The sequence below is a fragment of the Delphinus delphis genome, chromosome 6 (assembly GCF_949987515.2).
Source record: "Delphinus delphis chromosome 6, mDelDel1.2, whole genome shotgun sequence".
Classification (NCBI taxonomy): domain Eukaryota; kingdom Metazoa; phylum Chordata; class Mammalia; order Artiodactyla; family Delphinidae; genus Delphinus; species Delphinus delphis.
The window spans coordinates 88,734,680-88,806,768 of NC_082688.1; positions in this window are offsets into that span (position 1 = coordinate 88,734,680).

A 72,089-nucleotide genomic window follows, 5' to 3' on the forward strand; every position below is an offset into this window, starting at 1 on the left:
CTGTCTCTTTGTTCTCTCCCCTCCCAGCATGCCTGTGCAGCTGGGCCAGTGTTCAGGATCTGGAGTAGACCAGCTTGGGGGCCTCAGGACATCAGAAGCCTCAGCTTCTGGGGTACTGAGTGACCATGGGCGAGACCCTGCCCCTAGGGACCCATGTTCCCGCCATAGCGTGTGGGACAGACGGGTTCTGTGGGTGTACAGGTTCTCTGTGAGGAGCAGCCAGTCTTGGCCCCTTGGTCCTCTCGGGCTTCGGAGCCCTGGGCCTGCTCTGGGGGCTGGTGGAGTGCATGGGTGGAGGCTGGCTGAGCAGATGGCCAGGGAGAAAGGAGAGGAGGTTGGAAAACGGCTCTGAGCAGAAGTTTTCCAAACGGTTGGTCAGTTAGTCAACAAACACTTCTTAGTGTCTCCTCGAGGCACCAGGATGTGAAGGTGGTAAAGACGCTGTCCCCACCCTGGAGGGGCACAGGGTCTATCTGGCAAATACTCCACCAACACACAAACCATGAGCCTGGCAGAAGTGCCTCAGGGCAGCGGCCCTGGGAAGAGGCTTCTGACATCCCCATGACTCCCAGGTGGGGTACCGGATGGATGGATCCCCACCACTCAGAGCATGAAGGTTGTGCCTCGGAGGGCCTGTCTGTGTCTCCAAAATCATGCCATTGGCTCTCAACGTCCCATTAGGTGCCCTGGTTAGCTAGCACCTCAACTAACCAGAACACGGAATATCCTCGGAATCACCATGACATTTGATAACATTGAGCACCAAAGCCAAGCTTTTTTTTCTTTTTTGCAGAGGAAACTCTCAGGCTAACAGCTCTTCTTGACACCCAGTTCTCAGATGTGCAGTTATCTTGATGCAAAACACTGAGAGAAAGAAGGCAGGGAGAGCTCCTCATAAAACAGAGAAATTGGGAAACTCTAGGAAGCGTTTGTAAAAACTCACCAATCACAGACCTATGTGGCCACGTAGGTTAGGGTCAAACTGTGCTTCAGTCCTCCCTAAGGACACAGTCACACAGGCTGGGGGTGGGGGCCGGGAAGGGATCCTGGCTTGCTGTGTCTCTATGGCCACAGTCTCTCATCTGTAAAATGGGTGCAAATGGCAAAGAAAAGCCAACCAAGGTGATACTGAGGAAGATAAATCGTGGGTGCTCAAGTCCCACCCTGATGAAGCAGGGGATCCTGGGGGCTGCTTCAGTCCACAGGCATGGCTGGCCCATGGGGTCTGGCCCAACATTCAGTTCTGAGAGTGGCCGGTCCAGGTTGGCCCTACATGCCGGCAGGCTGGCATCTCTGAAGAGAAGAGTAGGCACAGACGGGGCGAGGGAAGAAGGTGGGGCACCTGGATGCCAAGGAAGCGCAGCTGTTTGCCCCAGGCCTGAGAGCTGGGCCTGCAGTGAGAGAGGGGCTGGGAATGCACTTGACCACTCTCCCCCACCCTTCTGCCTCCTGCTGCTGCATCCCAGGATGGAGACTAAGGCCACAATGCATTTGGTGGGTCCAGAGCAGGGAGAGGAGGGAAAGAGAGGAAGGGGGCAACGTGGGGACACCTGCCCAGTGCTCCCCAGGGGTGGACACGTACCCAGCCAAGGGGGCAGGGGCTGCTGCCAGACCTCTGCCGAGTGACTGAGTGACGGGACTTGACCCTCACGTTGCTGCTCAGCGTCTTAAGTGAGAACATGTTGAAAACACTTCAACGTGGGGAAGCATTCTCAGGCCTCAGAACCCCCCAACTGGCGGCCGCCCTGCCGCTCGGGGCCAGCAGGAGGAAGCCATCACCTGCAGCAGCGGCTCCTGGGGGTGGGGGTGGGGGCCCTGCCCAGGAGGGTGGGGTGGGAACAGGCCCCAGGAATGTGATGGCAGCCTCCTCCTAGGCAGATTGCCCCCCACGCACACACCCTGGGCCGCCAGCGGTTCCGTATTTACACTACATTAATAATGGTTTAAACGTTCTCATAAATAGATGCTGATTAATTGGCAATCCATTTGCTGAAGCCTGGGCTGCCAGACGGTTTCCTGGAGGCCCGTTCCACATCCCGATAAACACCATCAGGGAGCAAGGCAGGCGCTAATGTAGTGGGCGCCCCTCCCGCGCCGCAGCCCGAGAGCAATTCCTCAAGCCTGAAAGGGCCCGACCTGGAACTCCAGCCTCGCACAGCAGGGCGCCAGCCGGGTCGGGCCCAGTCTACCCCTAACAGGCTGTGCCTGGCAGCCCCGCCCCCTGAGCTGGTCCTGGTGGAGTAGTCCCCCTGCTGCAGTGGCCAGGTCCTGGCGTCTAGGAAGAGATGGGCCATCCAAGGATCTGAGCTGGGAGGGCAGGAACCGTGTCCTGTTCCTTGTTTGTTCACCTGTTCCTTCATTCATTCAGGCCATGCGTCATTTCTTCATTCAGTGGAGTCCGCCCCTGGACAAGCCCTGGAGGTCATCAGGGAAGGGTCTTAGGCCTGTTAGCACCTTCACAAGCCCTTGGACGCCTGAGAGACCATTTTTGGAGGATGCCTGGTGGATGGAGTCCCTCAGTGCAGGTATGAACCAAGGGCAGGAACTCTGTGCCCCCGGCTAGTGGGGACTTAGCTGAGCTCCACTGCCAACGGACAGCCCCTTTGAGGCATGTGTGCTCCTGCCCTTCCTCAGGTCTCCCAGCTCTGCCTCTCCAGCCTGCATGGCCCCCCTTCCTGTCCACCTGGAAGCTGTCCCTGTACTTTCCGGGCTGAGCTCCAACCCCTTCCGCACAGGATGGGGGCTCAGCTGCACCTCACACCCAGGAGCCCCTTTCCCAAACTGATGTCCCCGCCCAGTCCCTAGTGCTGCAGCCCACAGCCTGGTCGTGCCCTGGTACCCCCAACACTCACCGGCCTTTACTGAATACTGTTCTCATAGTGTCCTGTGCGCCCCTTCCACAGAACACTGACGTCCGATAGTCACCTGCCCAAGGTCACCGAGCTGGTGAGTGCCCCAGTCAGCTGGTAAGGCCCACTCCAGAGGGTCCTAACTACTGGGCCATGCTGCCTAATGCTGGGTTGTTGAAAGAATGAAAGCAGGAGGGATGAATGAATGAATTCTACCAGCCCAGGTCCAGGGAGCAAAGGCGTTGGGGGAGGGGCCTCCCCTGGTGATTGGGTTTTAAAGCTCATGCAGACCCTGAGCCTGAGTGTGGAGGTCAAAGGTGGCTGTTGATGGTTGTCACTCAAGCAAAATAGGCCCATTTTCATTTTTCACTTGGGCCCAGACCCCTCCAAACAGACAGTGATTAGGCCCTGATTGAGCCTTTCCTCTGCCTGATGACTCCCACATGTGACCCGCTCCCAAATTACATGCAAATGTTCCGCCGATGAGCTGCTGAAAGCCCACGGCCTCCCAGCCAGCTCCTGCTGCTGCGCAGGCGCCCTCTGTGCAGGTGTGTGCAGGGCCAGGTCACCACCAGACGCACCTGCAGGCCACTGTGCTCCGCAGAGTCCCTGGGGGTGATGCACCTGAGCCTCAGTCTGCTCATCTGTGGAGAAGGCATAGTGACAGAGCGAGAGCTGCCTCACTGGCCACAGTGAGCATGATATTACACTTAAGAAGCCAAAGTGCCTGGGCTCAGAAGAGACACGGACTAGTTATTCTATGTTGGTCTCTGATTCTATGAGTCCCTGCCTCCCAGAGGTGCTGGGGACAGAATAAACAGACATATCTAGCTGCTTAGAACAATTCTGGGCACGAGTATTCACACTTGTCACTGTCACCGTGACTTTTGGGGACACTGTGCAAAAGGAAGGCTCTGTGTGGCAATGCCGCCCTCCCACCCAACCCCAGAGAAGTCTGGAGCCCATCCGCAGACATTTCACTGCTCCTTAAACAGGCCAGCAACTATGGTCATTGGAGACATCTCTGTACCAGCCAGCCCTGTGTAGACCCCCACCCCACCCATCCCATGAGGGTGGTGACACCCTGAGTCTCATTTTCAGTGGATGGCACTGTGGTCAAGAGAGGCCCGTGGTCACAGAGCTGGTCAACGGTGGAGATATCCTGAGGGCCCAGCCCATACCTGCAACTTCAGAGCTGAGGCCCTGGCCTGCAGATGGCAGGATTCCCCTCTGCAACATTCCTCCCTGACCGTTCGCCTCCTGTGAAGGGGAACTCAGTCCCATGCCTGGTAGAGTGTTACAGCCCTTTCCCTGAGCTGGGAGGGAAAGGTTCCTACTAAACAAAATCCCCTCCCTGATGACCTTGGATCTATGCTTTAAGGGCCCTCAGTTGGATCTTCACTCATTCATTCATTCACTTATTCAGCAAGACCTTCTCTGACCACCCACCTTAGTTGTCTCCCCTCCCTTGAGCATGTTTCATTCTATTCTCAGTGCTGATATCCCTTTGACATGAGCTGGTTCATATGTTGGTTGGTTCTTGCCTGGATCCCTGTTAGAACATCAGCTTCACCAGGGCAGGAACCACGCTCATCTCCCTCACCTGCGTCAGAGTCATTATGAAATGCATACTCTAGAGAGAGAGAGAGAGACAGGGTGGGATGAAAGGAAGAGAAAGGAAGGAAGAGCAAGAGGAAGAGAGAGGGAGAGAGACAGAGACAGAGAGAAGGAGGGAGGGAGAGACAGAGACAGAGAGAGATGGAGGGAGAGGTGGGAATGAGGGATTTGCACTTTGGATGGGGGAAGAGGGGAGTGAGGGGCCCAGGTAGGGACAGAGGCCAGGCCTTGGAAACAGAGTGGGCAGGTGGGCAGGGCCTTTGGGTTTCACCATGTGAAGTGACCAGATCCGCTTCTAGGGTCAGGCTGAGTGGGAGGAGTGGGGAGTTGGGAGGTGGAGACGTGAGCACATGACCATGGCGGACAGCTGGGCAGGCTGGGCACTACACACAGGGGCACTGTGGAGTTCGGCCAGTCCCACTGGACACACCGAGCTCTCTGAAGGGAGGCTGCACCCACCAGCCGGCAGGGACGTCTTTCCCTGAATCCCATAAAGATGCCGTAAGACCAGTGCGGGCCTTGGGTTGGGTGGTTCTGGGGGAAGCCCCTGGACTGCTGGGGCTGCCTGCTTGTGGGTTTGTCTGTGAGTTATAGGATGGGAAGCTCGGGACTCTGTTGATGGGGGAGCAAGACTGGAGGGAGGGATCAGGCACAGGGGCCTTGTGTGGAGGCGCACTCCCCGCTGACTGTGCTGGGGCCCTTCCCTGGCTGCCTGCATCCTCCTCCTCTCAGCCCCACAATCGTCCTCCACGAAGCTGTTATCCTCAGCCCTCGAGAGACTGTGAGGAACCAATGTTCTGCAGGCAAGTGACTTGCCCAGTTGCCCAGGTTGCCCAGTGGTGTGTGCCCCCACCCCACCCCCGTCCCGTCCGCTTGGCCTGGGTTGCCCCCCACGCCCATCCCCTTCGTTCCCGGGCAGGAAGCAGCTCAGCTCAGCCCTTCCCTCAGTGGCAGGTGGGTGGCCCCTCATCAGCCTGATGTGGAAAGTGAAATAACTTCTCCCAATTACCCTTGAATCTGGAAACTTTTTGTGCCTCCGACATTTCCTCCTACCCGGGAGTTAATCAGCCCCTTGGCCATCCCCCCACTGGGCCGGGGCGTGGGGGCACCAGGGGCAGTTGTGCCCCAGAAAATTATTTCTCATCGCCAATTACTGCCCATTAGAGCTAATGGTCGCGCTTAATCACCACACACTTATCTGGGGTTTTTTAAGCCACTGGAATGGGTCTGGACCCTCCCCCTCCTCCCCCTCCCTGTTCTCTCTTGAGCAAAGCTCAAGCCATTGCCAGAAATATATTTTTTTTTAACCAAATCACACATCTGATACCGTTTTGTTTGAAAAATGAGCTACCCTCCCCTTTCTTGTGTCTGCTGGGTACACAGCCAGTAAAGTTTGGGGGACAGAGACAGGACCTCCATGGGGCTCATTCTCAGGACTCTGGGGGGGGCGGTTGGGACCCCTGTGCAAGGGGAAGGACACTTAGCCCCAGCTACAGAAAAGGAAACTGAGGCTGGGGGCCGGGTTGTGTTAAAGGTCACATAGAGCAGTGGCAGAGCGAGGGCCAGGGCTCAGGCTGGTGGGAGTCAGACCTGATGGGTGCAGGAAAGGGGTGGGGCGGGGGTAGAGGACAGCCCCAGGGGATATTTAACCCTTGGGATTGGAACAAGTTGAGCCAGATGGTGGGGGCTCTCCCACAGCAGCCCTGTGGGGCCGAGACCTTGAATGAGGATTAAAACAGTGTTCAGGTGTCCACCTGTGAAGTGAAAAGGCTCAGATGGTGCCAAAGGTACAGCGGCCCCACTGCATGCGGGGCACCTGGTTGTTCACGAAGCCAAAGCACTTGGGCAGAATCTGCTCCACAACCTCTTTCCACAGAAGTGCCAGAGCCTCTCTGAACCTTGGTTTCCTGATCTGAAAAACGAGGCTCTGGTTCCCCAAAGGGCAGGGCTGCTGTGAGGACTCAGGTGCTGGGCCCCGCCTGCGGTGTGGTGTGTGGCCCAGGAAACTCCATCCCCAGGTAGGCCGACCCTCTGGGGTGAAGGTGGCTGGGGGGCAAGTGCACCTAGCTGCTGCCAAGCAAGCTCGTCTTCCGCTGCCAGGGGCTGAGACCACCCAGCCCAGCCAGACGGCTTGCTCCTTGGAGCCTCGCTCCAAACCCAGCAACCTCAGGCACATCTTCTCAGCATCCACAGAGGTGCACCCGCTCATCAGAGTCCTTAAAGGCCTCTTCCGCTCTGGGCCCACTGTGAAGGACAAGACAGGCCAATCCCTGCTTCTGTGGGAGTAGGGGATGGCTCAAGGGGACAGGTAAACAAGCAGACAGATTAGGAAGCCAGATCATTTGAGAGCATCCTACGAAAACCATGACGGAGAATATGAGGGAGAACAGTGTGGTGCCTGTCGTATATGTCAGGTTTTGAATATGTTGCCCATCATACGTTTCTGGCGCTGTCTGATGAGAGAGATTTGAAGCTGGCCACTGGGAGCTGGGAGCACCTCCAGCGCTCAGACCTTGGTCTCTAATGTCACAGCCCAGGAAAAGGAATTCAGCTCCTCAGAATATAGCTGATTCCAAAGTCGGGGCAGGGTTGATACAATATAAGCCTGGACCGTTCATCACGTGTCAAAAAAGTACTCAAGAAAAGAAGAAATCATGATGGCGTGTCAAAGGTTACAGGAGCCAGCTTGTGGGGGCTCCCACTGGCCGAATCTGAGACAAATTGAGCGCCAAAATAGCTAAGGAAAGTGATGATTATGAGCCACTGAAAAATAGGGATTCATGATCCATCCTTATAATAACGGATAAATAAACAGGGGAGGAGGGAGAAAGCTAAGGGTTCTGTTAGCTGGCAAATGACACGGGAGGCTTAGGTTGAAAATCAGCATCTCGCCGCCTTTGTCAGGCGGGAGTCATCTACAGATACTAAATCCAGTGGAAACTTGTTCAAGGAGCAGGGCGTTCACATGCTCTCACGGAGTCCTCTAACAGACTGTGGGTTGGATGCAAGGAGGCAAAACGTTACAGGGGCAGCCCTTTGGTGGGTGACCAAGTTTACCCACACCGCAGAGGGCAGGTGGGCCCGGGCCTCCATGTGGTGCCCTGAGAAGGCCACGTCCTTCACGTCACTCACACCCAGCTGGAGAGATACAACCCGAACCCACACAGGAGGAAACTCAGACAGAGCCACGTGAGGGTGTTCCACAAAAAAAACTCTATTCTTCAAAAATGCCACTACAATAAAAGAAAGAAAGACGTGGGCCCTGCTTCAGACTAAAGGTGACCAAAAACAACACCTGGCCCTGGATCGGATCGAGGGTTGGAGGGGAAAGAAACGCTATGAAGGACATGGTATATGAATGGCAGATGAGAGAAAAGCGTGATATCAGTGTTAAATGTACTGAAGTGGGAACTGAATCATGGCCACGTAAGAAAGTGCCCTACTCCTGGGAAATTCCCCGAATCCTGCAACTTACCCTCAAACTGTGTGCGTCTGAGAGACAGAAGGAGAGTCAATAATACATAACGATAAAAAGTTAACAGTAAGTGAGGTCTATGCCGGTGTTCTTTGTCCCATTCTCATTTCTGCAACTTTTCTATAAATTTTAAATGGTTTCCAAATAAAAAGTTAGAAAAGAATGATGTGGGTTAGAGGCAACTTGAAATGGGATCGAGGTGCGTGCTCTGAGGGGACATCTGGGCAGAGGCCTGAAATGTGAGCTGAAACCACTGAAAAGGAGTGTTCCAGAGGGAGGGGCAGCCCGTGCTTAGGCCCTGGGACCGCCAGATGGGTGTGCAGGGGTCAGGGTGGCACCCTAGGTGAGGCAGGGAGACTGTGAAGTTGAAGAAGTTGGCAGGGACCCGGCAGGTCCAGGTGGGGAGTGTGGGATTTAGTCTTACTGCCATATGTGCAGTAGGGGCTGGTCCCAGCCCTGGGGATGACGTTGAGTGAAGACAATGTCATTATTATTCAACAAACATTTTACCCCCATCTATGATCCAGACAGTTTGGGAAAGGTTATAGGATCCAGGAAGAGGGCTTCCCGTGCTTCTGTAACAACCACGGCATCAGGGAAGATTCTGCTAGAAGGAAGGCACAGGTATTTCCCTAAAGGTAGTCTCAGGGGTCTGTGAATCAGGACGGTCTGGGCTCTGTTCAGTAACAGACAAGCCCACATCTAAAGGCTAAGCGCAGCAGTCATACCATGTGCTGATGACCAGCCTGTCACTGTCCCTGGGGACCCCAGCCACTGGGATGAGGCAGGGGGCGGGTGGGCACACTGTTTCCGCTCATATTCCACTAGCCAAGTAACATGTCACACCCAGCTGAGAGGTGTGTGGGGAACTCCGGGAAGGAGAGGGACAGCCCCCGTTAAGAGCAGCCCTAAGGACAACCATGGGGACAAGGGATGCCCAATCTGTGCAGCTGTCCACCCATGCTGGCTGAGAATGTGTGATAAAGGACTGGGTGTTTGAGGCCCCCTCTCTGAGGGGCCTCTTAAAGTCAGGCCATGGCACTGCCAGTGGGGCTGCTGCATGGCTGGCAGTGAGTACATGGCCAACTGCCTGTCCCCGGCAGAGTTCCAGGTAAGTTTTTCTCTCTCCAGCCCTCAACCCTGATGGAAGTGTCACAGAACGCAAGGAGGAGGAACTAGCTGATAGCCCATAGTCAGAACCACAGGTTGCAAGGCATGGCTGTGTTTGGGTTATTCAGGGCTGTCCTGGAGGAATCAGAAGACATGGCTATTCTAGATCCAGACCCCTGAGTGGCCTGGCTGGTTTGTGTGTTGGTTGCCACAGTCCCCACTACTTCCTTTTGTCCCCCAGTGGAGGACCCATGGTGGCCATTTCCCACCAGTCTGTGGCTGGTGTCCATCTGTGAACACCAGAGAACTCAGAAGAGGTGCACGGCTTTAGCAGTAGGGGAGTGAGCAGGTTGTTGGGGAATTCTGGGAACCCCAGAGGGTCTAATGTGTGGCTGAGCTGGAGGTTCCCTCTGTGGACCCGGAGGCCTTTGGCTTCACAACCTGCTCTCAGGGTTCAGGACTGCTGTCTAGAAGGACGGTACTGCCTCTGACCAGGCCCAGCTTCTTCCTGCTAAAGCCCGCAGTGTCCCCCAGGCCTGCTGGATGTGGTACTTCTGCAAGGGAGGGACCCATCCATCAATGAGTCATCAACGGTCAGGCACAACTCACACACCACCCGGAAGGGGCCAACGCGGAGTCAACTTGGGCCACTGCAGAGAGCCGCTGGGCCATGGCCTCCAGGCATGATGGATGGGCGTCACCCGGCCACTTGAAGTCGTGTTTATGGCACACCTAAACAGCCGGTCAATCCCCCGAGACCATCACTCACCCCAGCTACCAGGCATCCCTGACAGGACCCCAGGTTGTTTTGCTGCTTTCACTCCAACAGCACTTAGAGTCTTAGCCTGTCAGACCTGAGGGTCCCATCCAGCCAGAGCATGACAGATGGGCACAGAGCCCCATGGGGCACACGGCTGCCACGATCACCAACTATGAGCCCAGCCAGGGCTCCTGGGCTCAGCCATCCCACACAACCACTGGGCTGTCTGCTTGTGCCTGCAGACTTGGTCACCAGGTCCTGTGCATGTGGACAGAGGGCTTTTCCCAGATAAACCTGTTGTGTGGTTTAACTCATGTTCTCGTGTTGATGCTGTACTCGGGACCAGGGGGAGCTCAACTCCTGCTTTAAGGAAGTAACCTCCTTCCTTCCTTCCCTCCTCCATTCCCTCCTCCCTTCCTTTCCTCCTTCCCCCTTCCTTCCATTCAACAAATGAGACTGTTGGTTTAATAAACAGAGAATGTGGGAAATCCAGCCCTCCATCACTGTCTGTAATTCAAACAATCCCAAGTAGTCAGGAGATAGGGGTTTCTGAGGAAGAAGACTCAGGTAGGTAAGGAGGTTTCCCCACTCCAGAGCAGAACTTTTCGTTGGGAGGAGTGGCAGGAGGGTTTGAGGAAAGAATATGGGTTCACCTCACTCTGTTCTTCTGGACAGGTGACTTCCTCCCTGTTCATGAGCCTCAGTTCCCACCCCCCCCCGACACACACACCATGAAGTGGGATTACTTAACATGCTCATACGGGGCTGTGGTGGGGAAGGGAGGGGATAATGGATGTGATGTCACATTCCTCATGGCTAGGCATCTTCTAAAACCCAGAAGTATCGTGAATGATGGAGAAACATAAAACCAGGCCTCACGAGCATTCCTCAGAAAGTACTAACTCCAGGGAGTTGGCATGAAAAAGTACCTGTTTCAAAGAACAATGTACAGACCCACATATGCAAGTATTAACTCAAAATGGATCGAAGACCCAAGTGTAAGAGACAAAACTATAAAGTTCTTTGAAGAAAACGCAAGAAAACCTTTGTGACCTTCAATCTGACAATGGTTCCTTAGATGTGAACATGAGAAGCACAAGCAACAAAAGAGAAATAGCTGAACTGGACATCATCGAAATCAAGAATTTCTGCCCTTCAAATGACCCCATCGAGAAGGTAAAAATACAACAACAGAATCGGAGAAAATCTTTGCAAATCACATCCAAATCACATCCAATCACATCCAATATACACAAAGAACTCTTATAGCTAAAATAAAAAGGCAAAATATCATTTGTCAATGAGGGAAATGCAAATCAAATCCATAGTGAGATACCACTTCATACCCGCTAGGACAGCTAAGCACAAAAGGACAGATAATAACAAGTGCTGGCGAGAATGTGGAGACATTGGGACCCTCATTGCTGGTCAGGGTAGAAAATTGTGTGACTGCTTTTGCAAATAGCCTGGTGGTTCCTCAAAGTGTTAAAAGTAGTTATCACATGGCCCAGAGGTTCACTTCTACATATATATCCAGGGGAATTGAAGACACGTATCCACACAAAAACTTGTACTTAAGTGTTCAAGCAGTATTTTTCCTAACAACCCAAAATGGTAATAACCTAAGTGTCCATTAACAGATGAGTGTGTAAGCAAATGTGGTTCATCCACACAACAGAATATTATTTAGTCATAAAAAGGAATGAAGCATTGAAACATGGATAAACCCTGAGGACATTATGCTGAGCGAAAGAAGCCAGTCACAAAAGACCAGAAATTATAGGATCCATTTATATGAAATGTCCAAAATAGAGAAAGGCATAGAGGCAGAAAGGAGATTACTGGTTGCCCTGTCGGGGGCGGGGAGGGGGGAGGGTGAATTAGGAGTAACTACTAAGAGATATGGGGTCTCCTTTTGGGGTGATGAAAATGTTCTGGAATTACTGGTGATGGTTCCATGACTCTAAATACTAAAAGTCACTGAATTGTACACTTAAAAGGGGTGAATTTTATGAAGTGTGAATTATATCTCGATACAGGTGTTATACAAAATGTAATTATCTGAGTTGGCACCAGGCAGCGTCTCAAAGCCTTTCCTGCCTTTCTCATTCTGGCCCCAAGTTTCCATCAGGTGGGTGAGGGGCCAACAAATTTCATGATGGAGTATGGATTCCTCCACCATTTGGCTCCAAACCTCCTTCAAAACCCTACAGTCTTTGGGAATAATTAATGACTGCTTGGAATTTTGTAACAGAGAGACCAGCCCACTTGTGGTTAATAAATAAAGGGAAAAATTGCTCATCAGATCCCAAGAGGATAAGTGGGTCTAGCATGTTTAACCATTTGCAAATGAGACATTAAAAGCATTTGAATCAGCCCCCCAATTGCTCATATCCTTTGGCAAAGTAACCCCCTCTTGGGAATATTTTTCCTACAGAAATTATTTAAAAAGTAAAAAGCTGCGTGCATGTGGGTGCTCCTGGCAACGCCATTTCACCAGGTGACATGTCTTAGGGTTGGAGGGAGAGCCAAGGTGTAGAAGGAGGCAGAGGCCATCTGGTGAGTGAGTGGCTTCACTGGGGTTGGCCCTGGTGTTAGGGCGTTTCCGTGCTATGTCCACATCTTTACATCAAACAAGCACCCACGGAAATCGGAGGGAGCCCAAATCCCAGGGTGGCCCTCAGGTTAGGTGGAAGGCCTAGAGACTGAACTTGCAGGACAGGACAGCCCAGCAAGTAGGCAATGCCGTGGGGACCTGCTGGGAGGGACAAGTATATGTGTGTTGGCTCCACAGCGTCCTGGAGATTAGAGGTCAGCAGGGCCAGGGAGAAACTATGTCTCAGCTCACAGTCAGAGGTGGAACCCGGGTAGCAGGAAGCTCCACTGGTGTTTAGAAGAGAGGGTCTCTAATGCAGAGAACTGGCTGTGCAGGTGATGGAGGAGGTGAGAGGTCTCTCTGCAGATCAGTGCCTGCTGGAAGTCCCACCACCTGGCTGGCGGGACACCTGTAGGACAGTGCTGAGCAGAGATGGGAGGGGACTGCTCCTTTGCTCCTGCTGGAGATGGAGTTCGGGGCAAGGGAGAGTGAGGGAGGGATCTCAGGGCCAGCAGCCCACAGCCAGCACAAAGGTAAGGGGCTGGACCTTCTGCTGGGTCTTTGGACAAACCAGGGCCCCAAACCAGGTGTGGACCCCAGCCCACTGACTGATGTCTCATGCACCCCTTTCGGCCTCAGCCATGGCTCGGGTCACCTTGACTGTGGCACAAGTAATTTCCTCTCCATGATGTGCCTTCTTTTCCTCAGAATAATTTACTTCAAAGGAGACGTTTTGCCACCACCGTAAAACCCATCCATGGAAGCATAACTAGGAACATGAAGACAATAGGAGCCAAAGAGTGGTTTCAAATTTTAGCCAGACCCGCTGCCTTCCACGGCTTGGAGTCTAGAAATTGGTGTATGGGGGCTTGCTCTTAGAGCCAGCCAGAGGTTTCCAGAGGACTGGGAAGGCATGCCGCCTTCCACCCCCCTCAGGATGCCCCACACTCGTGCCACCTGAACTGATGTGCCGTGCCCTGCGCGACCCTCCCAGGGCCCCAGGACCACATACTGCCAGAGCTGGGACTGAACCAGCTGGGTACACGTGGCTTCCCTGTCCTCTCAGAACAGCAGAGGGTGTAGTTGGAGCATTTCTGTGTGGGTGGGGCTGCTTGACATCCATGTCCACAGGAAAAAGACAACGCTGGTGCCTCCAGAACCAGATCCTCCTGCGGTGTTCTGTTCTCGAAGCGTCCTTTGTGTGAGTCTGCACTTACTGTGCCGCCAGCAGCCAGGCTGGGGGTGGGGGCGGGGGCTTTGAGCGGGAGATTGCACCCTAATGTCAAAAGCTTTTCCCGAAAGCATCTCGCAGCTGTCAGGGGCCTCAGCAGGCAGGGCCGTCCATTAGTGGAGGCAGGTGATTTGTATTGCTTGCTGCTGCTTGTGTAAACAGAGGGCTTAGGGAGCTGGAGAGGAGGGGAGGCCGGGAATGCACCTGGTACACCTGAGCTGGAGGCTCGCCACTAAATGGTCGTCCACAGACACGTGCCAGGGCCCATCTGCCTCATGCGGGCACTCTGGCACCTTGGACAAGGCCAGTGCCACCTTGAGTATCTCTGCACATAGGGAAAAACAGAGGTGAAGGTACACCCACCCACTCCCACCGGCTCGTCGCCACAGCCCTGCACCAGGCACAGAAGAGTCCCCTCCTGCCTCCCGGCCTGGCACCTGGGGTGCACCCACCTCTGCGTTGAGCCAGTGTGAGTCCATTTCAGCTCACTGGGCTTCACGTGGCAGCCTCTCTGCCCCCCGCCCCCACCCCCATCCCAGCACTTACCTCACGGCTGTGATGGTCTGTTTACAAGGCTGTCTTCCGCACCAGACGCAGAGCTCTTGAGGGATTTTAATGACCTCCACCTCCCCTGTCATCGCTAATCAGTGTTTCTTGAATCAATGGATAAAGGAATGAATGAATTCTCGGGCACCTACCACGTGCCAGGCTCCATGCTGGGAGCACAAGCGGGAGCAGCATGTTGTGGTTATGCCCAGGGTGACCCTGGGAGAGTGTTGGGATTGGATGGGGAGGGGGCTTGCTGAGAAAAGGGCTCTGAACAAAGACCTGAGGGGGTGGGGAGGGGGCTACATGGACAGACATGTGGGGAAGAGTGCTCTGGGGAACAGCACATACAAAGACCCTGGGGACAAGGCCAGCCTGGGGAGGTTCAAGGAACGGTGAAAAGGATGGCTCAGCTAGAGTCTAGTGAGGGAGATGACAAATAGAGAGATACATGGGTAGATGATAGATAGATGGATGGATAGATAGATAGATAGATTGATAGGAAAGGAGGGAGGGAGAGAGAGGAGCAGGTTCTGAGAAGTCCTGCTATGGGACAGGCTAGCTGACCCCCCACACCTAGCCCCACCTCTCTCCCTCCACTCTCACAGTAAGTGAGAAAGAGCCAGACCCTCACTTCACTTTGCAGTGAAGCAGGGCAGGAGAGCGCAGTCAGTTCTCGCAGTTCTCGTCAATGAGATGTAGAGAGAGCTCCCTGGAGAAGAGGTGTCTGAGAGGACTTATCCTCCCTGAGAAGATGAGAGGGACCTTTCCAACTGCCACTCTCAGCCTCCCTCGCATATACTCCACATCCCTGCCTTTGCTGTGGTCCTGTGTGCACTTACTGTCTAGAGTGCTGGCAGCCACATTGTGCCCGTGAGACACGGCAGAACCCCCAGCCCAGCACCCAGATAGAAGAACAGCTGCTGCTCTCCACGATTGACTTGAGTGCTGTGTGAATCCCAGCTCCGGTACATGTCACACAACTCTGACAAACAACAACTACCCCGAGAAGCCCTCCTGGACCATCTGAGCTAGAGCCCTCTGTATGCCAGTCCATGACCTGTATTACTCTCTTCACAGCTCTCTTTCTCTCTCCAAAATGGTCTGTTATCTGTCTAGATACTCCTTCTGGGACATCAGCGTATGGCATTGGACTTGGGCTTGATTCTCTTACATGTGTGTCTTCTACCTGGAACAGGGTCTGACACATAACAGGTGCACCAAAATGTTGTTTAGCATGTGAGCCAGCGGGCAGCGTGTGTCAGCATCCAAGGGCCATGTTATCATGGCTGTTGTGGCTCCTGTTTCCTCCGCCCAGATGGAACACCCATAGGCTTCATTTGCATTGTGAACGCATCTCCTTTTACAGACTACGGAACTGGTGTGGTAATCTGCTGGGGGGCTGCAGTTCTGGTGTGGGTGAATGGGGGATGACACCACAGCTGGGACCAGTGACTCAGGAGGCACAGGACAGATGTGTGGGCACTGCCATGGCCATCGTCTGCCAAGGCCCAAGAACTGCCTAGGGAGCACAGCCATGGGGAGGAGGCTGTGGACCTTCAGCAGACACCACCTGCCTGGCCACAGCCAGCACCCCAGCTCCTGATGTATTTCGTGGCAACCATTACCATCCTGGGATACAATCAGTAAACAACACAACCTCCACAAACACCTCATTTCAAACCTCCGTATAATGCCTCATCTGCAATGGAAGGAGACATAAAGGAAATTAATCTAATGTTTTTAAATGTATGTTTTAACATACAAATGTGTAGGAGGCGTGGCTACACCACGCACCACCAGGAGGCACCCAGATGGCGCATGATGCCGCAAGTACAAACTGGAGTGAAGAGAGTGTTCAGCTGCGTGGACTGCCAACACTGTTGTTATCTATGTGAAATTTGGGGGTAGCCGCTTGGTTATGAACACACATCTGCATGATGCAGCTGTGAAGGGCATGCTGGGCAGGATGGGGAGGGTCTGGGTGGGCCCTCAGAGCCAGGCACACTCTGGTTTGCAGTTTCCTACAAAGGCGAGCAGCACCTGGGAATGCTTTATGAAAGGCAGTGTGACAGCCCCTTAGGTCACACAGGCATTGCGTTCTTGGAAAATTCAGAAATCAGAACCATGAACAAGACACTCTACGTTTTTGTACAAAACAGAGCTGGGTTCCAGGCTGGGACACTGAAGAGACGCTCCCCATGTGAGTATGTGTAGCACCCTGGCAAGTGTCTTGGCCCCAGGGACCTGGGCTCTACCTGGCACTCAGAGCCCTGCATGCTCAATGCCACACCCGTGAAGGTCCCTCACTGCTCTCCAGCCTGGCCCTGCTCTGGACCTCCATCTCCCCTGGCTCTTCCCCAGCTGGGCTGAGCGGGCAAAGATCTCACTCCCTTGGGTTGGCTCACTTCTAATGCCCCTGCTCCCAGAGGCAGGCCTGGCCTAAATTGGACCCAGGCAGGCTGGGAGCCCCTGGCGTCAGGCTGCATGAACCCCCCTCCTGGGGCTAGACACAGGCCCGGGCAGGCTTCTGCCTCTCCCAGGCTCCCCCACTACACAGCACAGCGAGGGGCTCCCAGGCAGGTGGTGATGGATGGGCCAAGGAGGCTCCATTCTGCCACGGGTCTTACAGACATTCCTCCCTGCAGATAAACGGCCTCTGAGTGGCCGCCCCCGCAGCAGCCCATCGAAGAGGCCCTCTTGAAAGGCAGGAGATGAGGGGCCTCTGTATATAATAAAGGTGAAAAGTGTCATCCAGACATTTTTATGCTCTTCTTGAGGCCCCAGCTGCTGCGCGGCCGGAAGGACCTGGGGCTTTTAGCAAGTGGCCTGAGGAAGCGGCTGCTTTTAGCAGGTTCCAAGCTTGAGAGGGAGTACAGGGGTCGGAGGCTTGGGCACGGCTCAGGGCCCCCTTTCCAACCGAGTCTGCCTCAGCACCCCGTCCTTTGAAGGAATTAGGACAACGTGCCTGCGACTTTGGGGACTTGCTAATCTGCTCAGAGCCATGTCTCTGGGGGGCATGCGGCATGTGGGGTGGGGTCTACAACTGGGTTAATGGGAGGCAGAGCACCCCTCGCAGAGCCTCAAGTGACTACCTGAGTTCAGGTTTGAGGAAAGCCCAACTTCCTCATGGTGCCCAGCCGAGCAATGCCATTGCTCCCAATGCAGAGGCTCAGAGGCCTGAGTGCAGGCCCTCCTGTACTCAGCGTTCAGCCTCGCAGGCCTGGTGCCCTCTCTCTAGCCAGCACCTGGGGCCTGCTCAGCCTGCCCTCCATCCTGATGTCTTCGCATCCTCCTAGTCCACCAGCCTGTGACCCTGCAGCTCCAGGCAATCCCCAGGCCACCCCTGAACATAAGGGTCAGGTAACATGCAACAGGCTGCAGGGGCGGTAGTGAGTGGACCCACAGAGGGGAGGCCCCCAGGCCTGCTGCTGTAGGGCCGTGCCCTGCAGCAAGAGCCTGAGGCCCATGCAAGGCCAGTGGACTCATCATGCCTTCACGGCAGCCTTGCAACCCCAGCATCAAATTCCCATTTTCTGGAGGGGTAAACTGAGGCATAAGAAGTGAACAGATCTGCTCAAGATAGCAAAGGGGTGGGATTTTGGATTCAAACATGTGTGCATCTGGCTCTAGGTATAGAATTCTTTGCCCCTTGGCCGGCAAACACGAAGTACCTTCTTAATGCATAAAGAAGCCGTCTGGAAAAGGAAATCAGAAATGATTTCGTATTTGATCAATAGCACTGATTTGCCTCTCCAGGTGCCAGGCAAGGTACCACGTGGAACTCAAGAGTTTTCTGAGAAAGCAGATGCAGAGGTTGGTTATAAGCCATTCAGAGAGGAAGAAATAGCATGTTCTTTAGCTTTTTCTTACCATCCTGAGCCTCGTGCTGAGCCCCACCTCCTGGGCCAGGCTCAGCAGCAGGGGTGCCAAGGCCCCTCTAGTCCTTAGTTGGGGGACACTGACCCTCTGTTGACCCCTGAGAAGCTCATGGTTCCTGCCCCCTTGGCCTGGCCATCTGGATAAGAGAGAGAGGCTCCCAGCTCCTACAGGGCTGGGTGCAGGGTCCTCACCACCCCGTCTCCTAGACTCTCACCTTCTTCTCTCCTTGCCCCAAAGCCACCTTTGGTTCCTTCCTCTCAGACCTCAGGACACCCAGCTCCATCTTTTCAGTGAGTCTGAGCTTTTGCAAAGACAGGAGGGGCCTGGGGGAGCGTGAGGATCCTGCCTGAGTGTGGAGACAACCCAGTGGGATGGAGCTGGGAAGCGGGATGTCACAGGGACTGCTGGGCCTGAAGCAATCTCCTGGCTTAGCCCTGGACTGGCCCACTCCTTTCTCCTTAAGCCAGGGGAGATGGTTCCCCTGGCAAACCCCAAATACATTACCCTGTCCTTTCTTGGAAAGTACTGCTTAGGGTTCTGAGACTCCTGCTCTTTGTAATAACAAATGGCAGTGGGTCCTTGCTTGATGACTCAGTGCTTAGCCATGCTCAGGTTCTCTCTAACATTTTTAAGGCTGTAGACCCATGAAATCTCATGACCAGGGGCTCCTGGGCCCGCCGACCCTCAGATCCTTCTGAGGGGAGGGTCAGACATCTCGGCCATATTCATGCCCTGTGTCCTCCAGGGAGGTCACGATTGAGTGACCTCGGTAACAGCAGAGCCCCACACTGCCTTTCTGAATGCCAGGTACACCAGGCATCTCTGACCTGGATTCCAGATACCTCAGGTGTCTCTGGCCTTTGGGAGAGATCAAAGCAAGAGGTGAAGAGGGGCTGTCTTGTTTGTCCTTAATTTTTAATAGATAACTCAATATATAGTTCAGAATACAAATGACAGTTCAATGTACCAAATGACAGATACCCCACCTCTCCCCCATCCAGGACCTCCCCAAAGCAGTCTCTATTCTCTGGTCTGTGGGTCTCCAACCTGTGTGGGCGGGAAGGGCAAGTGAGAGGATGTCCGAGCAGCCCTCCTGTTGGGAAGCACTGGACACTGACTGCGTCCTCACCCGGTGGGGGCACAGTCCACAGTGGCACTGGAGCTCCTGCCCACATTGGCTAAGTGTGACGCCACATGTTTGGTTGTCACTGTCCCCTCCCTGCTGTACCTCCCCACCCTACTGGTGTTTCCTGGAGTCAGCCCCCAAATAAAGGCCTTACATGTCAGCTTCTTGGAGAACACCAGCAGTCTGGCTGAACAAATGGGAGGCTGGGGACCCCTCATCACAGTGGAAAACTTGGGAGGCACAAGTGGGGCCAAGAGCAAGGGTGGGATAGCCCTGAAGTCCGAGCACCTGTCCACCCATGGCCACCACCCCTCTTTCCCCAGTGCAGGCCCCAGCCTTCCTGTTCCCACCACTCTGTGCAGGGGAGCCTTCGCGGTTTCTGCAGTGCTTGCTGAATCACATCAAGACCCTGCTAAACACAGACAGTAGCAAAACCCACTTTGACAGCCTGGCGCATTTACCCATCATGATCAGATTCTTCCTTCCTCTCCAGCCTCATCCACTTGTCCATCTGCCCTTGCCAACCTCCTCCCTCCTCTCCCCACTGCTGGACCCTCTCCCCAGCTGAAGCCTGCTCACCCTCCAGTCAGCCTGGGCCTGGAAGACCCCCGCAACAGGCCCAAAGCTTCCTCTGACCCCGAGACTCCCAAGCACACCATCCCTAATGGGTCCCACAGTTCCCTCTGACCCTGGCCCCCACCTCTCACCCCATCCCCTCACACATTCTCAAAAAGGAAACTCCAAAAACAAGGAGACATCGACTCTCTGGAAGGAGTGGGCATGCCCCGCCGGGGCTCACAGCTGCATCAGCTCTCCCTCTATGTTGATCTGGAGGCCAGGGTCTCAAGGGCTGCCGTGCTGGCCTGGCCTGTGCCCTGAGCTGGGCCCTGCACATAGCTGGTGCTCAGTAAGCATTTGTTGACTTATTGTGTGGTTACCACCCCGCCACCCCCGCCCTGAGATGAGGTGGGCTCTCCCCTTTTGCAGAGGCTGAGGGGTCCAGGCCAGGTGCTCCACCAGCCTAGCAGGGCCAGCACTTGGGACTCTGCTCCCCAGGCCACACAGTACCCACTGCCTGGGTCAGGTTTCCATCCGCCGTCATCAGGCAGATGTCATGCTCGAAGGGGCAGCAGTAATTTGGACAATTACGGCTGCTATTATTGCTTCCTCTCCTTAAACAGGGGCCTAAATTACTCAGACACAACCACCAGCCGCTCCCCATGGCAGAGGGGACACGCAGGGGCAGGGTGGGGAAGGGGCACAAGGGCAGGAGGGCAGGAGACCAGGGAGGTGGGAACAACACATCTGCTGGTGATTGTCCGGTGTGAGTGCCTACTGTGTGAAGTTGGTGGGTCACTCCACCCTGGGACTGGCAAGGCCATCGGCAGAGGGAGACTGGTGCTCTGAGGGAGGGTTGGCTGAGCTTGCCCAGCTGGTCACTGCAGGACGGTGTTTGAGCCCAAAGTCCAGAGTGAGGTCGCCTCTTCCAAATCCCAGAGCAGGTATGGCCCCGAGGCTGAGTGGAGGATGAATGCGGGGCACTGCTGGGTGCAGGGGAGGGGGCTGGGAAGTTGTGGCCTAGGACGCTCACCACCGAGGAGAGGGTGGCCCAGATGCCAGGACAGGGTGACTAGGGGCCAGGCAGGCCCAGGAGGCTGCCCTTCTGTTGGCAGACAGACACTGGGCACTTGGGCTCCCTGTTGAGTGAGAAATAGCGACTACCCATTTCTGAGTGTGGTCCAGGGAGAGGAGGTAAATCCTGACATTCCCTCTTCCCAGAGCTAATCAGCCACAACCAGATAAAAGCAAATACTTACGTAGCACCTGCTACTTGCTGACACTGGGCCCAGTTTATGTGTAGTAGCTCATTTAATCCTCAGAAAATCCCTGTGAGGTAGGCATTCCCATCACCCTCACTTTACAAGAGGAGGAGACTGAGGCACAGAGAGGTTCACTAGCTTGCCCAGGGTCACACAGCAGGGAACTCTCCCCTTCCAAGAGCCTCCCACCACTTTGCAGGCCTCTGTGAGGCTGAAGTAACTCGGGAAGGTATTTTCATTGTCAGCCCCATCATACAGGTAGGAAATGTGGGCTATAGGAGGGAGGGGACTTCCAGGGTCACACATGTAGGGCGTTAGATATGCCACAGGCAGTGGGCTATGAACCAGGTGGTCTGGTGAGAGATCTACAGGAGCACAGAGGGGCGAAGAGTGGCCAGAAAGGAAGATGTTCTTGAAGGGTCCTAGGGTGGGGGTGGTCAAGTTGCAGGTGGGAAAAGGGTCAGGTGAGTAGGTAGAGGGGTGGGGTGGGATTTGGACTGCATTAGGAAGATTTCTGGAACCCCAAGAGGGAAGGATGGGGGCCAGAGTCAGCTAAAGCTACAAGTTCCCCATGGGGCAGCCAACTGGCTGTTTTCTCCAGAACAAAGTACCCCCATTAGGAAGGAAGAGGGGCAGGCCTCCCCACACCCAAACAACCCAGGTCCTGGTACACTCAGGCCTCCAGGGCTGCAGCCTAGAAGAGATGATGAGGAGGGATCGGGCCAGGGGATATCACTGCCAGTCACAGTTTTCAAGGGCTGTGTGCCAGTGCTGTGGTGCCTCCCCCACCAGCTCGTCCAGCTGTTACCTCATGTCTATGGGGCGATGTCAGATGCTCATCTTATGGGCAAGGGGACCAAGGCTCAGACAACAGCCATTTACTCAGAGCTTAGGCTGGAACCCCCAGCCCCAAAAGCATTCTCCATTCCTGATGACAATTCCACTCGTAAACGTGCATGATTCACTCTTAATCATTTACATTTTAAATATTTAACATCCATTAATTTAACAAGCATTAGTGCCTCTTTCTAACTCACTTGCCAAACCTGCACTAGCGAGCATGGTTAAACTCTATTGTCAACGTGGGTCAGCAACTCTGTTCTCCAAGCGTGCACTGCATGGACACCAGAGCCAGGATGCATGGCCTCGGTGTAAGTCCCCGGCTCCACGCTTATGAGCAGTGCAACCAGGGCCAATGTCTGCTTCTCTCCTGTGCCTCAGTTTTCTTATCTATAAAATTAACAGTAAAAAATATAAAATAAATGAAAATAAAAAATTATACCTACCTCAAAGACTTGTTACAAGCATTGTTTTAGCTCAGGTGCAATAACAAGATACAACAGACAGGGAGCTTAAACAACAGACTTTATTTCTCACAGTTCTGGTGGCTAAAGTCTGAAATCAGAGAACCAGCATGGTCAGGTTGTGGTAAAGATCATCTTCCAGGTTTCAGACAGCCGCCTTCTTGCTATGTGCTCACATGGCCTTTCCTGGGATCATGTATTTGGTCTCCTGTCTCTTCCTCTTCTTATAAGGGCACTAATCCCATCATGAGAGTCCCACCCTCATGACCTCATCTAAACCCAATTACCTCCCAAAGACCCCACCTCTAGCACCACCATCACATTGGGGGTTAGGGCTTCAACAAATGGTTTTGGGGACACAATTCAGTCCATTGTAAGGATTACATAATGTAAACTATACAAAGTACTTTGAACACAGTTGGTCTGGCCTGGATCAAAGGGAGTTATGATCACTCTAGATTGACCTGGGCAAGATTCCTGGTCTACCATCTGCCTACTATGTGACCATGGGCCTGTCACAGCCCTCTGAAATCAGGTCCATAATAGCTAACAGATGCCCACAGTAACTGAGCCCCTGGTGTGGCATGGCAGTTTTACTTGAGCTGTGTTGCCCCCCCAGATGAGAAAACCAAGGCACAGAGATGTGAAGTGGGTGGCCAAGTTCACACAGCAAGTGGGAGGGTCAGGGTGTGAACTTGGGCCTGGGACTTGCTATTCCCCATGTGAGAACACAGGGCTGGTACAGAGGGACAGGCCAGGGAGGCAGTGCCCTCCCCACACCTGTTTTCCCAACCGTGGGTCTTACCCAGCACACATGCCTCAGACTTTCCCCATCAGGCACACTCACCCCATAGACTCAGAGTGGACCCATCATAGGGCAAGGGGAGACTGGGCCTGAGGATATTGTCCCTGGAGGTAGTGCAGGCATTGAGAGAGACTTCAGAATTGTGCTGGGTCAGCACATGGCAGGTGCAGGAGCTGCTGTCACCGTTATAGCTACTGCTACTGCCATGGGGTTGACCACATGAGACCCCCAGCAGCCTGAATGCAGTGATGGCTCTTTTCTGCAGTCCGTAGAATGGGTTTCCAGCTTTAGTCCCAGCCAATCACTCCCATCTGTTCTCTCTGGCCCCACATGGGGAGGTCTCCTGACCTCTCCAAGGCTGATTTTCTTCATCTGGATCTTCATATTTGTTGCTGACTGAGGGACCAAGGTGTGAACAATGTTTCTGCTGGCCCCAGGGGCTCAAAAGTGGTAGCTGTGAGACCCCAGGCAAGGGCCTTCATCTCCCTGAGCCCATGTCCTCATCTGAAAATGAAAACATATCTGCTTCTGCCTCATAGGGTTTGTGCCAATTAAGTAAAATAACATGTGTTAAGGGGCTTCAAAGTGGGGCCTGGAATCTGGACAGCACTGTGTGAGGCTGGCTGGCCATGACTACTACTGTTATGATTATTACCGTGTGCAAAACAGAGGGAAAGTGGGAACACTGATCATCTGCTGCCCCACCAATAAGGGTCTGCAAGGTAAACACAGCAGCTGAGACCACTGAGGTGCAGAGCGGCCACAGAGCCAGGGGCAGAGGCCACACTGGAGCCAGGGTCTGTCCCACTGCACACACCACCTAGGACCCCTGCAGCCCAATGTCTACAAGGCCTGGTCCCTGGAGAGACTAGGGTTGTTTCTCAGCCTGGCCTGGAGCGGGGCTCCCTCCCTGCACTTCTCCCAGCAGGCTTCAGTGGGGGCTGATGGTCGTTAAGCTCTTGTGCACTAAACACTTCCAGTGCATTGTCTTACATCATTATTGACCCCATTTTGCAGGTTGTGGGGGGGTCTGAGGTCAAAGTGGAAGCATCACTGCCTCGGGTCACACAGCCAGGAGTGGGCAGATCAGGATCTAGCTGGCGAGTATCCTTGACTCAGAAGAGGTGTCAACTGGAAAGTCAGCTACTGAACAGTCAGTGTCCAGCCCCTATGCAACCTCCACTGAGGCCTGGCTGGCCGGGCTCCATGGGAGGCAGCTACAGCTCCCAGCAATCTGTCTCTTACACTATGGGGGAAAGAACCCGATCGGCCTCTGGCTGGGCTGTGGCTCTCATGGAGACCCCAGCTCCCAGTCTGGGGGGATGTTGGACTTGCAAATAGGCAGCCCCACACAGTGAGGTGTGCAAGGGGCTGCTGGAACCAGAGGAGCTCCAGGTCCTGCCAGGGAGGGCTCCCCAGGATGTGACTTCAAAGTCAAGGGGCAGGGGTGCTGATGTGTTCACCTAGAATGAAATTGCATCTGTTTTCTAGAAACACTGAACAGGTAGGCAGCTCACCAAAGACAGGTAACAAGTGCAAGTTCACACAGCAGGGCTTTCACCCTGCTTCCTCAGACCAACACCTTCAACTGAAATTCCAGAGTCATTGTCCTTGGGGTGCTTCTGGGTGCTGTGCAGCAGCAGGACACTTCTGAGATTCGATCCCCTCCCTGAACCATGATTTTCCACCAGCAAAATTTATTTTGTATACCTCTGACTTGTGGCTACTTGTAAAAATCTGTAGATTGTCAACCGATGTCCCACAGGCAATCTCCAGAACAAGATGAATTTACTGTCATGTAAATGGACTTGAGTCGGGTGTTTGGGCTATCAGGATTATGATGTCATAGGTTTTAATATTAAGGCCATTGTCTCTTTGTGGGAAATGTCTCTCCCACTTATAAAATTGCTTCAAGACAGTAATGTGGTTTGGAGAGTACAATGTTATAGCACCCTAAACTAAGTAATGAGATCTTGCATAGCCCTAATGCACAGATAAAGAACCAAATGATACTACTCTCAACCAAAGGTACAATGAGGATTCAAGTGATACCATGATCACCTGAATGTACAGATGGAGAACCAAGAGATCTTACTATCACCCCAAGGACAGATGAGGGATTTAGTGATACCACTATCACCTCAATGGATATAAGACATATGCATTTATCAAAACCCATATAATTGTACAATGGTTCTTAAAAAAGAAGAAAATCTCAAATCAAGAATCTAACTTTACACCTTAAGGAACTAGCAAAAAGAAGAACAAACTAACCCAAGCCTAGCAGGAGGCAGGAAATAATAATGACTAGAGGAGATAAACAAAATAGAGGATAGAAAAACAATAGAGAAAACCAATGAAAGCAAACTTTCATTCTTTGAAAAGATCAATAAACTTGACAAAGCACAAGGCAAAAAACCAAACAAACAAAACAAAAAACAGACCCAAAACAAAACAGAAAGGGTGAAGATGTGAATAATTAAAATCAGAAATGAGCATAGGGACAATAATACCTACCTTATAGAGATAAAAAGGATTATAAGAAAATACTATGAACAATTGTATGTCAACATGTTAGATTATCTAGTACAAATGAAAAAATTTCTTGAAAAACACGGATTACCTAAACAGACTCAAGAATAGAAGAACTAGGGCTTCCCTGGTGGTGCAATGGTTGGGAGTCCGCCTGCCGATGTAGGGGACGCGGGTTTGTGCCCCGGTCCAGGAGGATCCCACATGCCGTGGAGCGGCTGGGCCCGTGAGCCATGGCCACTGAGCCTTCGCGCCTGGAGCCTGTGCTCTGCAACGGGAGAGGCCACAGAGTGAGAGGCCTGCATATTGCAAAAAAAAAAAAAAAAAAGAATAGAAGAACTCAACAGACCTATTACAAGTAAACAGATTGAATCAGTAATTGAAAACATTCCAAAAAGGAAAAGTCTTAGACCAAAGGGGTTCAACAGTGAGTTTTAACAAACATTTATAAAAGAATTAATATCAATCCTTCTCAAAGTCTTCCGAAGAGTTCAAGGAAAAGGAACACTTCTTAAATGATTCTATAAGGCCAAATACCCTGATACCAAAGCCAGATAAAGATATAAGGAAATAAAATTCTCAACAAATGCCCCTTATGAATATAGATGCAAAAATCCTTGACAAAATATTAGCAAGTCAAATCCAACAGCACATTAAAAGGATATTCACTATGGCCAAGTAGGAATTATCCCAGGAATGCAAGGGTGGTTCAACATAAGAAAATCAATCAGGGAGGAGTCAAGATGGTGGAGGAGTAGGAGAAAGTGGAGTTCATCTCTCCCCACAAATGCATCAGGAATATATCTACAAATGGAACAATTCTCACAGAGCACTGGCTGAACACTAGCAGAGGACATGGACTCCTAAAAGGATAAGATAGATCCCCACATAACTGGGTAGGATGAAAGAAATAAGAAGGGAAAAGGAAGAGGAGAGGAAGCGTGATGGGACCTGTGCCCCTAGAGAGGAGGCGAAGCTGAAGGAGAGGACAGGTTCCTGCATCTGGTGAAGCCTGCTCACCCACAGGGAGATCAGCTGGGACAGAAGTGTAGCTTCGGGGGCTATCGGAGGAGAGAGCAGCCACCAATCTGTGGCAGGCAGGACAGAATGAGACCTACACAGATGGTCCGTGCCAACAGCCCTGCATTCCCCAGCCTAAGAGGTATGTCTGCCTGTGTGGATGGGGGCTGAGTGCTGGAACATGGGGTTTGGAGAGCAAACCTGGGGAGAGGACTGCTGGCTGCAAGGAGACAGCCTGAGGGGACGGGAGTGAGGAAATCCGGAACTAGGAATTCATGTGGAGGAAACCCCGACTGCCATAGAAGAAAAGCACTATTGTTGAGGGATGCGCAGCCTCTCTCCCCACAAGCAGGTCCCTGCCTCCCTGGGCACTAGGAAGGGCTCCTGCCAGGGCCAGTTCTCTTGCACCCACAGCGACCACTACCCCCCTCATGCCCTGTCCCCACCACGGCTGGCTCTCTCATGCCCGTGGCCACCAGCTCCCCCATGCACCCATCACTGTCAGGGGTCCCATGACCCTGGCAGCCACCACCTCCTCAGCGGCACCCCATCCCACTTCAGTGGGCACTCTCACGACCCCAGCCATCACCAGCTCTGCGCCCCCTCCTCTATGGGGCAGACTCATGTATACCAGGGCAGCCTCGGGAGCAGATCCCTGTGGGTGGCCCACATGCAGAAGTGGGGCTGAAAACTGCAGCTGAATCCCAGGGGCCATACAACTAAGGAAGAAAAGCTGAAATGTCTCCTTGCAGCTTCGCAAATTATGAATTGACACACCCACAACTGGCTTTGTAAACTTAGCACCTACAGAACATCTAACGAGTGCTCCTGCAGCCAAGACAGGTCTAGCTTCAGCAGCTATAGACTTTGTGGGCACATATGTGTGAGGGTTGGGCCAGGCCAGAGTCTGAGCTGCCCCCATATTTCCCACAGTGGGTCCAGATCCATGATTACTGCAGTTCTAGGATGTGACTTCAGTGGATCTACACTAGTGGCCTGGTGAAAACAACATATGAGGGACTTCCCTGGTGGTCCAGTGGTTAAGAATCAGTCTTGCAATGCCAGGGATGCTGGTTCGATCCCTGGTTGGGGAACTAAGATCCCACATGCCACAGGGCAACTAAGCCCATGTGCCACAACTACAGAGCCCATGCGCTCTGGAGCCCACGTGCCACAACTAGAGAGCCCATGCACACTGGAGCCCATGCGCTGCAACTAGAGAGAAGCCCACACACTGCAACTAGAGAGAAGCCCATGCACCGCAATGAAGAGCTCACACGCTGCAACGAAAGATCTCATGTGCCGCAACTAAGACCTGATGCAGCCAATAAATAAATAAATAAGTAATAAAAAAAAAAAAGAAAAGAAAACAATGTCTGAGAGGCACCAAAGCCAATTGCCAGCATACCCATGGTTAAGGTGGGCCCAAGAGCAGTGCCAACAACAGTGTAATCTGAGAGCTCACACAACAGGTGAAAGGAGACACAGTAGAGCACACCTACAGGTGAACACCTCCAGAGGAGGAATACTCAGTGGCTTCCCTCCCAGTGGAAGTGCCCCAATCCTGCCTACTTCACACTGAAGATCAGAAATACAGCTAAGAAACAGATCTGGGGGACCTCTACTCCAACAACTAGAGGACACCCCACATCTGACAGGGCAGTGAAAACCACAGAGTAAAGGGGAGGCCCTGCTCAATATCCAGTACAGGCTTTGGTCACCACAAAATCAGTCACACCTCCTATCAAGGAGCTAAGGGCCAGCAAACACTAAGGAAAGATGTGGCAGACATCAATAATAAAAACAGCCCTAACATCAAAAACTATTAAACCCATTCAGGCTACACAGGTACGTTCCCACATAAAAATAACCCTCCAAGACAGTCTGAGGGTCTGGTATTGGGAGGAAGAACCCCCAGAGAATTTAGCCTTGGAGGCCAGCAGGGCTTCAGGGTAGGAGTTTCACAGGGCTGAGGTAAACATAGATTCCACTCTTGGAGAGTGCACACAAGGTCTCATGTGCACTGGGACGCAGCACAAAGCAGTACCTCCATAGGAACATATGCTACACCTACCTAGAGGTCTTGGAGGGCTCCCTGGGGAAGCGAAGGTCAACTGTAGTTCACCATGAGGGCAAGGACCCTGGTAGCAGAAGCCCCAGGGAATATCGATCAGAGCGAGCTCTCCCAGAGGTCCACATTTTGTCATGAAGACCCAGCCCCACCCAACAACCTGTAGGTTCCAGTGCTGGAACTCCTCAGGCCAAACAACCAGAAAGACAGGAATGCAGCCCCACCCATCAGCAGATAGACGGCCTAAAGTCATACTGAACTCACAGCCACCTCAAAACACACACCTTGACATGGCTGTGCCCATCAGAGGGACAAGACCCAGCTCCAGCCACAAGAGGGCAGGCACCAGTCTTTTGCACCAGGAAGCCTGCACAAGCCACTGGACCAACCTCACCCTCCAGGGGCCAGACACCAGAAGCAAGAGGAACTATGATCCTAGAGCCTGTGGAAAAAAGACCACAAACACAGAAAATTAGACACAATGAGACAACAGAGAAATATGTTGCAAGCAAAGGAACATGATAAAAACTTACAAGAACAACTAAATGGAGAGGAGATAGGCAATTTACCTGAAAAAGAATTCAGAGTTATGATAGTAAAGATGATCCAAATTCTTGCAGAAAGAATGGAGGCAGAGATTGAGAAGATACAAGAAATGTTTAACAAGGAGCTAGAAGATTTAAAGAACAAACAGAGATTAACAATACAGTTACTGAAGTGAAAAATGCACTAGAAGGAATCAATAGCAGAATAACTGAGGCAGAAGAATGAATAAGTGAGCTGGAAGACAGAGTGATGGAAATCACTGCCACAGAACAGAATAAAGTGAAAAGAATGAAAAGAAAGGGGGACAGTTTCAGAAACCCCTGGGACAACATTAAATGCACCAACATTTGCATTATAGGGGTCCCAGAAGGATAAGAGAAAGAGAAAGGGCCTGAGAAAATATTTGAATATATAATAGCCAAAAACTTCTGTAACATGAGAAAGGAAATACTCACTAAGTCCAGGAAATGTAGAGAGTCCCATACAGGATGAACCCAAGGAGAAACACATTGAGACACATAATAAGCAAACTGACAAAAATTAAATACAAAGAAAAAATATTGAAAGCAACAAGAAAAAAGTAACAAATAACATACAAGGGAATCCCCATAAGGTTATCAGCTGATTTTTCAGCAGAAACTCTGCAGGCCAAAAGGGAATGCATGATATATTTCAAGTGATGAAAGGGGAAAATGTACAACCAAGAATACTCTACCCACCAAGGCTCTTATTCAGATTCAATGGAGAAATCAAAAGCTTTACAGACAAGCAAAAGCTAAAAGAATTCAGCACTACCAAACCAGCTTTACAACAAATGTTAAAGGAATTTCTCTAGGCAGGAAAGAGACCAGCAACTTAAAACCACTTTGGACATACATAGACTGCATAGCAAAACCTTATAGAAACAGCAAACCTAAAACTACAAGAGATACACACACAAAAGAGAAAAAGCAACCCAAACACAACACTAAAATGCATCATGAAACCACAAAAAGAGAGAACAAAAGAGGAAGGGAAGAAAAAGACCTACAAAAACAAACCCAAAACAATTAACAAAATGGCAATCAGAGCATACATATTGATAATTACCTTGAATGTAAATAGATTAAATGCTCCAACCAAAAGACATAAGCTGGCTGAATGGATACAAAAACGAGACCCATATATATGCTGTCTACAAGAGACCCGCTTCACATAGAGACTGAAGGTGAGGGGATGGAGAAAGATATTCCATGCAAATGGAAATCAAAAGAAAGCTTGAGTGGCAATTCTCATATCATATAAAATAGACTTTAAAATAAAGATTGTTACAAAAGACAAGGAAGGACACTACATAATGATCAAGGGATCAATCCAAGAAGAAGATATAACAATTGTAAATATACATGCACCCAACATAGGTGCATCACAATATATAAGCAAATGCTAACAGCCATAAAAGGGGAAATCAACAGTAACACAATAATAGTGGGGGAATTTAACACCCCACTTTTATCAATGGAAAGATCCTCCAGACAAAAAATTAATAAGGAAACACAAGCCTTAAATGACATATTAGACCACATAGGCTTAATCGATATCTATAGGACATTCCATCTCAAAGCAGCAGAATACACTTTCCTCTCAAGTGCACATGGAACATTCTCCAGGATAGATCAAATCTTGGGCCACAAATCAAGCCTTGGTAAATTTCAGAAAAATTAAAATCATATCAAGCATCTTTTCCAACCACAATGCTTTGAGATTAGAAATCAATTACAGGAACAAAACTGTAAAAAGCACAAACACATGGGGGCTAAACAATGTTACTAAACAACCAATGGATCACTGAAGAAATCAAAGAGGGAATCAAAAAATACCTAGTGACAAATGACATTGAAACAAGATGATCCAAAACCTATGGGACACAGCAAAAGCAGTTTTAAGAGGGAAGTTTACAGCAATAAAATATCACCTCAAGAAAAAAGAAAAATCTCAAATAAACAACTTAACTTTACACCTAAAGCAACTAGAGAAAGAAGAACAAACAAAACCTAAAGTTAGTAGGAGGAAATAAATCGTAAAGACCAGAGCAGAAATAAATGAAATAAGAGATGAAGAAAACAATAGCAAAGATCAATGAAACTAAAAGTTTGTTCTTTGAGAAGATAAACAAAATTGATAAACCTTTAGCCAGACTCATCAAGAAAAAAAGGAAGACTCAAATCAATAAAATTAGAACTGAAAAAGGAGAAGTTACAACTGACACCACAGAAATACAAAGAACCATAAGAGCCTACTACAAAGAAGTATACACCATTAAAATGGACAATCTAGAAGAAATGAACAAACTCTTAGAAAGGTGTAACCTTCCAAGACTGAACCAGGAAGAAATAAAAAACAGAAATAGACAAACCACAAGTACTGAAATTGAAACTGTGATTTAAAAACGTCCAGAAAACAAAAGTCCAGGACCAGATGGCTTCATGGGTGAATTCTATCAAACAGTTATAGAAGAGTGAACACCTATCCTTCTCAAACTCTTCCAAAATGTTGTAGAGGAAGGAACACTTCCAAGCTCATTCGAAGAGACCACTATCACCCTGATACAAAAACCAGACAAAAATATCACACAAAAAAGAAAATTGCAGGCCAATATCACTTATGAACATAGACGTCAAAATCCCCAACAAAATACTAACAAACAAAATCCAACAACACACTAAAAGGATCATACACCATGATCAAGTGGGATTTATCCCAGGGATGTAAGGACTCTTCAATATACGTAAATCAATCAATGTGATACATCACATTAACAAACTGAAGAATAAAAACCATATAATCATCTCAAGAGATGCAGAAAAAGCTTTTGACAAAATTCAACATCCATTTATGATAAAAACTCTCCAGAAGGGGGCAGAGAGGGAGCATATATCAACATAATAAAGGCCATATACAAAAAAGCCACAGTAAACATCATTCTCAATGGTGAAAAATTGAAGCATTTCCTCTAAGAAAAGGAGCAAGACAGGAATGTCCACTCTCATCACTTTTATTCAACATAGTTTTGGAGGTCCTAGCCACACCAATCACAGAAGAAAAAGAAATAAAAGGAATCCAAATTGGAAAAGAGGAAACAAAACTGTCACTATTTGCAGATGACATGATACTATACATAGAAAACCCAACAGATTCTACTAGAAAACTACTAGAGCTAATCAATGAACCTGGTAAAGTAGCAGGATACAAAGTTAATGCACAGAAATCTCTTGCATTCCTATACACTAAAAACGAAAGACTAGAAGGAGAAATTAAAGAAACAATCCCATTTACCATCACATCAAAAAGAATAAAATACTAGGGAACAAACCTACCTAAGGAGGCAAAAGACCTATACGCAGAACACTGTAAGATATTGATGAAAGAAATCAAAGATGTCACATATGGAGAGATATATCATGTTCTTGGATTGGAAGAATCAATATTGTGAAAATGACTATACTACTCAAAGTAATCTACAGATTCAATGCAATACCGATCAAATTACCAATAACATTTTTCACAAAATTAGAACAAAGGATTTTACAATTTGTATGGAAATACAAAAGACTTTGAACAGCCAAAGCAATCTTGAGAAAGAAAAATGGGGCCAGAGGAATCAAGCTCACTAGCTTCAGACTATACTACAAAGCTACAGTAATCAAGACAGTATGGTACTGGCAAAAAAACAGAAATATAGATCAATGGAACAGGATAGAAAGCTCAGAGATAAACCTACACACATATGGTCACATTAATTTTGATAAAGGAGGCAAGAATATACAATGGGGAAAAGGCAGCCCCTTCAATAAGTGGTGCTGGGAAAATTGGGCAGCTACATGTACAAGAATGAAATTAGGACATTCCCTAATACATTAGGACATAATGAAATTAGGACATTCCCTAATACATTCCCTAATACACAAAAATAAACTGGGAAAATTGGGCAGCTACATGTACAAGAATGAAATTAGGACATTCCCTAATACATTAGGACATAATGAAATTAGGACATTCCCTAATACATTCCCTAATACACAAAAATAAACTCAAAATGGATTAAAGACCTAAATGTAAGGTAAGACACCATAAAACTCTTAGAGGAAAACATGCAGAACACTCTATGACATAAATCACAGCAAGATCCTTTTTGACCCACCTCCTAGAGAAATGGAAATAAAAACAAAAATAAACAAATGGGACGTAATGAATCTTAAAATCTTTTGCACAGCATAGGAGACAATAAACAAGACGAAAAGACAATCCATAGAATGGGACAAAATATTGGCAAATGAAGCAACTGACAAAGGATTCATCTCCAAAATTTACAAGCAGCTCATGCAGCTCAATATCAAGAAAACAAACAACCCAAATGAAAAATGGGCAGAAGACCTAAATAGACATTTCTCCAAAGAAGATATACAGATTGCCAAAAAACACATGAAAGGATGCTCAACATCACTAATCATTAGAGAAATGCAAATCAAAACTACAATGAGGTATCACCTCACAGCAGTCAGAATGGCCATCATCAAAAAATCTAGAAACAATAAATGCTGGAGAGGGTGTGGAGAAAAGGGAACCCTCTTGCACTGTTGGTGGGAATGTAAATTGATACAGCCACTATGGAGAACGGTATGGAGGTTCATTAAAAAACTAAAAATAGAACTACCATATGACCCGGCAATCCCACTACTGAGCATATACCCTGAGAAAACCATAATTCAAAAAGAGTCATGTACCACAAAGTTCATTGCAGCACTATTTACAATAGCCAGGACATGGAAGCCACCTGTGTCCATCGACAGATGAATGGATAAAGAAGATGTGGTATATATATATACAATGGAATATTACTCAGCCATAAAAAGAAACGAAATTGAGTTTTTTGAAGTGAGGTGGATGGACGTAGAGTCTGTCTTACAGAGTGAACTAAGTCAGAAAGTGAAAAACAAATACCGTATGCTAACACATATATATGGAATCTAAAAAATAAATAAATAAACGAAATGGTTCAGAAGAACCTAGGGGCAGAACAGGAATAAGACGCAGATGTAGAGAATGGACTTACGGAAATGGGGAAGGGTAAGGGTAAGCTGGGATGAAGTGAGAGAGTGGCATTGACATATATACAGTACCAAATGTAAAATAGATAGCCAGTGGGAGCAGCCGCATAGCACAGGGAGATCAGCTCTGTGCTTTGTGATCACCTAGAGGGGTGGGATAGGGAGGGTGGTAGGGAGATACAAGAGGGAGGTGATATAGAGATATATATAAACACATAGCTGATTCACTTTGTTATACAGCAGAAACTACCACAAAATTATAAAGCAATTAAACTCCATTAAAGATGTTTAAAAAAAACAGTATGGTACTGGAACAAAAACAGAAATATAGGTCGATGGGATAGATTGGAAAGTCCAGAGATAAACCCGTGCACCTGTGGTCACCTAGTCTATGCAAGGAGGCAAGAATATACAGTGGAAAAATGACAGTCACTTTAATAAGTGGTGCTGGGAAACCTGGACAGCTACATGTAAAAGAATGAAGTTAGAACACATCCTAACACATACAAAAAAATAAACTCAAAATGGATTAAAGACTTAAACGTAAAACCAGATACTATAAAACTCATAGAGGAAAACATAGCCAGATTCTCTCTGACATAAATTGCAGGAAGATATTTTTGGATCCACCTCCTAGAGTAATAAAAGTAGAAGCAAAAATAAACAAATGGGATCTAATTAAACTTAAAAGCTTTTGCACAGCAAAGGAAGCCATAAACAAAAGTAAAAGACAATCCACAGAATGGGAGAAAATATTTGCAAATGAAGCTACTAATAAGGGATTCGTCTCCAAAATATACAAGCAGCTTATGTAGCTCAGTATAAAAAAACCAAAGAACCCAATCAAAAAATGGGCAGAAGAAATTGGTATAAAGATCTTATTTACAAAGCAGAAGTAGAGACACAGACATAGAGAACAAATGTATGGATACCAAGGGTGAAAGAGAGGAGTGGGATGAATTGGGACATTGAGATTGACATATATACACTATGGATACTATGTATAAAATAGATAACTAATGAGAACCTACTGTATAGCACAGGGAACTCTACCCAGTGCTCTGTGGTGACCTAAATGGGAAGGAAATCCCAGAAATAGGGGATTTATGTATACCTATAGCTGATTCACTTTGCTGTACAGTAGAAACTAACACAACATTGTACAGCAACGATACTCCAATAAAAAAAATTTTTAAAGACAACCAAAGAAAAAGAAAACAGAAACAAAATTTACAAAAATAAAAATACATCAAATGAAAAGTAATTGGGCAGAAGATATAAATCTAAATAGACATTTCTTCAAAGAAGACATACAGATGTCTAAGAGGCACATGAAAAGATGCTCAGCATCACTAATTATTAGAGAAATGCAAATCAAAACTACAATGAGGTATCACATCACACCGGTCAGAATAGCTGTGATCAAATCTACAACTAATAAATGCTGGAGAGGATCGGAGAAAAGGGAACCCTCCTACACAGTGGGAATGTAAGTTGGTACAACCACTATGGAGGATAGTATGGAGGTTCCTTAAAAAACTAAAAGTAGAGTTACCATGTGATCCAGCAATCCCACTTCTGGGAATATATCTGGAGAAAACCATAATTCAAAAAGATACATGCGTCCCAATGTTCACTGCAGCACCATTTACAATTGCCAGGACATGCATGGAAGCAACTTAAATGTCCATCAACAGAGGAATGGATAAAGAAGATGTGGTACATATATACAATGAAATATTACTCAGCCATAAAAAAGAATGAAATAATGCCATCTGCAGCAACATGGATGGACCTAGAGATTGTCATGCTGAGTGATATAAGTTAGACAAATATCGTATCATATGACATCACCTATAAGTACCTAAAAAATGGTACAAATGAACTTATTTATAGAACAGAAATAGAGTCACAGATGTAGAAAACAAACTTATGGTTACCAAGGGGGAAAAGGGGAGGAGGAACAAATTGGCGGATTGGGATTGACATACACGCTACTATATAAAAAACAGATAACTAATAAGAACCTACTGTATAGCACAGGGAACTCTACTCAATACTCTGTAATGACCTATATGGGAAAAGAATCTATAAAAGAGTGGATATATGTATATGTATAACTGATTCACTTTGCTCTACAGCAGAAACTAATACAACATTGTAAACAACTATACTCCAATAAAAATTAATTAAAAAGAAAATCAATCAATGTAATGCATTGCATTAATAAGATAAAAGAGTAAAACTTCAATTGATGCAGTAAAGGCATTTGACAAAATTCAACACCCTCTCATGATAAAAACCTCTTAGAAAACCAGGAACTCAGGGGAAACTGAGCAATGTGATAAAGGATATTTATGAAAACCCACCACTAACATAATCAAAGATAAATGCTTGAAAGCTTCCTCCTTAATATCAAAAACAAGGGAAAGATACAAACTTTCACCACTGATATTCAATTTTGAACTGGAAGTTCTACCAGGGCTATTAGCTAAGAAAAGGAAATAAAAGTCATCCAAGTTAGAAAGGAAGTGGTAAAACTATCTCTATTCACAGGAGACATGTCTTACATATAAATGCCAAAGAATTAAAATTGAAAAAAACTACTATTCAGCAAAGGTTCAAGGTACAAGATCAACACACAAAAATCAGTTGTGCTTCTACACACCAGCAATGAACAATCTGAAAAGGAAATCAAGAAAGCAGTTCCATTTACAAAAACATCTAAAAGAATTGAATACTTAGGAATAAATCCAACAAAGGAGGTGAAAAATTTGTATGCTGAAAACTACAAAACCTTGCTGAAAGAAGTTAAAGAAGATCTAAATAAATGAAAAGACATTCTGTATTCATGGATAGGAAGACTTAACGTTGTTAAGATTTCAATTCTATACACAGCAATCTATAGGTTCAACAAAATTCTGATTAAAATTTTAACAGCTTCATTTACAGAAATTAAAAAGGTGATTCTCATATTCATATGGAATTGCAAAGGACCCTCAATAGCCAAAACAATGTTGAAAAAGAAGAATAAAGTTGGAGGACTCACATTTCCAGATTTAAAGATTTACTTAAAATTTACAGTAATCAAAACAATGCGGTACTTGAATAAATGTGGGCATATAGATCAATGGAATGGAATAGAGAACCCAGAAATAAACTCAAAATGACCACTTGTGGTTATTTGATTTTTTTAAAAAACATCTTTATTGGAGGATAATTGCTTTACAATGGTGTGTTTGTTTCTGCTTTAAAACAAAGTGAATAAGCTCTATGTATACATATATCTCCATATCCCCTCTTCTTGTGTCTCCTTCCCACCCTCCCTATCCCACCCCTCTACGTGGCCACAAAGCACAGAGCTGATTTCCCTGTGCTATGCAGCTGCTCCCACTGGCTATCTATTTTACATTTGGTACTGTATATATGTCAATGCCACTCTCTCACTTCATCCCAGCTTACCCTTACCCTTCCCCGTTTCCTCAAGTGCATTCTCTACCTCTGCGTCTTTATTCCTGTCCTGCCCCTAGGTTCTTCAGAACCATTTCTTCTTTTTTTTTAGATTCCATACATATGTGTTAGCATACGGTATTTGTTTTTCACTTTCTGACTTACTTCACTTTGTATGACAGACTCTACGTCCATCCACCTCACTACAAATAACTCAATTTCATTTCTTTTTATGGCTGAGTAATATTCCATTGTATATATGTACCACATCTTCTTTATCCATTCATCTGTCGATGGACACTTAGCTTGCTTCCATGTCCTGGCTATTATAAATATTGCTGCAATGAACATTGTGGTACATGACTCTTTTAGAATTATGGTTTTCCTAGAGTATATGCCCAGTAGTGGGGTTGCTGGGTAGTATGGTAGTTCTATTTTTAGGTTTTTTTTTTAACATCTTTATTGGAGTATAATTGCTTTACAATGGTGTGTTAGATTCTGCTTTATAACAAAGTGAATCAGTTATACATATACATATGTTCCCATATTTCTTGCATCTCCCTCCCTCCCACCCTCCCTATCTCACCCCTCTAGGTGGTCACAAAGCACCGAGTTGATCTCCCTGTGCTATGCGGCTGCTTCCCACTAGCTATCTACCTTACGTTTGGTAGTGTATATATGTCCATGCCTCTCTCTCGCTTTGTCACAGCTTACACTTCCCCCTCCCCATATCCTCAAGTCCATTCTCTAGTAGGTCTGTGTCTTTATTCTTGTCTTACGCCTAGGTTCTTCATGACATTTTTTTTCTTAAATTCCATATATATGTGTTAGCATATGGTATTTGTCTTTTTCTTTCTGACTTACTTCACTCTGTATGACAGACTCTAGGTCTATCCACCTCATTACAAATACGTCAATTTCATTTCCTTTTATGGCTAATATTCCATTGTATATATGTACCACATCTTCTTTATCCATTCATCTGATGATGGACACTTAGGTTGTTTCCATCTCCGGGCTATTGTAAATAGAGCTGCAATGAATATTATGGTTTTCTCAGGGTATATGCTCAGTAGTGGGATTGCTGGATCATATGGTAGTACTATTTTTTAGTTTTTTAAGGAAACTCCATACCATTCTCCATAGTGGCTGTATCAATTTACATTCCCACCAACAGTGCAAGAGGGTTCCCTTTTCTCCACACCCTCTCCAGCATTTATTGTTTCTAGATTCTTTGATGATGGCCATTCTGACAGCTGTGAGGAGATACCTTATTGTAGTTTTGACTTGCATTTCTCTAATGACTAGTGATGTTGAGCATCCTTTCATGTGTTTTTGGCAGTCTGTATATCTTCTTTGGAGAAATGTCTATTTAGGTCTTCTGCCCATTTTTCATTTGGGTTGTTTGTTTTCTTGATATTGAGCTGCATGAGCTGCTTGTAAATTTTGGAGATGAATCCTTTGTCAGTTGCTTCATTTGCCAATATTTTGTCCCATTCTATGGATTGTCTTTTCGTCTTGTTTATTGTCTCCTATGCTGTGCAAAAGATTTTAAGATTCATTACGTCCCATTTGTTTATTTTTGTTTTTATTTCCATTTCTCTAGGAGGTGGGTCAAAAAGGATCTTGCTGTGATTTATGTCATAGAGTGTTCTGCGTGTTTTCCTCTAAGAGTTTTATGGTGTCTGGCCTTACAATTAGATCTATAATCCATTTTGAGTTTATTTTTGTATATGGTGTTAGGGAGTGCTCTAATTTCATTCTTTTACATGTAGTTGTCCAGTTTTCCCAGCACCACTTATTGAAGAGGCTGTCTTTTCTCCATTGTATATTCTTGCCTCCTTTATCAAAAATAAGGTGACCATATGTGAGTGGGTTTATCTCTGGGCTTTCTATCCTGTTCCATTGATCTATATTTCTGTTTCTGTGCCAGTACCATACTGTCTTGATTACTGTAGCTTTGTAGTATAGTCTGAAGTCAGGGAGGCTGATTCCTCTGGGTCCGTTTTTCTTTCTCAAGATTGCTTTGGCTATTCGAGGTCTTTTGGGTTCCCATACAAATTGTGAAGTTTTTCGATCTAGTTATGTGAAAAATGCATGGTAGTTTGATAGGGATTGCATTGAATCTGTAGATTGCTTTGGGTAGTATAGACATTTTCACAATGTTGATTCTTCCAATCCAAAAACATGGTATATCTCTCCATCTGTTTGTATCATCTTTAATTTTTTTTAGCAGTGTATTATAGTTTTCTGCATACAGGTCTTTTGTGTCCTTAGGTAGGTTTATTCCTAGGTATTTTATTCTTTTTGTTGCAATGGTAAATGGGAATGTTTCCTCAATTTCTCTTTCAGATTTTTCATCATTCATGTACAGGAATGCAAGAGATTTCAGTGCATTAATTTTGTATCCTGAAATTTTACCAGATTCATTGATTAGCTCTAGTAGTTTTCTGGTAGCATCTTTAGGATTCTCTATGTATAGTATCATGTCATCTGCAAACAGTGACAGATTTACTTCTTCTTTTCTGATTTGGAGCCCTTTTATTTCTTTTTCTTCTCTGATTGTTGTGGCTAAAACTTCCAAAACTGTGTTGAATAATAGTGCTGTGAGCTGACAACCTTGTCTTGTTCCTGATCTTAGTGGAAATGATTTCAATTTTTCACTGTTGAGAATGATGTTGGCTGTGGGTTTGTCATATATGGCCTTTATTATGTTGAGGTAGTTCCGTCTATGCCTACTTTCTGCAGGGTTTTTATCATAAATGGGTGTTGAATTTTGCTGAAAGTTTTTTCTGCATCTCTTGAGGTGATCATATGGTTTTTCTCCTTCAGTTTGTTAGTATGGCATATCACATTGATTGATTTGCGTATATTGAAGAATCCTTGCATTCCTGGGATAAACTCCACTTGATCATGGTGTATGATTCTATTAATGTGCTGTTGGATTCTGTTTGCTAGTATTCTGTTGAGGATTTTTGCATCTATATTCATCAGTTATATTGGCCTGTAATTTTCTTTCTTTATGACATCCTTGTCTGGCTTTGGTACAGGGTGATGGTGGCCTCGTAGATTGAGTTTGGGAGTGTTCCTCCCTCTGCTATATTTTGGAAGAGTTTGAGAAGGATAGGTGTTAGCTCTTCTCTAAATGTTTGATAGAATTTCCCTGTGAAGCCGTCTGGTCCTGGGCTTTTCTTTGTTGGAAGATTTTTACTCACAGTCTCAATTTCAGTACTTGTGATTGGTCTGTTTATATTTTCTCTTTCTTCCTGGTTCAGTCTTGGGAGGTTGTGCCTTTCTAAGAATTTGTCCATTTCTTCCAAGTTGTCCATTTTACTGGCTTGTAGTAATCTGTCAGGATACTTTCTATTTCTGTAGTGTCAGTTGTTACTTCTCCTTTTTCGTTTCTGATTCTATTGATTTGAGTCTCCCTTTTTTTCTTGATGAGTCTGATGAATGGTTTATCAATTTTTTTTATCTTCTCAAAGAACCAGCTTTTAGTTTTATTGATCTTTGCTATTCTTTCCTTTATTTCTTTCTCATTTATTTCTGATCTGATCTTTATGATTACTTTCCTTCTGCTAACTTTGGGGTTTTTTGTTCTCCTTTCTCTAATTGCTTTAAGGTTAGGTTGTTTATTTGAGATGTTTCTTGCTTCTTGAAGTAGTATTGTATTTCTATAAACTTCACTCTTAGAACTGCTTTTTCTGCATCCCATAGGTTTTGGGTCGTCGTGTTTACATTGTCATTTTTTTCTAGGTAGTTTTTCATTTCATCTTTCATTTCTGCAGTGATCTCTTGGTTATCTAGTAGTGTATTGTTTAGGTTCCATATTTTTGTATGTTTTACAGATCTTTTCCTGTAATTGATATCTAGTCTCATAGTGTTGTGGTCGGAAAAGATACTTGATACAATTTCAATTTTCTTAAATTTACCAAGGCTTGATTTGTGACCCAAGATATGATCTATCCTGGAGAATGTTCCATAAGCACTTGAGAAAAATGTGTATTCTGTTGTTTTTGGATGGAATGTCCTATAAATATCAATTAAGTCCATCTTGTTTAATGTATCATTTAAAGCTTGTGTTTCCTTATTTATTTTCACTTTGGATGATCTGTCCATTGGTGAAAGTGGGGTGTTAAAGTCCACTACTATGAATGTGTTACTGTCAATTTCCCCTTTTATGGCTGTTAGTATTTGCCTTATGTATTGAGGTGCTCCTATGTTGGGTGCATAAATATTTACAATTGTTATATCTTCTTCTTGGATTGATCCCTTGATCATTATGCAGTGTCCTTTGTCTCTTCTAATAGTCTTTACTTTAAAGTCTATTTTGTCTGATATGAGAATTGCTACTCCAGCTTTCTTTTGGTTTCCATTTGCATGGAATATCTTTTTCCATCCCCTTACTTTCAGTCTGTATGTGTCTCTAGGTCTAAAGTGAGTCTCTTGTAGACAACATATATATGGGTCTTGTTTTTGTATCCATTCAGCCAATCTGTGTCTTTTGGTGGGAGCATTTAGTCCATTTACATTCAAGGTAATTATCAATATGTATGTTCCTATCCCCATTTTCTTAATTGTTTTGGGTTCGTTATTGTAGGCCTTTTCCTTCTCTTGTGTTTCTTGCCTAGAGAAGTTCCTTTAGCATTTGTTGTAAAGCTGGTTTGGTGGTGCTGAACTCTCTCAGCTTTTGCTTGTCTGTAAAGGTTTCAATTTCTCCATCAAATCTGAATGAGATCCTTGCTGGGTAGAGTAATCTTGGTTGCAGGTTTTTCTCCTTCATCACTTTAAATATGTCCTGCCAGTCCCTTCTGGCTTGCAGAGTTTCTGCCGAAAGATCAGCTGTTAACCTTATGGGGATTCCCTTGTGTGTTATTTGTTGTTTTTCCCTTGCTGCTTTTAATATGTTTTCTTTGTATTTAATTTTTGACAGTTTGATTAATATGTGCCTTGGCGTATTTCTCCTTGGATTTATCCTGTATGGGACTCTCTGTGCTTCCTGTACTTGATTAACTCTTTCCTTTCCCATATTAGGGAAGTTTTCAACAATAATCTCTTCCAATATTTTCTCAGTCTCTTTCTTTTTCTCTTCTTCTTCTGCGACCTCTGTATTTTGAATGTTGGTGCGTTTAATGTTGTCCCAGAGGTCTCTGAGACTGTCCTCAGTTCTTTTCATTCTTTATTCTTCTCTGCAGTAGTTATTTTCACTATTTTATCTTCCAGGTCACTTATCTGTTCTTCTGCCTCAGTTATTCTGCTATTGATTCCTCTAGAGTATTTTTAATTACATTTATTGTGTTGATCATCATTTCTTGTTTCATCTTTAGTTTTTCTAGGTCCTTGTTAAATGTTTCTTGCATTTTCTCTATTCTATTTCCAAGATTTTGGATCATCTTTACTATCGTTATTCTGAATTCTTTTTCAGGTAGACTAACTATTTCCTCTTTATTTGTTAGGTCTGGTGGGTTTTTATCTTGCTCCTTCATCTGCTGTGTGTTTTTCTGTCTTCTCATTTTGCTTATCTGACCGTGTTTGGGGTCTCCTTTTTGCAGGCTTCAGTTTCGTAGTTCCCGTTGTTTTTGGTGTCTGTCCCCACTGGCTAAAGTTGGTTCAGTGGGTTGTGTAGGCTTCCTAGTGGAGGGGATTAATGCCTGTGTTCTGGTGAATGAGGCTGGATCTTGTCTTTCTGGTGGGCAGGTCCACTTCTGGTGGTGTGTTTTGGGGTGTCTGTGGACTTATTATGATTTTAGGCAGCCTCTCTGCTAATGGGTGGGGTTGTGTTCCTGTCTTGCTAGTTGTTTGGCATAGGGTGTCCAGCACTGTAGCTTGCTGGTCGTTGAGTGAAGCTGGGTCTTGGTGTTGAGATGGAGATCTCTGGGAGATTTTCACCGTTTAATATTATGTGGAGCTGGGAGGTCTCTTGTGGACCAGTGTCCTGAAGTTGGCTCTCCCACCTCAGAGGCACAGCACTGACTCCTGGCTGCAGCACCAAGAGTCTTTCATCCACACGGCTCAGAGTAAAAGGGAGAAAAAGTAGAAAGAAAGAAAGAGAGGGAGGGAGGGAGAGAGAGAGAGAGAGAAAGAAAGAAAGGAAGGAAGGAAGGAAGGAAGAAAGGAGGGAGGGAAGGAAGGAGGAAGGAAGGAAAGAAGGAAGGAAGGATTGAAGGAATGAAAGAAAGAAAAATAAAATAAAAAGTAAGATAAAATAAAGTTATTAAAATAAAACATAATTGTTAAGAAAAAAATATTTTTAAGAAAAAAAAAATGGACGGATAGAATCCTAGGACAAATGGTGGAAGCAAAGCTATACAGACAAAATCTCACACAGAAGCATACACATACACACTCACTAAAGGAGGAAAAGGGGAAAAAATCATAAATCTTGCTCTCAAAGTCCACCTCCTCACCTCCTAGATGATTCGTTGTCTATTCATGTATTCCACAGATGCAGGGTACATCAAGTTGATTGTGGAGGTTTAATCCACTGCTTCTGAGGCTGCTGGGAGGGATTTCCCTTTCCCTTCTTTGCTCTCACAGCTCCCAGGGGCTCAGCTTTGGATTTGGCCCCGCCTCTGCATGTAGGTTGCAGGAGCGGGTCTGTTCTTCGCTCAGAGAGACGGGGTTAAAGGAGCAGCTGCTTCAGGGACTCTGGCTCACTCAGGCCAGGGGAGGGAGGGGTACGGAGTGTGGGGCGAGCCTGTGGCGGCAGAGGTCGGCGGGACGTTGCACCAGCCTGAGGTGCACCGTGCGTTCTCCCAGGGAAGTTGTCCCTGGATCCTGGGACCCTGGAAGTGGCGGGCTGCACAGACTCCCCAGAAGGGGGTTGTGGATAGTGACATGTGCTCGCACAGAGGCTTCTTGGTGGCAGAAGCAGCAGCCTTAGCATCTCATGCCCGTCTCTGGGGTCCCTGCTTTTAGCCGCGGCTTGCGCCCTCTGGAGCTCCTTTAAGTAGCGCTCTTAATCCCCTCTCCTTGCACACCAGGAAACAAACAGGGAAGAAAAAGTCTCTTGCCTCTTTGGCAGGTCCAGTCTTTTCCCCTGATTCCTTCCCGGCTGGCCGTGGCGCACTAACCCTTTCAGGCTGTGTTCACGCCACCAATCCCAGTCCTCTCCCTGCGATCTAAGCTCCGAAGCCCAAGCCTCAGCTCCCAGCCCCCGCCCAACCCGGCGGGTGAGCAGACAAGCCTCTTGGGCTGGTGAGTGCCGGTCGGCACCGATCCTCTGTGCAGAATCTCTCCGCTTTGCTCTCCATACCCTTGTTGCTGTGCTCTCCTCTGCGGCTCTGAAGCTTCCCCGCTCGGCCACCTGCAGTCTCTGCCCATGAAGGGGCTTCTAGTATATGGAAACCTTTCCTCCTTCACAGCTCCCTCCCACTGGTGCAGGTCCCATCCCTATTCTTTTGTCTCTGTTTTTTCTTTTTTCTTTTGCCCTACCCAGGTATGTGGGGACTTTCTTGCCTTTTGGAAGGTCTGAGGTTTTCTGCCAGTGTTCAGTAGGTGTTCTGTAGGAGTTGTTCCACGTGTAGATGTATTTCTGGTGTATCTGTGGGGAGGAAGGTAATCTCCACATCTTACTCTTCTGCCGTCTTCCCCTCGTCCGATGCTTCTTTACAGATGATTCTCTATGTGTGACTCTCCACTATCTTTGCATGGGTGACTGTAAATCCCTTGCCACTGCCTGCAGTCTGGCCCTTGGTCGCCGTGGCCATCCATCGGTCCTGTGAGCCTTGGAGGGAGGATGAAAGAGGTGTCCCCGTGGCCGGGACAGGCTCCCAGGGAGGCGATGGGAAGGACTCAAGTGAGGAGTCTAGGCGGCTACAGCCACTCCCGCCGCAGATGCCACCAATTCCCCCGGGCCGGAGGTGTCAAAGAGGCAGTGTCCTCGGGAGTCTCCCTTGCTGATTTTAATATTTTTTCTTTGTATTTAATTTTTGGTAGTTTGATTAAGATGTGTCTTGGCGTGTTTCTCCTTGGATTTATCCTATATGGGACTCTCTGTACTTCCTGGACTTGACTGAATATTTCCTTTCCCATATTAGGGAAGTTTTCAACTATAATCTCTTCAAATATTTTCTCAGTCCCTTTCTTTTTCACTTCTTCTGGAACCCCTATAATTCAAATGTTGGTGTCTTTAATGTTGTCCCAGAGGTCTCTAAGACTGCCCTCAATTCTTTTCATTCTTTTTTCTTTTTCTGCTCTACAGTAGTTATTTCCACTATTTTATCTTCCAGGTCACTTATCCGTTCTTCTGCTTCAGTTATTCTGCTATTGATTCCTTCTAGAGATTTTTAAATTTCATTTATTGTGTTCTTCATCATTGTTTGTTTGCTCTTAATTCTTCTAGGTCCTTGTTAAATGTTTCTTGTATTTTCTCCATTCTATTTCCAAGATTTTGTATCATCTTTACTATCATTACTGTGAATTCTTTTTCAGGTCGACTGACTATTTGGTTATTTGATTTTTGATAAGAGTGCCAAGACCACTGAATGGGGGGAAAGACAGTCCTTTCAACAAATGGTGCTGGGGGAATTGGATATCTACATGCCAAAGAATGAATTTGGACTCTTGCCTTGCTCCATATACAAAAATGACCTTAATATGGTTGAAAAATGTATACTTAAGGACTAAAACTATAAAATTCTTAGAAGAAAACTTCGGGCAAAAATCTTCATACAAATCTTCACAACACTTACACAGTGTTGTGAAAGTATACAGTGCAAATGAGTTTTATACTTGCAAATTATTAAATGATAAATATTATGTATATTTTACCACAATAAGAAGAAATCTAATGAGATGTGTAGGCCTCACACTTAGGAATGCTGCCTGAGGCTTGAGCCCTTACTAGCCCTGTATCCAGGAAATGGTGAAGAAATTTACTGTTTGCCTGATGCCAACCATGAAGTAATAGAAATCTGCTTCTTTGTGGTGTGGTGTCACATTTACCTTTAGTTCACTTTCATTATGAGATGATGGCTGGTGCACCTGAAAGGTCTGAGATCTGAGGCTTCATTAGCATATAGGACAGTGTATATGAACTGTTTTGTACCTACTTACTAATAAATATTTTCATTTAAAAAAATCCTACATCTAACATCATAATGCTTTCCTGCTATGATTGGAAACAATTAAAAGATGTCTTCTCTCACCACTCTTATTATATACTAAAAGTTCTAGCTACTGCAATAAGGCAAGAAAAATAAATAGAAGGCACACATGTTGGAAAGGAAATAAAACCGTCTCTGCTTGTAGACAATATGATTGTCTACATAGGATATTCCAACAATTAAAGAAATTCCTAGAACTAACAAATGAATTCAGTAATGTCATTTGATACAAGATCAACATGAAAAAGCAATTACATTTCTGAACACTGGTAACAAGTGGAAACCAAAAAACGAAAATGTAATAGCATTTTGTAACTGTTCAAAAGATAATAAAAAATAAGTAAAAATCTAATAAAGAATCTGTGTGATAAAATTGCAAATTGCTGAAGAATGAAAGAAAACTTACATATCATATTTGTGGATTGAAAGATTCAACATAGTAAAGATGTCAATTCTCCATAAATCTATGTATAGGTTTAAGACAATTACTGTCAAAATTTCATCAAGGTCTAAGTTTTTATAAACATAGACAAGCTTAGTTTATTCTAAAATTTATGTGGTAAAGCATGGAGATCAAAATACCCAAATTCCTTTTGAAAGAAAATTGAGTGAGAAGTTTCCTTTCTCCCAGTGTTAGGGCACACTATACAGCTATAGTAATCAAGACAGTGTGGTGCTGGCGGAGGAGTAGACATACAGGTCAGTGGAACAGAATAGAGAACCCAGAAATAGATCCACACAAATATGCCCAATTAATTTTAACAATAAACTTCTAATTTAGAACAGTTTTAGATTTACAAAATTACTGCAAAGATGCTAGAGAGTGTTTCCATATGCTCAGTTTCCCCTATTAATGCCTTTCATTGTCACAATTAATATTGATACATTATTATTAACTGAAGTCCATATTTTATTCAGATTTCCTAATTTTCCACTATTATTTTTACTTTCCAATATCCCATCCAGAGCACCACATAACATTTAGTAGTCATGTCTGTTTAAACTTCTATTGGTTGTGACAGTTTTTAGACTTTTTTTTTTTTTTTGCTGTACACGGGCCTCTCACTGCTGTGGCCTCTCCCGCTGCGGAGCACAGGCTCCGGACACGCAGGCCCAGCAGCCATGGCCCACGGGCACAGCCGCTCCGCTCCATGTGGGATCCTCCCGGACGGGGGCACAAACCCACGTCCTCTGCGTCGGCAGGTGGACTCTCAACAACTGCGCCACCAAGGAAGCCCCTAGACTTTGTTTTTTTGAAAGTCTTGATAGTTTTGAGGATTACTGGTCAGGGACTTTGCAGAAAACTCCTGAATTGGGAATTGTCTGATGTTTTTCTTATGATTAGAATGGAGTAATATGTTTTTCAGAGGAAGACCACAGAGGTAAATTATCATTCTCATCACTTCATAGCAAGGGTACATGTTATCAATATGATTTGTCACTGTTGATGTTATCATTGGTCACCTGACTTGAGATAGTGTTTGTCATATTTTTCCATTGTAAACATTCTTTTGTCCTCCATTACCATATTGTATTCTTTAGAAGGAAGTCACCACGGGTAAAACACAATTAAGAAGAAGAAAGTTATGTTCCATCTCCTTAAGAGCAGGTTATCTACAAAAATTATTTGAAATTCTGCATAAGAGATTTGTCTGTTTTCTCCATTTATTTATTTATTCTATCACTTATTTATATCAGTATATTCACACGAATATTTATTTTATACTTTAGGTTATAATTCAATTCTAAGTTTTTTATTCTGCTGCTCGAATTGTTCCAGCTTTGGCCATTGGAGCTCTTTCAGTTGGCTTCTGTATCTCTTTGGCATGCCTCCAAATCACTGTGGGCTTGCTAGTTTTTTTCTTTCTTTCTTTTTTCGGATTTTTTAAAAGCACTTTTCTACTTTCTGGTACTACAAAATTCTGGCTCATTTTGTATATTTCCCACCCTAGTCCAAGAGTCAGCAATTTCTCCAAGGATCCCAACTTCTCTTTATTAGAGAAAGGTATTAGAAACCAAGATCTGGGCACTGATGCGCTTTTTGCTACTAGAGTGTCATTGCTCTTAGGCCGTCCAAACTGACAGAGCAAGGAAATGTATGTGTGATACTTACCCACATTTATACAAGTCTGTAAATAATTCTATGCACAGCCATCTCTATCCATATTAAATTACATGTGTTCTAACTAATGTCATTAACCCTAACCATTGCTACATGTATCATTATAGCTTCCTCCCTGGTTTACCTTTGACATCCCATTCCAACAGTAAGAAATCTGACTCTCACCATCAATCATCTATTTATTTAATTGTTCAATTCCAGTATATGTAGTCGTTTAAGAGCTGTTAACCCATACCCCCAGAGCAGATGACTTTATCAACTAGAGTACAATACACAGTGTACAGGAACACAGTTCCTTTTACCTTTAGTCTTATAGACTTTGCTCATTTCCAAAGTTACTTTCTTATTCCCTCACTCTATTCAGTGAGGCTGTTTCATACATTTTTCAGCTTTATTGAGGTATAATTGACAAATAAAAATTGTATGTATTTAAGGTATACAACAATAAAGATTGTATATATTTAAGGTGTACAACAACATCAATGGTTTGATATATATATACATTGTGAAATGATTACTACAATCAATTTAACATATTTTTCACCTCTACATAATTACTATTTTCCTCCTTTTCCTTTCTTTCTTTCTTTGTTTCTTTGTTTGTTTGTTTCTTTCTTTCTTTCTTTCTTTCTTTCATGGTAAATGGCAAGAATGCTTAAGATTAGCAAATTTCAAGCATACAATGCAGTATTGTTAAATGTAGTCACCATGCTGTACAGTAGGTCTCTGGAACTTACTCATCTTTCATAACTGAAACATTGTAAACTTTGACCAACATCTCCCCATTTCCCCCTGCCCCCAGCTGTGGACAACCACTATTCTACTCTCTGCTTCTATGACTAATTTTAGATTCCACATATACATGATATCATGCAGTAATTGTTTTTCTGTATCTGGCTTATTTCACTTAGCATCATGTCCTCCAGATTCATCAAGTTGTTACAAATGGCAGGAATATATATGTATGTGTGTGTATGTGTGTGTGTGTGTATTTGACAGATGAATGGATAAAGAAGATATAATTGTTTCTTCTTTATCCATTTGATATAATCGCATCTTCTTTATCCATTCGTCTGTTGATGAAAATTTAGAGTGATTCTTTATCTTGCCTATTGTGAATAATGCTGCAATCAACGTGGAAGTGCAGATATCATTTCTTTTGGATATATACCCTGAAGAAGGATTGTTGTACATTGCATTCCCATGACATTTATTTTATAACTCGAAGATTGTACATTTTGATTTCCTTCACCCATTTCACCCACCCCCAATAAAACCAATCTGGGGGACTTCCATGGTGGTCCAGTGGTTAGGACTCTGCACTTCCACTGCAGGGGGTACAGGTTCGGTCCCTGGTCAGGGAACCAAGATCCCACATGCCTCTCAGTGTGACCAAAAAACCCTCCCCCCCCAAAAAGAAACCAATCTGTTCTCTTTCTATGACCTTGGTATTTTGTTCTGTTTTGTTTAAGATTCCACTTATAGGTGTATTATACAGTATTTGTCTTTGTCTGACTTACTTCACTTAGCATAATGCCCTCAATATCCATTCATTTTGTTGCAAATTCTCCTTCTTTTTTTTTTTTGCAGTACATGGGCCTCTCACTGCTGTGGCCTCTCCTATTGCGGGGCACAGGCTCCAGACGCGCAGGCTCAGCGGCCATGGCTCACGGGCCCAGCCGCTCCACGGCACGTGGGATCTTCCCAGACCAGGGCACGAACCCGTGTCCCCTGCATCGGCAGGCGGACTCTCAACCACTGGGCCACCAGGGAAGCCCTCTCCTTCATTTTTAAGGGAAAGCTTTGCCATCCATAGTATTCTTGGCTGGGCGGCAGGTTTCTTTTTAGTGATGGGGGCAGGGAGGGTGTCTCTAACAGCCTCTCTCACTCTGACTTGCTGAGAGTTTGCCATCTTAGTAATGAGCAGTGTGACTGGGATATCTCTGAGTCTCGGTTTCCTCTTCTGCAAAATGAAGATGATCACTGACCCTCCTTATTGTTCCTTCCTTCTTTTCCTCCTTTCTTCAGTCATTCAGCAGATATTTATTGAGCATCCACTGTCAATTATGTGCTGGGCGCTGTTGATATGGTGGGAACAAAGCAAGCGACACCTTCATAGACCGAGTTTCAGCATAGAAGATGACAGTCACACATAGAAAAGTAAACTGTGTCTGTCAGACAGCCTTAAGTGTGGTGGAGGAAGAGGTGGTGAGTACTGGGTGTGGAGCTTGGCAGTGTCAGGCAGGTGGTCAGAGGGATGGCTCAGTGAGGACATTTAAACAAAGTCTCAAGGGCAGTGAAGGAGAGTCATGCAAAACTCTACAGAGATGAGGAGGGGGCACAGCAAGAGCCAAGGCCCTGAGGGGGATGTGCACATGGTTGAGGAGCAAAGGAGGCCCTGGGACAGGAGGTAGAAGTGGGGGCCAAAGGCTGAGGTGAGGACTCTGGAAGTTGCTGGAAGGCTGTAAGTAGATGAATGGCTGCGTTGACTGTGTGGGGGTGAGGAAAGAAGTGTGACAGGGACTGTGAGGGCTCAGTGGCTGAGAAGGAGGTGTGAGAAGGGGGTAGATTCTGGGTGTATTTGAAGGCAGAGGATTCAGAATTGGAGGGTTGGTTGTGAAGTTTCTAGAAAAAGGTGAATCATGCAGACTCCTGAACACAGGAGGGCAGAAATGTTTTGAAAATGAAGTTCAACAGGCATCTAACAGCCAACCCACCCTGCATGCCCAGGACTCTGGGATGTCTGAGGCAGGATGGAGCTCACTGTGAGCAAGGGCCCTGGCTTCCTGTGAGCCTGCCCATGCAGAGGATCTCAGGCTGGTCATGGACCTGCTCCATCTCAGCAGCCCCGGGGGTCATGTGAACTCTTGAGAGCATGTGCTCACTCTGCCCTGCAGCACTTGGCATCTGATCTTCTCTATAGTTTCCCCAATTTTTGGAAGTCCCACCCAGGGAGCACCAGATCTGCCTGGCTGAGGAAGACAGGACCCCACCCAACAACATCTGGAACTGTCTTGGAAGATAAAGTCTCCTTTTCTGTGCTACTCACTAAGAACAAATTTTTCCTCACCTTCTCTCCTCAGAGTAAAGGAAAAAACAGAACAACTTGCACAGTTGTTTTCTTTTGGAACAGACCAGAACTGGATATAAAGGATGGTCAGCAGTTAGGTGGGTTTCCAGAACCAGTTGCTGGCTGACCACTTTCAGAACCTGCAGGTCATGGCCTGTAGATGGCAGCTCAGGAGGGCAGCACATGTGTCCTGCAGGGTAAGGCCAGGACACATGAAAGCACACTTGGACTTCTGGCTGCTCACACCTGCAGACCTGCAACAGGACATGCTCAGACCTTGGGCTAACTGGCTGAAGCCCTGCTATCTGGGCCTCACCTCTCCAGGTGGTCATTAACCTTGAACTCAGGGCCAAACTCAGAGTGGGGACTTACTGCCAGGTCTGAAGGCACATTCCTCAGCTTCTGCCTGCAGTAACTCATGTTCATGGATCAGGGTAGCAGCCTCTTTGATTTCACAGCCTTCCTCTCCTCCAGAACTGCCCTGCACTGTGGGCACAGAGATTGTCAGAAAAATATGCCCTCCAGGGACATCATGAAGTTTTAGGGGGCAGTATGTACCCCTTAGAAATGGAAAATTTGAAAGGCAAACCTAAGTCAGGTGGGCTCTGCCCCTTAGGGAGTGGGAACTGGGATGGGTCACAACTCTGCTCTATGCAATGGGATGACAATGGCTCACACCTGCCATATCAAAAAGCACACAGGCCCTCCCTGATTGTACAGGCCAGTCCAGGGAGAGATTCTGCAACTCTGCCAGCAGCCTGAGGGCACAATACTGCATCAATTTATATCCTGGAGATGTGAGTTAGAAAGGAACCATATCTGGGACACAAAGGCCTGGTAAGCACTGAGACAGACCCAAGGGCAGTGGTGTCCACTGAGGGACCTCAGCCATAGGACCCTCATCAGAACATCATGAGAAATGCCAAAGCAGTCACTGCCAGTGAGTGGGACACATGACCTAGGGAGAAGCTAGATGCTTTGGAGTGTTCTGGATGTGGAGTTGAATAACTGCATCACATGGCAAGAGCATTTTTCATGTCTGTTACCCTGTTTCTGATTATACCAGGGAGAAATGCTAAGTTTGATAATAAGGTCTTGAATGCCTTTCTAGTTATTTGTAAAAAAAAAAAAGAGTAGCTCTCACTCACTCAGCCAGCCACTTCAAGTAGCTACAGTTCAACATCAACACTAAGTTTCCTTTGGGCTTATTGTGACAGGTAACTGCAGTTCCTGGAAAGTGATGCTGTTTATTTTTTTATGAGCATGACCTAGTTTCCTTTAGATAAGTAGATAGATAGGTAGATAGATAGATAGATAGATGATAGACAGATAGACATAGATATAGGCAGATAAGACAGACAGATAGATGATAGCTAATTAGCTAACTAGATAGTAGATAGATGATAAATAGATAAATAGATGTTATATAGAAAGATAGATAATAGAAAGATAGACACATGCATACAATACATACATAATACATAAACAGATCAACGATAAATAGACAAACAGATGATGGTAGATAGATGTATATACATACATTATATACATATATACAAATATATGTACACATGTATGGATGATTCCATTTACATAATGTTCAAGAACAGGCAACACTTACCAATGATAATAGAAGGCAGAACATTGGTTTCCTCTGTTGGGGAGGGTTTTGACTGAGAAGAGGCATGAGGGAGCTTTCCAGGGTGCTGGAAATAGTCTATGACCTGGTTAGATGTGTGTACACATAGCAAAAACTCACTGACTTAGACATTTGTGTGTGTGTGCGTGTGTGTGTGTGTGTGTGTGTGTGTGTGTGATTTCTCAATTTTTATAAATTTATTTACTTATTTATTTTTGGCTGCGTTGGGTCTTCATTGCTGTGCGCGGGCTTTCTCTAGTTGTGGTGAGCAGGGGTTACTCTTCGTTGTGGTGCCCGGCCTTCTCATTGCAGTGACTTCTCTTGCTGTGGAGCATGGGCTCTAGGCATGCGGGCTTCAGTAGTTGTGGCTTGCGGGCTCTAGAGCATAGGTTCAGTAGTTGTGGTGCAAGGGCTTAGTTGCTCCACAGCATGTGGGATCTTCCTGCACCAGGGCTCGAACTCATGTCCCCTGCATTGGCAGGTAGATCCTTAACCACTGCACCACCAGGAAAGTCCCTATTTCTCAATTTTTAAATACTACACTGTTTTCACACTAAAAAATGCAAGATACAAAACTTTGCCTTTATACCAATTAAGTTTTCATCTCACAGATTAAATTTCAAACCATTCAACCAATGTTTCAAACCATTAAAAGAATTTTGAATCTAATTCTATCATCACTGGTATTTTTTATGTATGATTTCAATAGAACAGAGACTAAAGCAAGAACATAACTTTTGGTATTAAACAGCTTCCACAAACTCCTTGAGTTGTTTCATTCCCTGAAATCGTCCTTTCTACTCACACTACTTGCATTTATTCTCTTATCACATGGTTATCATGAAAAGCATTGTCAAATGCTTTTCAAAATAAAGCCAAAATATCTTTACCAAAATAAAGATAGACTAAGTCTCATTTATAACGTAAGTAACTCAATTTTACTCATGTTGTTTAAATCTTTTATACTCTATCAGATATGTTTATGCTTGTTCCATCAGTTACCAAGAGAGATGTGGTAAAATCTACCATGATTGTAGACATCTCTTTTTCTTTTCTTTCTTTTTTCTTTTTCTGCAACAGGAAGTTTGTACCTCTTAATCCCGCTCACCTAATCTTTTCTCCCCCTACCACCATCCCCTCTGGCAAACACCTGTTTGTTCTCTGTATCTATAACTCTGTTTATGTTTTGTTATGTTTGTTCATTTGTTTTTTTAGATTCCACATATAAGTGAAATCATATGGTATTTGCCTTTCTCTTTGTTATTTCACTTAGCGTGATATCCTCTAGGTCCATCCATGTTGTTGCAAATGGCAAGATATCATTATTTTCTATGGCTGAGTAATGTTTAATTTTATATATATACTACATCTTCTTTATCCATTCATATGGAGGGTAGAAGCCCTAGAGGCCACAGAAGAGTGTGGGTTTTCTTCTAAGCAAAATAGGAAGCTGTTGTAGGGATTTAAATGGAGAGATTATGAGACTTGATGTATGTTTACAAAGACCCATCTGGCTACTCTCAAGAGTTGAAGGACCTGCTGGCTGTGTATGGAAAATGGACAGTAGGGGGCTTCAGTGAGGAGGCAAATTCAATTGTCTGAACAAGAGCCCAGGGTGGCAGTGAAATAGTAATAAAGGGATAGATTCTGGATATGATTTTTTAAATTAGCTTTATTGAGAAATAATTTACATCAATAAAATATAGCCACTTTAACTGTACAGATTGATAAGTGTAGACAAATATACTCAATCATATAACCACCACCACAATTGTGATATAGAACATTTCCATCACCCCCAAATATTCCCTTATGCCTGTTTTCATTCAATCCACTCCCATTTCCTGGCAACCACTCATCTTTTTGCTGTCAGTATAGTTTTGCTTTTGCCAGAATCTCATATAAACAAAATCATATGCAGCCTTTTGTGTCTGGCTTCTTTCACTCAGCATAATGATTTTGAGATTCATCCATGTTGTTGTCTGTCTAGTCAGTTCTTCATTTTGGTGGTTGAGTAGTGTTACATTGTATGGAGGTACCACAATATTGTTTATCCATTCACCAGTTAATGAACATTTGGATTATTGCCAGTTTTGTAGACAGTATAAATAAAGATAATATGAACATTAAAGTACAAGTCTTTGTGTGAATATATGTTTGCAGTTCTCTTGGGTATATACCTAGAAGTGAAATACTGGAGTCATGTTAAGTATATGTTTAAAATTTTGAGAAATTGGAAAATTGTTTCCAAAGTGTCTACACAGTGTCTACACTTTTCTACACTTTTCGTTCTCACTAGCAATGAGAGTTCCCATTGACTGGCATCCTCAGCGGCACTTACTATTGTCAGTTTTTAAACATTGTTTATCCACTTTTAGCTTTCTAGAGAATATATAGAGGTATCTCACTGTGATTTTAATTTGCATTGCCATAGTGATGAATTATATTGAACATTTGTTCATGTGCTTGTTGGACATTTGCATATATTCTTTGGAGAAATGTCTATTCAAATCTTTTGCCCATTAAAACAATCTTGTCATTTTGTTGTTGAATTATAAGAATTCAGCTTTATATATTCTGAACACTAGATGTTTTGTCATATATATGATTTGCAATTTTTCTCTCTCATTCTGTTGGTTGTCTTTACATTTCCTTCATTAGATCTTTTGATGCACAAAATTTTCTAATTTTGATGAAGTATAATGTATCTATTTTTCCTTTTGTTGCTTGTGCTTTTGGTGTCATGCTTAAGAATCTATTGTCAAATCCAAGGTCATGAAGATTCACCCATATCTTCTTCTAAAAGTTTTATTATTTTCCCTCTTATGTTTTGGTCACTGACCCTTTTAGATTTAATCTTTATAGAGAGTGAGACAGGGATAGAATTTCATTCTTTTGCATGTGGAAATCTAGTTGTCCCAGCAACATTGTTGAAAAGACTATTCTTTCATCCTTATAATGACCTGGGCACTCTCACTGGAAATCAATTGACCATAAGATGTATGAGTTTATTTCTGGAATCCTGATTTGATTCTATTGTTCTATATGTCTATCCTGATGCCAGTCTCTTTTGATTGCCATAGCTTTGTAGTGAGTTTTGAAATTGAGAAACGAATCTTTCAATTTTTTTCTTCCAGCTTTGTTGAGTTATAATTAACATATAATACTGCATAAGTTTTAAGTGTACAGCATAATGTTTTGATTTACATATATCATGAAGTGATTATCACAGTTTAGTGAAATACATCAACTCTTACAGACACAAAATTAAAGAAATGGAAAAAATTTTTCCTTGTGATTAGAAGTCTTAGGATTTATTCTCTTAACAACTTTCATATATAATGTACAACAGTGTTAATTATATTCATCATATTATACATTATATCCCTAGTATTTACCTTGAAAATGGACATTTATACCTTTTGACCACCTTTATCCAATTCTCCCTACCCCCATCCCCTACCTCTGGTAACCACAAAGCAACATGCTCACCAACACTTGCTATTTGTTGTCTTTTTGATAATAGCCATTCTGAAGGTGTAAGGTGATATCTCATTGTGGTTTTGATTTGCATTTTCCTGATGATTAGTGATGTTGAGCATCTTTTCATGGCCATCTGTATGTCTTCCTTGGAGAAATGTCTGTTCAGATCCTCTGTCCATTTTGAATTGGGGTTTTTTTTTGACGTTGAATTGTTTGTGTTCTATGTATATTTTGGATATTAATCCATTATCAAACATATCATTTACAAATATCTTCTCCCATTCAGTAGGTAGCATTTTCTTTTTGTTGATAATTTCCTTTGCTGTACAAAACTTTTCAGTCTGATATAGTCCTATTTGTTTATTCTTGCTTTTGTTTCCCATGCCTGAGATGATATACCCAAAAAACTATTATGAAGACTAATGTCAAAGAGCATACTGCCTATGTTTTCTTCTAAACGTTTAATGATTACAGGTCTTACATTTAAGTCTATAATCTTTCAGTTGATTTTTGTGCTAGGTGTGAGAGAGTAGTCCAGTTTGATTTTTGGTTTTTATAATGTAACTGTTCAATTTTCCCAACACCATTTATTGAAGAGACTGTCTTTCCCCACTGTATACTCTTACCTCCTTTTGTCATAGATTAATTGACCATATGAGTGTGGATTCATTTCTGAGATTTCTATTCTGTTCCATTGATTTATGTGTCTGTTTTTGTGCCAGTACAATACTGTTTTGAATACTGCAGTTTTGTAGTATAATTTGAAATCCAGGCGTATGATACCTCCAGCTTTGTTCTTCTTTATCAAAATTTTCTTTGGCTATTCAGGGTCTTTTGGTTTCCATACAAATTTTAGAAAAATTTGTTCTAGTTTTATGAAAAATGTCACTGGTATTTTGATAGATATTGCATTTAACCTGTAGATTGTCTGGTAGTATGGTCATTTTTAGCAATGTTAAATTTTTCAATCCATGAACAAGGTATATCTTTCCATATTTTTGTGGCATGTTCAATTTCTCTCATCAGCATCTTATAGTTTTCAAAGTACATTTCTTTTACCTCCTTAGATTTATTCTTAGGTATTTTATTCTTTTTGATGTGATTGTAAGTGGGATTGTTTTCTTAACTTCTTTTTCTGATGGTGTGTTGATACTGTATAGATACACAACAGATTTCTGTATATTAATTTTGTATCCTCCAACTTTACTGAATTCATTGATGAGCTCTAGAAGTTTGTTGATGGTGTCTTTAGGATTTTCTATGTATAGTATTGTGTCATCTGTAAACAGTGACAGTTTTACTTCTTCCTTCCCAATATGGATTCCTTTAATTTATTTATTTATTGTCTGATTGTTATGGCTAGGACTTTGAAAACTAAGTTGAATAAAAGTGGTGAGAGTGGGCATCCTTGTCTTCTTTATCTTAGAGGAAATGCTTTCAGCTTTTTACTGTTGAGAAAGATGTTAGCTGTGGACTTATCATATATGGCCTTTATTATGTTGAGGTATGTTCCCTTTATGCTTACTGTATTGAGAGTTTTTATCATAAATGGAAATTGAATACTGTCAGAATCTTTTTCTGTACATGTTGAGATGATCATATGATTTTTATTCTTCCACTTATTGATGTGGTATATCGATTTGCAGATATTGAACCATCCTTGCATGGTTGTGATAAATCCCACTTGAACATGGTGTATGAGGCTGTTAATATATTGTTGAATTCTGTAAGTTAATATTTTATTGAGGTTTTTTGCATCTACATTCATCAGTGATATTGGCCTGTAATTTTATTTTTTATTATATATTTGTCTGGTTTTGGTAACAGGCTGATGCTGGCCTCATAGAGTGAGTTAAGAAACAGTCCATCTTCTGCAATTTTTCAGAAGAGTTCAAGAAAAATTGATGTTAAATCCTCTCTAAATATTTAATGGAATTCACCTGTGAAGCCACCTGGTCTTGGAGTTTTTTTGGTTGAGAGTTTTGTTTGTTTGTTTTGTTTTACTGATTCAATTTCATTACTAGTTAATTGGCATGTTCTTATTTTCTACTTCTTCCTGATTCAGTCTTGGGAGATCATAAGTTTCTAGGAATTTGTCCATTTTTATTAGGTTGTCCATTTTATTGGCAAATAGTTCTTCACAGTAATCTCTTATGATCTTTTGTGTTTCTGTGGTATCAGTTGTAACTTCTCCTTTTTCATTTCTGATTTTACTGATTTGGGTCCTCTTTTTTTCTTGATCATCTAGCTGGAGTTTTATCAACTTTATCTTTTCAAAGAACCAGCTCTCAGTTTTATTGATCTTTTTTATTTTTTTTTAGTCTCTATTTCATTTATTTCTGCCCTGATCTTTATGATGAATTTCTTTCTAGTAATATTGTTTTTGTTTATTCTTCCTTTTCTAGTTCCTTACATGTAAGATAGGTTGTTTATTAGAGATTTTTCTCGTTTCCTGAAGTAGACTTCTAATCACATAAACTACCCTCTTAGAACTAACATGCTGAATCCCATAGATTTTGGATTGTTGCATTTTTGTTTTTAATTTCTCTTGGTATTTTTTAATTTCTTCTCTGATTTCTTCAGTGATCCATTGATTGTTTAGTAGCACACTGTTCAGCCTTCACATGTTTGTGGTTTCTGCAGTTTTTTCTTCTAGTTGATTTCAAGTCTTAAAACATTGTTGTCAGAAAACAGGCTAGTTGTGATTTCATTTTTTTAATAGACCTTTGTTGGAGTACAATTTCTTCACAATACTGTGTTATTTGCTGTTGTACAACAAATTGAATCAGCCATATGCATACATATATCCCCACATTCCCTCCCTCTTCAGCCTCCCTCTTACCCTCTTTATGCCACCCCTCTAGGTGGTCGCAAAACACCAAGCTGATCTCCCTGGGCTATGATGCTGCTTCCCACTAGCTATTTTACATTTTGTAGTGTATATATGTTGATGTTACTCTCACTTCGTCCCAGCTTCCCCCTCCCCTCCCCCATGTCCTCAAGTCTATTCTCTATATCTATGTCTTTATTCCTGCCCTGCCACTAGGTACATCAGTACCTTTTTTTTTTTTTAGATTCCATATATATGCCTTAGTATACGGTATATTTTTTCATTTTCTGACTTACTTCACTCTGTATGACAGACTCTACGTCCATCCACCTCACTACAAATAACTCAATTTCGTTTCTTTTTATGGCTGAGTAATATTCCATTGTATATATGTACCACATCTTCTTTATCCATTCATCTGTCGATGGACACTTAGGTTGCTTCCATGTCCTGGCTATTGTAAATAGTGCTGCAATGAACATTGTGGTACATGATTCTTTGTGAATTATGGTTTTCTTAGGGTATATGCTCAGTAGTGGGATTGCTGGGTCATATGGTAATTCTATTTTTAGTTTTTTAAGGAACCTCCACACTGTTCTCCACATTGGTTGTATCAATTTACATTCCCACCAACAGTGCAGGAGGATTCCCTTTTCACCACACCCTTTCCATCATTTATTGTTTGTAGATTTTTTGATAATGGCCATTCTGACCAGTGTGAGGTGTTATCTCGCTGTAGTTTTGATTAGCCTTTCTCTAATAATTAGTGATGTTGAGCATCTTTTCATGTGCCTCTTGGCCATCTGTAGGTCTTCTTTGGTGAAATGTCTATTTAGGTCTTCCACCATTTTTTAATTGGATTGTTTGTTTTTTTGATATTGAGCTCCATGAGTATATTTTGGAGATTAATCCTTTGTCCATTGTTTCATTTGCAATTCTGAGGGTTGTCTTTTCATTTTATTTATGGTTTCCTTTGCTGTGCAAAAGCTTTTAAGTTCCATTAGGTCCCATTTGTTTATTTTTGCTTTTATTTTCATTACTCTAGGAGGTGGGTAAAAAAAATCTTACTGTGGTTTATGTCAAAGAGTGTTTTTCCTAGGTTTTCTTTGAAGAGTTTTATAGTGTTTCGTGTTACATTTAGGTCTACAATGCACTTGGAGTTTATTTTTGTGTATGGTGTTAGGAAGTGTTCTAATTTCATTCTTTTACATATAGCTGGCCAGTTTTCCCAGCACCACTTATTGAAGAGGCTGTCTTTACTCCATTGCTTGTTCTTGCCTCTTTTGTCGCAAATTAGGTGCCCATATGTGTATGGGTTTATCTCTGGGCTTTCTATCCTGTACCATTGATCTATGTTTCTGTTTTTGTGCTAGTACCATACTCTCTTGATTACTGTAGCTTTGTAGTATAGTTTGAAGTCAGGGAGCTTGATTTCTCCAGCTCTGTTTTTCTTTCTCAAGATTGCTTTGGCTATTTGGGTCTTATGTGTTTCCATACAAATTGTAAAATTTTTTCTTCTTATCCTGTGAAGAATGCCATCAGTAGTTTGATAAGGATGGCATTGAATCTGCAGATTGTTTTGGGTAGTATAATTATTTTCACAATACTGATTCTTCCAATCCAAGAACATGGTATATTTCTCCATCTCTTAATGTCATCTTTGACTTCTTTCATCAGTGTTTTATAGTTTTCTGAGTACAATCTTTCGTCTCCTTAGGTAGGTTTATTCCTATACATTTTATTTTTTGTTGCGATGGTAAATGGGATTGTTTCCTTAATTTTTCTTTCTGATTTTTCGTTGTTAGTGTATAGGAATGCCAGAGATTTCTGTGCATTAATTAGTATCCTGCAACCTTACAAAATTCATTGATTAGTTCTAGTAGTTTTCTGGTGGCATCTTTAGGATTTTCTATGTATAGTATCATGTCATCTGCAAACAGTGGTGGTTTTACTTCTTCTTTTCCAATTTGTATTCCATTTATTTCTTTTTCTTCTCTGATTACCATGGCTAGGACTTCCAAAACTATGTTGAATAAGAGTGGTGAGAGTGGACATCCTTGTCTTGTTCCTGATCTTAGTGGAAATGCTTTCAGTTTCTCACCATTGAGAACAATGTTGGCTGTAGGTTTGTCATATATGGCCTTTATTATGTTGAGATAGGTGCCCTCTATGCCCATTTACTGGAGAATTTTTAGTATAAATTGGTGTTGAATTTTGTCAAAAGCTTTTTCTGAATCTATTGAGATGATCATATGGTTTTTCTTCCTTAATTTATTAATATGGTGTATCTCATTGATTAATTTGCATATACTGAAGAATCCTTGCATCCCTGGGGTAAACCCCACTTGATCATGGTGTATGATCCTTTTAATATGTTGTTGGATTCTGTTTCCTAATATTTTGTTCAGGATTTTTGCATCTATGTTCATCAGTGTTATTGGTTTATAATTTTCTTTTTCATAATATCTTTTTCTGATGTTGGTATCAGGGTAATTGTTGCTTTGGAGAATGACTTTGGGAGTGTTCCTCTCTCTGCAAATTTTTTGAAGAGTTTGAGAAGTATCGGTGTTAGCTCTTCTCTAAATGTTTGATAGAATTTGCCTGTGAAGCCATCTGGTCCTAGACTTTTGTTTGTTGGAAGAGTTTTAAATACAGTTTCAATTTCATTACTTGTGATAAGTCTGTTCATATTTTCTAAATCATCCTGGTTCAGTCTTGGAAAATTGTACCTTTCCAAGAATTTGTCCATTTCTTTGTGGTTGTCCATTTTATTGGCTTATAGATGTTTGTGGTAGTCTCTTATCATCCTTTGTATTTCTGTGGTGTCAGTTGTGATTTCTCACTTTGTTGATTTGTGTTCTCTCCCTTTGTGTTTCTTGATGAGCCTTGCTAAGGGTTTATCAATTTTCTTTATCTTCTCAAAGAACCAGCTTTTATTTTTATTGATCTTTGCTATTGTTTCCTTCATTTCTATATCATTTATTTCTGCTCTGCTCTTTATGATTTCTTTTCTTCTACTGATTTTGGGTATTCTTTGCTCTTCTTTCTCAAGTTGCTTTAGTGTAGGTTTAGATTGTTTGTTTGAGATTTTTCTTGTTTCTTGAGTTGAGAATGAATTGCTATAAATTTCCCTCTTAGAACTGCTTTTGCTGCATCCCATAGGCTTTAGGTCATTGTGTTTTCATTGTCATTTTTTTCTATGTACTTTTTGATTTCTTCAGTGATCTCTTGGTTATTTAGTAGCACACTGTTTAACCTCCATGTATTCGTGTTTTTTACAGTTTTTTTCCTGTAATTAATTTCCAATCTCATCACATTGTGGTCAGAAATGACACTTGATAAAATTTCAATTTTCTTAAGTTTACCAAAGCTTGATTTGTGACCCAAGATGTCATCTATCCTGGAGAATGTCCCATGTACACTTAAGAAGAACTGTATTCTGCCACGTTCAGGTGGAATATTCTATAAATACCAATTAAATCTATCTAGTCTATTGTGTCATTTACAACTTGTGTTTCCTTATTTATTTTCTGTCTGGATGATATGATCTGTCCATTGGTGTAAGTGGGGTGGTAAAGTTCCCTATTATTATTGTGTTACTGTCAGTTTCCCCTTTCCTGGTTGTTAACATTTGCCTTATGTATTGAGGTGCTCTTATGTTGGGTTCATAAACATTTATAATTGTTGTACCTTCTTGGATTGATCTATTCGTCATTATGTAGTGTCCTTCCTTATCTCTTGTAACAGTCTTTATTTTAAAGTATATTTTATCTGATACGAGTATTGCTACTCCTGCTTTCTTTTGATTTCCATTTGCATGGAATATCTTTTTCCATCCCTTCACTTTCAGTCTGTATGTGTCCCTAGGTCTGAAGTGGGCCTCTTGTAGACTGCATATATATGGGTCTTGTTTTTGTATCCATTCAGCCAGTCTGTGTCTTTTGGTTGTGACATTTAATCTATTTACATTCAAGGTTATTATCAATATGTATGTTCCTATTACCATTTTCTTAATTGTGTTGGGTTTGTTTTTGTGGGTCTTTTTCTCCTCTTGAGTTTCCACCTAGAGAAGTTTCTTTATCATTTGTTGTAAAGCTGGTTTGGTGGTGCTGAATTCTCTTAGCTTTTGCTTGTCTGAAAAGCTTTTGATTTCTCTGTTGAATCTGAATAAGATCCTTGCTGGGTAGAGTAATTTTGGTTGTAGGTTTTTCTTTTTCATCACTTTAATTATATCCTGCCGCTCCCTTCTGACCTGCAAAGTTGCCACTGAAAAATCAGCTGATAACCTTATGGGGATTCCTTTTTATATTATTTTTTGTTTTTCCCTTCTGCTTTTAATATTTTTTCTTTGAATTTAATTTTTGTTAGTTTGATTAATGTGTGTCTTGATGTATTTCTCCTAGGGTTTATCCTGTATGGGACTGTCTGTGCTTCCTGGACTTGGGTGACTATTTTCTTTCCCATGTTAAAGAAGTTTTCCAGTATAATCTCTTCAAATATTTTCTTAGACACTTACTTTTTCTCTTCTTCTTCTTGGACCCTTATAATTAGAATGTTGGTGTGTTCAGTGTTATCCCACATGTCTCTAAGATTGTCTTCAATTCTTTTCATTCTTTTTTCTTTATTCTCCTCCTCAGCAGTTATTTCCACCATTTTGTCTTCCAGCTCACTTATTCGTTCTTCTGCCTCAGTTATTCTGTTATTGATTCCTTCTATTGTATTGTTCATTTCAGTTATTGTGTTGTTCATCTCTTTTTGCTTGTTCTTTAGCTCTTCTAGATCTTTATTAAACATTTCTTGTATTTTCTCAATCTGTGCCTCCATTCTATTTCTGAGATTCTGGATCATCTTTACCATCACTACTCTGAATTATTTTTCAGGTGTTGCCTATTTCCTCTTCATTTATTTGATCTTGTAGGTTTTTACTTTGCTCCTTCATCTGTGACATATTTTTTGGCATCTCTCTCTCTCTTTTTTTTTTTTTTTTTGGTGGTACACGAGCCTCTCACTGTTGTGGTCTCTCTCGTTGCGGAGCACAGGCTCCGGATGCACAGGCTCAGCGGCCATGGCTCACGGGCCTAGCCACTCCATGACATGTGGGATCTTCCCGGCCTGGGGCACGAACCCGTGTCCCCTGCATCAGCAGGCGGACTCTCAACCACTGTGCCACCAGGGAAGCTCTCTTTTTTTTTTTATGAGTGGGATTGTATTCCTGTCTTACTGGTTGTTTGTCTTGAGGCTTCCAACTTTGGAGCTTGTAGGCTGTTGGGTAGAGCTGAGTCTTGGTGCTGAGATGAGGACCTCTGTGAGATCTCACTCTGATGAATATTCCCTGGGGTCTGAGGTTCTCTGTTAGCCCAGTGGTTCAGACTCAGAGCTCCCACCGCAGAAGCTTTGGCCCAACCCCTGGCTTGTGAACCAAGATACTGCAAGCCATGCAGAGCAAAAAAAAAAAAAAAAAAAAATGGAGAAAACAATAAAGTAGTAAAAATATAATTAGACTAGGAAAGTAAGAGATATGTTAGAAAGAATATAAAAATAAAAATATAAATGAAACAACTGGAAAGTAAAACAGAACCACTATAGTAAAAAAGGGGAGAAGAAAAAAAAAGGTGGAAAAGGCCTTGGCTGTGGAGGGCGGGGCCTAAGCAGGCACGGGGTTTGGACAGTGAGCAGGCCTATGATTAGGACCACAGGGCTGGAAAAGGTCCTGGGGGGGGTGGGGCTTAAGCTCAACAGAACACATGAGGCCCAGTTGTTCCTCCCGCCTCTGGTCTAAGAGGGCGGGGGACCCCACCTGGGAGCCCAGCAGGCTTCCTGGGCTCCAGTGGGTGGGTCAAATGCCCACCGCTCCTCTCCTGCTCTTCTGGTCCTAGAGGCCCCCTCCCTCCTGCCTTTCCTGTTCTCCCCAACCTCCTTCTTATGCCCCTAAGACTCATGCAGCCTGGAGGGGGCTTTGGAGGATGGGGGACATGGCCTAGGTGTTCACAATTTTCCTGTACTTGAGTGGGTGGGGCAAAGGTCCTCCTCCTCTCCCCCTTTTCTGGTCCTGGAGAGATCCCCCCACCTGCCTCTTGTGTTCTCCCCTGACCTCCCTCGTATGCCCCCAGGGCCAATGCAGCCTGGAGGGGGCCTCTGAGGGCATAGGACCCAGCCCAAGTGCTGGGCTGTCTTCCCCAGCTGATTGGGCAGGGGAAACGCTGGACACACTCTCCCCTGATCCAGCTTCTGAGGGTCCCTCCACGCATGGGAACAGCCCCCCCCCAGCCACCCTTCAGGGGCACTGGTCTGGTCCTTTCTGGCCTCCATTTCTCCTCTCCCATCAGTCCCCCCACATGCTACCAGTTCCTTTGGGGGTTCCTCCCTTCTTCTTTTCAATTTTGTTTATCTTTTCAAAGAACCAGCTCTTAGTTTTATTGATTTTTCCCCTTTTTTTAGTCTCTATTTCATTTATTTCTGCTCTGATCTTTATGATGAATTTCTTTCTAGTAACTATGTTTTGTTTATTCTTCTTTTTCTCATTCCTTAGGTGTAAGATAGGTTGTTTATTTGAGATTTTTATCATGTCCTGAAGTAGACTTGCATTCCTATAACCTTCCCTCTTAGAACTAACTTGCTAAATCCCATAGATTTCGGATTGTTGCGTTTTTGTTTTCATTTGTCTCCTGGTATTTTTTGATGTCTTCGTTGATTTCTTCAGTGGTCCATTGATGGTTTAGTTTCATACTGTTCAGCCTTCACATGTTTGTGGTTTTTGCAGTTATTTCTTGTAGTTGATTTCCAGTCTCAAAGCATTGTTGTCAGAAAACATGCTTGATATGATTTCAATTTTCTTAAATTTATTGAGACTTGTTTTGTGGCCCAGCATGTGATCTATCCTGGAGAATGTTCCATGTGCACTTGAAAAGAATGTGTATTATGCTGCTTTTCAATGGAATGTTCTCTATATATCTATTAAGTTCATTTGGCCTAATGTTTTAAGGTCAGTGTTCCTTTATTGATTTTCTGTTTGTATAATCTGTCTATTGATGTAAGTGAGGTGTTAAAGTCCCCTACTATTGTTATGTTACTGTCACTTTCTCTCTTTATATCTGTTTATATTTGCTTTATGTATTTAGGTGTTCCTTTCTTGGGTGCATAGATATTTACAATTGTTATATCTTCTTCTTGGATTGATCTCTTGATCATTATGTAATGTTCTTCTTTGTCTCTTGTTACAGTCTTTGTTTGAAAGTCTACTTTTCCTGACATAAATATTACTACCTTGACTTTCTTTTCATTATCATTTGCGTGGAATACCTTTTTCCATCCCCTCATTTTCAGTCTCTGTGTGTCTTTAGATCTGAATTGAGTCTCTTGTTGGCAGCATATGTAGGTCTTGTTTTTGTATCCTTTCAGTCACTCTACATATTTTGATTACAGCATTGAGTCCACTTGCATTTAAAGTAATTATTGATAGGTATGTACTTAATGCCATTTTGTTAATTGTTTTGGGGTTGTTTTTGTAGTTCTTTTTTGTTTCTTTCTCCCTCTTGTGTTCTCTTCCCTTTTAATTTGATGACTATCTTTAGTGTTATGTTTGGATTTCTTTCTCTTTTATGTGTGCTTATATCTATTATAGATTTTTGGTTTGTGGTTACTATGTGGTTTATATATATAGCAATCTATACATGAATATGTTCATTTGCTGATCTGTTAAGTTCAAATTCATTTTAACAACCATGCATTTTTACTCTTCTCTCCCAATGTTTACTCTTTTGCCACCATATTTTACATCTTTTTGTTTTGTGTGTCCTTTAACTATTAATTGTGGCTATAGATGATTTTACTACACTTATCTATTAACTTTCCTACTAGCTTTATTCATGGTTAATTTTTTTTTTTTTTTTGGCGGTACGCGGGCCTCTCACTGTTGTGGCCTCTCCCGTTGTGGAGCACAGGCTCCAGACACACAGGCTCAGCGGCCATGGCTCATGGGCCCAGCTGCTCTGCAGCATGTGGGATCTTCCCGGACCGGGGCACGAACCCGTGTCCCCTGCATCGGCAGGCGGACTCTCAACAACTGTGCCACCAGGGAAGCCCTTCATGGCTAATTTTTTCCTTACTCTATATTTGCCTTTACCAATAAGATTTTTTCCTTTTTTTTTTTCTTTTTTCTTTTTGGCCACGCAGCGCAGCTTTCAGGATCTTAGTTCCATGACCAGCGATCGAACACATGCCCCCTGCAGTGGAAGCATGGAGCCCTGACCACTGGACTGCCAGGGAATTCCCAAGATTTTTTTCATAATTTTCATATTTCTAGTTCTGGCCTTTTGTTTTTCACTTAAGGAAGTCCTTTTAACAAAGTTGTTTTGGTGGTGCTGAACTCTTTTAGCTTTTGCTTGTCTGTAAAACTTTGTTTTCTCCATCAAATTCAAATGAAAGCCCTACTGGAGAGAATATTCTTAGTTGTAGTCTTTTCCCTTTCATCATTTTAAGTATATCATGTCACTCCCTTCTGGTATACAGAATTTCTGCTGAAAAGTCAGCTGATAGACTTATGGGAATTATCTTATACATAACTTGTTGTTTTTCCCTTGCTGCATTTAATATTCTTTTTTTATCTTTAATTTTTGCCATTTGAATTACAATGTGCCTTGGTGTGTTCCTCTTTGGGTTGATCCTGTTTTGGAATCTCTGTATTTCCTTGACCTGGATGCCTGTTTCCTTTCCCAGGTTAGGGAATTTTTCAGCTATGATGTCTTCAGATATGTTCTTTGCACCTTTCTCACTCCTCTCCCTGCAACCCCTACAATATGTATGCTAGTGCAATTGACATTGTCTCAGAATTCTCTTAAACTGTTCTAATTTCTTTTTATTCTTTTGTTGTTGTTCATCTTCAGTGATTTCCACTACTCTGTCTTCCAGCTTGCTGATCAGTTCCTCTATATAATCTAATCTACCATTGATTCTTTCTAGTGTATTTTTTATTTCAGTTATTGTATTCTTCATCTCCATTTGGTTCTTTTTATATTTTCTAACTCTTTGTTTAAAATTTCTAACTTCTCATTCTGTTCATCCATTCTTCTCCTGAGTTCATTGATCATCTTTATGATCATTACCTTGAACTCTTTATCAAGTAGCCTGGCTATCTCCACTTCACTTTTTCTTCTGGGGTTTTATCTTGTTCCTTTGTTTGGAACATATTCCTCTGCCATCTCCTTTTGCCTAATTTTCTGTTTTTATTTTTGTGTGTTTGGTAGATTTGTTAAGTTTCCTGACTTTGTGAAGGTGGCTTTTTGTAGCAGTTTTCCTGAGTCAGCAGCACAGTCCCCTCTGGCCACCAGATCAATATGCTTTAGGGCTGCCCCCTATGTGGGCTGTGTGGGTCCTACTGTTGTGCTTGGCTGACTATTGTGGGTGGTCTGTTAGGAGTGTCTGGCCCCTGGTCCAATTGGTTAACAGACCATGCCTTGTGCCAAGGCTGCCAGCCACAGGTTGGCAGGGCTGTGTTATGATGCAGCTGGCTGCAGAGCTCCATGGGGTCTTGGGAATATTGCTGGCACACTGAGGGTTGAAAAAGTATTCTGGGGTGGGTGGTTTTGAGCCAGTCTTCCTAAATCTAGTTTCAGCTTACCGATGGCTGAGGCCTGTTCCTGACATGTTGGCTGCAGGCTCCAGGCTGTCCCAAAGTTGGTGCTGGCATGCTGGTGCATAAGCCTGAATTCTAGGGCAACTGGCTGATGAGTCCAAGGTATCTTGGTGCTGGCATTGCCTGCCTGTAGGTGGAGTCATGGCCCAGGATGTCCCAAGGTTAGTGCTGGCTTCCTGGTTGGTGGAACCAGGTCCTGGGGTCTGGCTACAGGGCCCTTGGTGTCCTAATGCTAGTGCCTGCTTGCTGATGGGTGGGCTGCATCATGACATGGCTGGCTGTGGGGTTTTGGTAGTCCTGGGGCTTGTGTCTGCCTGCTGGTGGGCTGGGCTGTGGTCCAGGGGATCCTGGGGCTGGGTCCTGACCATTGGTGGGTAAGGCCATGTCCTGGAGATAGTTCCATCCCACTGGTGTGTGGAACCTGATCCTGGTGTCTCTGGCTGCAGGACCCAGGGGTCCCAGAGCTGGAGTGGGCCTGCTGGTTGGTGGGAGGTTGAGACCCAGAACGTCCTGGGACTAGTGCTGGCTTACTAGTGGGCAGAGCTGAGTTCTTTGGTCTCTGGTTTCAGGGCCCTAGTTGTCCTGATTTTGGTACCCACTAGTGGGTGGGGCTGGATCCAAAGGGTCTTAGGGGTGGTGCCTGCCCTCTAATGGGAGAGACTTGTCCTGGACTTATGCTGATCCACTTGCAGCCACAGCCAGGTCCTAGGGTCTCTGGCTGCAGGGCCCTTGGGGTCCCAGGGCTAATGCTGGTGCACTGGTGTGCAGGGCCATATCCTGGACCCTCAGGTGGACAGAGTCAGACCCTGTGAGTTCAAGGGGTCTTAAGGCAGCAAGCCTGTTGTTGGGTGGAGCTGTGTCTCTGTCCAAATAATTGCTTCACTTGATGGGTTCCTGTACTGATGCTGACAGGCTGGTAGGTGAGTCCAGATACCAATGCTAATAAGCTAGGGAGAGCATTCGAAAATGGTACTTGGCAGCACCAGTGACTACATGGTAGAATGAGCACCCAAAAATAGCTGCCATCGGTGTCTATGTCCTTCAGGTATGCTCCAGTTGCCTCCGGGCTGTCCAGAAGGCTCTCCAAGATCAGCTGGTGGGTCTGACCCAGGCTCCTTTCAAATTACTGCTTCTGTTCTGGGTTCTGGAGTGTGTAAGTTTTATGTGCACCCATTAAGAGTGAGTCCATTTTGACAGCCCTTTTCATATCCCCCAAATTAAGCCCCACTGACCTTAAAGCCAAACATTGGGAGTCTGTCTTCTCAGTGAAGCACCTCCGGGTAAGCACCTCTGGGTAGCCCCAGTGTGGGGCTTGGACCTCTCACTCCTTGAGGAGAACCTTTGCAATAGTAATTACCCTCCTGCTTGTGGGTCATCCACCCAGGGGTATGGATCCTGACTATATTGCAACTCTGCCTCTCCTACCCTTCTTTTGATTGCTTCTCTATATCTTTAGTTGTAGAAAATCTTTTCTGATAGTTTTCTGGTCTTTCTCCTCAATAGTTGCTCTATAAATAGTTGTAATTTTGTGGTGCATGTGGGAGAAGGTGAGCTCAGGGTCTCCCTACTCTGTCGTCTTGATCACTCCTCCCTTTAATTTTCTTTATTCTTTTTCAGTATTATTTTTGACTATTCAGAGCTCATTGCAATGCCACATGAATTTAAAGCATTTTTTCAATTTTCTGTTTAAAAATGCTATTGAAATGTTAATATGTATTGCACTGGATCCATAGTTCACTTTGAGTAGTATTAATGTCCTAACCCTATTACATCTTCCAATCAATGAACAAATGATATCTTTCCATTTATTTAGGTTTTCTATAATTTCTTTCAAGAATACTTTGTAGTTTTCAGCATACAAATTTATCACCTCTTTTGTTAAATTTATTCCTAGGTATTTTATTCTTTTGGATACTATTATTCATTGAATTATTTTCTTAATTTACTTTTCAGATTATTCATTTGTGGTATATAAAAATACAACTAATTTTTCCATGTTGATCTTATACCCTGAAACTTTGTTGAACTTTTTTATTAGCTCTAGTAATTTTTTGTGGATTCTTTGGGACTATGTATAGATAATATTATTTCATCTTCAAATAGAAATAGTTTTATTTCTTCCTTTCCAATTTGGGTGTCTTTTATTTCTTTTTCTTGTTTAAGTACTATGGCTGAAAATTCCAGTACTGTGTTGAATAGATCTGGTGAAAGCAGCCATCCTTATTTTATTCTTGATCTTAGAGGAAAGATTTCAGTCTTTCACCTTGAATATGGTGTTAGCTGTGGGTTTTCATAAATCCCCTTTATCATGTTGAGGAGTTTCCCTTCTATTCCTAGTTTTCTGATAATTTTTGTCAAGAAAAGTGTTGGATTGTTTTCA